The sequence below is a fragment of the Adiantum capillus-veneris genome, chromosome 18 (genome assembly GCF_014529385.1).
Source record: "Adiantum capillus-veneris isolate H3 chromosome 18, ASM1452938v2, whole genome shotgun sequence".
Classification (NCBI taxonomy): Eukaryota; Viridiplantae; Streptophyta; class Polypodiopsida; order Polypodiales; family Pteridaceae; genus Adiantum; species Adiantum capillus-veneris.
In genome coordinates, this window is record NC_140948.1 from 146,755,831 (window position 1) to 146,827,919 (window position 72,089).

General features: G+C 43.1%; 1 protein-coding gene across 2 annotated transcripts; it reads left to right on the forward strand.

Annotated features, from left to right (window-relative positions):
- The first annotated feature begins 5,026 nt into the window (after positions 1-5,026).
- Positions 5,027-52,593, forward strand: LOC147436592 (CBS domain-containing protein CBSCBSPB3-like). Of its 2 annotated transcripts, XM_086489458.1 has the most exons (15): positions 5,027-5,181; positions 5,270-5,449; positions 6,109-6,277; positions 6,358-6,490; positions 6,563-6,733; positions 6,817-6,895; positions 7,021-7,134; positions 7,668-7,734; positions 7,820-7,925; positions 8,011-8,069; positions 31,578-31,687; positions 31,805-31,938; positions 32,046-32,131; positions 32,225-32,314; positions 51,604-52,593. In XM_086489458.1, exons 2-15 carry the CDS (start codon positions 5,292-5,294, stop codon positions 51,817-51,819), a joined length of 1,692 nt encoding a protein of 563 aa, XP_086345584.1. In that variant the 5' UTR covers positions 5,027-5,181; positions 5,270-5,291; the 3' UTR covers positions 51,820-52,593. The 2 variants fall into 2 exon arrangements, with proteins under 2 accessions (XP_086345584.1, XP_086345583.1); XM_086489457.1 differs by having other exon boundaries at positions 5,031-5,449.
- Positions 52,594-72,089: the final 19,496 nt, after the last annotated feature.

Here is a 72,089-nt window from a genome sequence, read left to right on the forward strand (position 1 = left end):
GAGGGAGACAACTGCAAATCTAGTAGATCCTCAGGGTTCTAATAGGAGATATTAGGGACTTGCACCTCAAAGAAGGTTTCAAAACCAAAATAATTGGAGATACTAGAACAGAGGTCAAAGTAATATGCAGCAGTTGCAATGCAATTACTGTGGAGTAGTAGGACATAAACAAGGTCTTGATTGTGAACTTTGGTGTAGACACAGAAATGATAGAGGCATTCCTATCATCAGGTACAAAAATAACAATAATAACAGGCCTCAAGAACAAAATCAACAACCTCCACCTCAGCAGCAAAACAGAGAGTATCCCTGAATTTGAGCAAAGAGCAGTACTGGCAAAAGCTCATGCAGGTAATTCAAGAGGACATTTTTTAGGAGATGTCACTGCAAGGAAAATATTTCAAGCAGGACTTTGGTGGCCAACTCTTACAAAAGATGCTCAGAAATTCTGTAAGAAATGTTTGTTGTGTCAGAGAGAGGGCAGACCACTGAATGTAGATAGGATGCCCTTGCAACCTATATTACCTTTGGAACCATTTCAGAAGTGGGGATTAGATTTTGTTGGTCCAATCAAGCCACCTGCAAGGTTTACACAGAGCATGTACATCTTGGTTGCAAATGATTATTGCACAAAATGGGTAGAAGCTGTGGCTTTGAGAGATAACACAGCAAGGAGTGTGGCAAAATTCTTGTATAAAAACATTATGACCAAGTTTGGATGCCCTATTGAGTTGGTTTCTGATCAGGGAGCACATTTCATTAACCGTAAGTGATCAGTAAACTGACTGAGTTGCATATGATCCTGCACAAGAAATCAATTGTGTACTATCCTCAGACAAATGGACAAGCAAAGAGTACAAATAAGATTTTGATGAGGATAATCAAGAAATTGGTCAATTAGAATAGAATAGATTGGGATAAAAAGTTGGATTCAACAATTTGGGCTTTTAGAAATGCATTTAAAGTGACAACATGCATGACACCATTCAAGTTGGTGCATGGGTTGGAAGCAGTGGATCTACAGAATTTTTAGTACCAAGTTTAAGGGTTGCAGTTCAACAAAAACTGTCACTTGGAGAGTCAGTAAACTGCAGAAAGGAAGCATTACTGAAGCTGGAGGAAGATAGAGTTCAAAGTATGTATATTGCAGAGGTTATCCAACAAAGAAGGCAAGCATACATCAATAGGAACATAAAGTTTAAAATTTTCTCTGCAGGAGATTGGGTGATGGTTTACAATAGCAAGCTAGGACACAAACTTGGCAAATTGCAACTGAGATATGTGGGTCCATTTCAGATAACTAAAATTGTGGGGCCTAATACTTTTGTTTTAGCTGATGAGTCAGGGCAGGTAATTGCCAAACCAGTTAATGGTTTTTTATTAAAGCCATTTTTTGGAGAAATAATCGGGACTCGAGTGGAGCATATGTTTAATGATGATGCTGGGATAGTGACAACTTATTCATGTGACATGGCTAATGAGGTGACTATTAGCAAGTGCACTACAAGTTTCAATCCTCTGCGTTTTTCTGCTACGCTGACTTCTGCTCCTTCCTACAATATATCAAGCCATCGCAATACTTCTGGGGGAGCAGGGTCTGGATGATAAACCTCTTGCCATGCTAAGGCCTTTTTCTTAAAGCCAGGGATCAACGAGCCATCATCCCTGACTCCAGTTTTGAAGATGAGCCTGAGTTGTTAACACCTCTCAAGGCTATGCCAATTGCAAAGGAAGAACCAACACATGAATATACTTTTCTAGATTTCAAATATGATTTGGTAGCCAATGATGACAATGTATCATGGTTGAGGAGCATAGGGCTATTGGATTTTGCAAGACTGCCATGGGTGAGTTGGAGGCAGAATCAGATGCCCATGGTTTACTTGAAGTATTTACAGGCAAATGATGGCCATATTTTTTCTTAAGATTACCTAACTGAAGCCTTGATTTTCCAAGTTTTTGATGTGCCTACTGATGAGGACAATGAAGTCAGTAAAGCCGCAGAGAAGGATGTGTCAAAAGCTTTTGGACCATCTCATGGTGACAGACACTACTACCAACTGTCAGGTATGAAAAATCAGGTCACGCAGCAGCAGGTCAGGTGGTTGATTGAAAGAGTGTTTTTATTGGTTAAATCAGAATACATAAGCAAGGAAAAGTATTGTATACTGCTAGCAGTTGAAGGAGGTAGACAAATTGGATGGACCAATATTCTCTTTGACAGGATAAAATTTGAGATTTATACCAAATAGAGAAGGAAGGACAAAACAACCAAGGTGGGTCCATACTTGGCATCAATTTTTCAATATGTCAATAACAAAAGTATCTTGCAGGGGAAGAGCTTTCTATCACCATAAAAAAATGATTGAAGACTCAGGCTTTGCTCAAAGAAAGGAGAAAAGGCAAAAACTACAACATGACAGGAAGCCCCTCGAGATGACAAAGGATATGGACACATTGATGGCTGTAGGTTATTCAAAGAAAGAATATTTGGATGCAGTAAAAGTCAATTTAGATCAGGAATTTGGGGATTTATTTCCTAAGTCTACAGTTCAAAAGACGCCATGTGAAAGATATGCAGTCCCTGTGACAGTAAAAACAGGTATCAAACTTAGAAAATTGAAGGGGAAACTTATAGGAGAGGATCCGATACTTGCAGTTGGGGATTCTACAGTTCAAAAGACGGGCATGTCTAAAGCAAGTTTTCCAAATGTATCTTTAAATGAGGTGCAAAGTGCATTGTGTGTAGTAAAGGAGTATGTTAAAATATATGAAAATTTCCCAGTTTAATATACTCGATTGGATAAATGCTCATTTTATTCAATTTTTTTAAAGTGAATCTCTTTGCAAATACACGTAAGGAGCTACACTCAAACTTGCAACAAGGAAGAATACCGCCATACACTTTTAGAAGACAAAGCTCTTTTACTTACTTGCATTATCTTATGAGTTGTGAAATCAACCGTCTCTAACATCATGTCTTGTACTTGCACTGGTCATAATTACTCTTGACATGATTAATCATTAACTATACAAGCTATTCACATGAGCTCAAGTGATTTGAGACGATCGACAACACTTTGTACGTACTTCACTATTCTAGCCTACACAAGTTGGTGTCAAACAAGTAGTAAATGTTTTCTTTTTTTCCATTGGTCACATGCACACAAATTCACCAATTTAGGCAGCGCGTATATGTTCATCCTAGTGTAGATTCGCCAATTTAAGCAACAACAATCAATTGTGCAAATCCGCTGATTTAAGCAGCACCAACAAACAACAAATTCACTAGTTTAAACAATATCAGTGCAGATTTCTCGGTTTAGACAACACAAGTGCAAATTTGCTGATTTAGATAACACGTCCCATTGGTGTCAATTCACCGATTTAAGCAACATCGATCACAAAATCATGCTACAGTGGCTGGTCACCACTGTCTCTAGTATGATTATGTTACTCAAGTATATAATGGAAGAGATTTAGATTTGGATTTGGTCTATGATTATTTTGTGTCGACAATGTTATGGAATTGGACTTGAAATTCATAAGAATTGATTAACTGAAGGATAGTTGTGATCAATGTTATCCTGATCCATCAAGATATGACATATAATGCTTATACTCGTGGTATGGGACACATGAATATGCAGTATGTAGATGGCCATGGACATAAGCAATTTTGTTTAAATTATGATTTTGTTAATTTTCTTCTATGATATTTTTGACACATAATTTTACCATTATTTTTGACAAGTATGATTTGCAGATTCTTATCTTAGCAACTGAAGACAATTGCTTCCTAACTGAGAGGCATGTAATGAAAATTCAATGATAAAAGCTAATAAATAATTGTTTATTGCAACATCTAACAGGTGGCAAAAGCATAAGTGAACTATGGACTATGCGAAATAATAACACGTTTATGGACATTTCATTATTTGAGTGCTCTTTATGAGCTATTGTCATTATTATGTCCGGACGAATAGTTTGTATTCATTTCGAGCATTTGAGAAATCTATAGATAAATACATGTGAGAGGAAAATGCTCACTCTAGTTGAGAACTGACCAAGGGGCACTTTTTTTGTGACAAATTAAAGTTCATGAATCGTTGCTACTAAAGTGTTTTTCCACATTTCACGTCCTTTTTTCACTTTTGAGGGTCCCCTCTTGCAATTCCTCACCAATTAGTTATTGAAGGCAACATCCTTTTAAGTGACATGTGTTTAGTCCAAAGAATGAACGACCTTGTTGAGAAATGAAATGCTTTAAGCCAACAAACAAGAATGTGGCTAGCCCTTAGGCTTTTCAATGGTAGGGTAATGGGCCCGAATGTTTGACCCCACTTGTGATGACGAAGGGAAACCTCTTTTTCCCTTGGGTCTCAGTGGCCACCCACCTCACGGTGCCCTAGCAACTGGAAGTCTTGCCAATCATTTTCTACCAAAGCACACCCACAATCCTATGCGTATTGAATCTTGAAGGCTGTTACGTCTTGCACTCCGAATGCTGCTTAAAATGACAGGGGAGGACGTGTCACTAATTGATACCTCCTTTTGGGAGGTGGTATCAACGGCTCATGATCGCCAATTGATCAATGACCGTTGGATTGCCTAGGGAATGCAAAAGATTCCCACATTTTTGGTTATGGGCTTGAATCCGTTCCCTCTCTCCCCCTTGGGATTGACTCTAGGTTAAGCTATGCATTTAGTTCACATCGAGTTCACACCAAATTTGATGTGGTGTACATACCTTCCCAAGCTCACACTTAGTTCACATCGAGTTCACACCAAATTTGGTGTCGTGCTCATACCTCCTGAGTTCACACTTAGTTCCCACTTAGTTTAAAAAACGATGGGACGACCGCGATTGCACCTGCCTTGTGACACCTAATGTGGACCATTGATCGCACCTCCCTAGGGGTGTGTCAATTCGTGACGCGGCCAAGCTCAATGTGAAATTTTACGTCGGGATATCACGTGGAGCATCATGCAAAACCTTTTGCATTTAAATTTTTTAGCCAGTAGCAACCAATTGTTTTTCTGCGAAACTCCCGGCCATCAAGAAAATTGACCCTCCCCCTCTCTGCGCACACTCCCCTCGCCCGCGCATGCGTTTGTAGTGTGTACCACGGGACACGATCGCCTGCATCATCGTCATCATCATCACTTTCGTAATCCTTGGTAGTTTCACGCTCCTGATTTTTTAGCGTTGTTGGTCCTGTTGATAGCTCAATTTCTACTTCTGTGGTCTCCATTGCCGAGCGAGCAGGCAGAGAAAGAGAGAGGGAAGGATGAGTGCGCAAGGGCCGGTTGCTGCTTCCAGGCGGAATAGCTTGTCTTCAAATCCTAAACGTGGGCCGACTCTGGCAAAAAAAAAGCCCTCCTCTGAAAATGGCAGTAATGGTGCTGGAGGCGGGCGCAAATCTTTCTCAACAAGCAGCTCTCGGTTGTAAGTCTATTTTGTTTAATTCCTTAAATGGCAAGGCTGTGTTTCTGACTTTTACAAGTAAGTGGGAAAGGAAGTTTCATGTCCCATAAGTTGTTTCATGATCTCCGAGCGAGAAGTTTTGAGAGAAACATGCATTATCAGCTCAAGGATCTAGCTGAGGCAAAGACGATTTATGAAAGGCCAGGTCCTCACTTGATCATGAGGTGCTATGCTATGTGTAGTGTGCCAAGCAGCTTAGCGTGGATCACCCCCCAGCTTAATGCGAATTAATTGGCAGGCTTGCACACAAGTGACCTTGCCAAGAACTAAAGAAGTGCTGGTCGAAACAAGGAATAACCAGTCTTGGGTGGGACTAAATAATAGCGTTCCTGCTACCCTCCTAACCATGTAAAAAATGTCAACAGGTTACGTGAAAAGTGCAGCGTTTCATTACCACACAATGGCTCCATGGGAATGAAATGGATGTTGTTGTAAATATATTACCTTTTCCAGCTGTGCTGAGATATGCAGTGAGTTTTGTTTAGCACTATATTTTCTTGTAGAATACAGCTGATACAAGAGTCGACAAGCCACTCTTAAGTGAAGGATTTTTGTGATGTCATGGTTGAGTTCATGCAATTTATTGCTGTAGTTAACCCAAGGCTCAACCCTCTTGGCAGGTCTGGCTCAGGGGAACGGTCTGTGAAGAGGTTGAGGTTGACAAAGGCTCTTACAATTCCAGAAGGGACTACTGTGCTAGATGCTTGCCGGCGGATGGCAACCCGTAGAGTGGATGCTGCCCTTCTGACCGATTCGAGTGCCTTGTTATGTGGAATAATCACAGATAAGGTCTTCATAAGACGCCATAACAATGATTTTATTCTTTTTTGCTCCTCATAGCAATAAGACTAATGGTTTAAGGATTACAGGATGTGGCGACTAGAGTCATAGCTGAAGGACTGAGGCCCGAAGAAACTGCAGTGTCTAAAGTCATGACAAGAAACCCTCTTTTTGTCACTAGCGAGACGTCAGCTGTGGATGCATTGCAGAAGATGGTTCAAGGTCAGTTAACATGATAATTTGATCTCTCTGCCAATCAACCATGAGTTATTATGAGGAATGTGGTGGTTTCAGGCAAATTTCGACATCTTCCTGTGGTTGAGAATGGTGAAGTTATTGCTCTGTTGGACATTACCAAGTGCCTATATGATGCCATTGCCAGAATGGAAAGGGCAGCAGAGAAGGGGGAGGCTATTGTGGCTGCAGTCCAAGGTGTAGAGCGCCAGTGGGGCAACCCGGTATCTGGTATGTTTTTAGAAGCAGAAAGTTGGTTAACACTAATGTGTCACAGCAATCTGATTGATTAGATCTGTGTGGCGGTTTATCAGCACCTTCAAATTTTGTAGACGTGCTCCGTGAAAAGATGTTTCGACCCCCTTTAAGCTCAATCATTCAAGAAGGTTCTAAGTAAGTAAATGGAGCATCTAAATGTCCAGATTTTTCCAGTGTAAAAATATATTTTGACTCTGTGTGGCTAGCAGCTAGCATGTTTGCAGCCAATTAACTCAGTAGTTCTGCTGCTTGATTCACAGAGTGGCAACAGTTCTGCCCTCTGATTCAGTTTTGATAGCTGCAAAGAAGATGCGAGAACTTCGAGTCAGCTCAGTAGTTATTACCAGGAACAACAAACCTCAGGGAATACTCACGTGAGTTGTCTTTTTATTACTTCTGTTGCATGATGAGATACCTGTTCTAGATGTTTGGCTCGTGTGTGCATCTTTTTGTTGTCAATTGTCCTCAAGGTAGAGCTCTTTAAAACAGAAGTAGTGTGACATTTTTTATCAGAACTACGTTATTTGTGTGTGTTGCACAGTTTGTACTTCACTGTGCAATTCTGAGCATCAATGGAGTAAAAGAGAACTGAGGTGGCCTTAAGTGTGTTGGCATACAACTTGCCATGAATGTTGCCAACGCTGAAATTGTTCTCCTGATTATAAATGAACCTTTGATGGAATCTACCACTATTTGCCAAGACGTATCTTAAACCTGTCCAAGTGCTTGTACATATCAGGTTCATAGTTTTTAAGCTAGGTAGGGTTTCTTGATTACACAGTCGGGTAGTGAGGCAGTCACACACTTTATTGGTATTTACTTGACATGATGTTTGCCAAAACCTTAATATCATACATATACAAAGACTTACTTGCTTTGGTTCTATGCTCTTGTTTGATGCTTTTAGGTCTAAAGATGTCCTCATGCGAGTGGTAGCACAAAATCTTTCCCCCGAATCCACACCGGTAGAAAAAGTACGTGGTAAATCATATGAAGTATTGATTGCAGTTGACTCCAACGGCTTTTAATTTGGCAGATTACATTATGGCTTATGTCTAGGTCATGACACCAAATCCAGAGTCTGCAATTCAGGATACAAGCATTGTTGATGCCCTTCATACAATGCATGATGGGAAATTTCTCCATTTACCCGTATTAGATAAAGGTGACAGGCTCTAATAAGCTTTGACCGATAAATATATGTTGCATTCGTTATCTTGGTAACTGATTGTTCACTGGACTTGCTGCAGAAGGGTGTGTTGTTGCTTGTCTGGATGTCCTACATTTAACGCATGCTGCTCTTGCTACGGTACAATCATATTTATTTTATGCCTATGGTGATTGGCTGAAATTGTTGCTCAAAGATCTGGAGTTCCTTTTACATCAATCAAAAGATACCATCACTCGTATTTTGTAAGCAGGACCAAAGTCTGCTTTAGTGTATGCCTTTTGCAGGGACCAGTTTTTTGTTTTGAACCTTCATAGCTAGGCTCTAATGACAATTTTGTTGATTTTCTTTGAAACTTCTTTGTTCTTACCTGACTGGTTCTTCTCCAAACCTGTCAATTTGTGACTTTCAAATGTTTCTTTGTCCTTGCTACTGAAACTATCATTTTACCCTTGTCCGGTTCTCTAATAAATTGTTTGGGGCTTCAATTGATCAGGCTTGAAGTGACCATTGTGATGAATAACTGGTATATATTGCTTTGCTTGTTGGCGCTTGCAAAGTCCTCTTCCATTCCTCCAAATTGGTGTTTTTGATCTGCAAAAGTAATCTATAAGCAAATTGGATGCCCTTAAATGGAAATTATAAACTTTTCAAACTATTTTCACATAATTTCACGTGTTTCCAACTTTAGACTTCTTCAAGGGTCAAATGCGATTCTTGCATGTGTTATGATTTCTCTTCAGGCTTCTTCAAGGGGCCAAGTCACATCCTTGACATGTGTTTGCGTGTGTGGTAAGAGTTGCTTCATTGTCATTGTTTCTTTACGTTTTGGGTTGGTATCCCCATACATCTCGTGACTAGTCAGCCATCTTTGAGCTGATTTATTTGCAAAGTGGCTAATTGTGGAGGCTTGAGCACCCCCAAGTCTCTCTTTCAAAAGCAGCAATTAAAGATATGAGAGGAAAGTAGCATTGTTTGTCACCCCCTGAAACCTTTGACGGTTGACCCAACCTCATGTTGGTCAAAGGACTACTGTTAAAGTCACGGTCATTGATAGGTATTTAGAGAAAATTTTAATCCGCTTCTTAGTATACCAAACTTGCCATTATCTAGGGGCTGATGAAAGATGATCATGGGGTCATTTTATGCTTAATCTCAAAAGCAACTGTAGTCCAAAAGCTGCCAAAATCAACCAGCGTAATTTCCGGAAATCGGTACACTGTCACGTCAGCATGTCAGCGAAAATTGCGGCGATCCGTACGGCCTGCCACGTCAGCCAGTCAGCGTGTTTTCCGGCAGGATTTGCTGCGCGTTTTCCGGCTGCTGCTACCACGTCATCAAGGGCTGTGTGTGTGTATCCGGGGGCACTGCCATGTCACCAGTTTGTGACACTCAGATCAAAGGCATCTCTAACTTGTGAGATACGGGCCTCATAGTACCCTGAAACTTTGTGCACATTTGTGCAAAATTGAAGGAAAATTTGATTGACACGGTCGTTAAGGTTTAGTGCCAACTAGTTCAAGGCAAAAGAAAAACTCAAAGCAAGTGCAGTAAACCAAGTGCTGCTTTTGCCTCTCACATTGTGCCCTCCTGACCTATGGAATTTGAGGTCTGGCTGTCACACACCCAAAGTGCGGTGACTTGTAGAGGTCTAGGCCACAAAACCCTTATAAAGCTAACCATGACATGTGGGTGAAAATGAGTAGTGGTTACCCTAAACCTTACTATAGGTGACGTTACAAGATCTCTCGTAAAGCAGCTCTTCGCAACTCAATAGCATTGAAGCTAACCATGTCAGATGTTATTGTCATCGCAATCTTGATCAAGAGCTTATTCCAGGAAGACTATGATGCAATCACTACCACTTTGAAGTTACAATGACGTTCAACCTTGACATCCATTGAAGCTGCACTCTTGGATGAGGAGGACCCTTGAAGAAGAAGAGAATATAGCTTTGTTTGTTAAAGAAGGGCAACCTCATATGGCAAAGGGTCTTCATCAATAGGTAAAAAGAAGAAGTCATGCCATTTTTGTGGAAGATTTGAAGCTGTTAGTGTAACAGACTTGGACACCCCAAGTTTGGAATCTGGCATGACACACGAGAGAGAATCACTTTAAATAATTCACACTTAATTTGGAGCGCACCACGTGCCAACAGAAAAGACCAGACGGAACAAACTTTTAAGCACTTCAATAACAAGTGAATTGAAAGAGATGCACGAGACGTTGAGCGGCATCCCAAGAGAGCATTTGCCCCAAACAATGGTGCCCCTTTTTAATACAACCAAACGCTCCCCAGACCGCAGCTTGCATCGCTTGGAGGTTTCAAGCATACAACTAAACACTCCCCAAACACCCAGTCTGCGTTGTTTAGAGGTTTTTCAACATACAACGAAACGCTCCCAAGACACCCGGTCTGTGTTGTTCCGAGGTTTTAGACGTAATCACTTTTCAATACTCCACCCGGGAGTAAACCACAAATCATTGATCGGCTTGTCTTTCGGTATCAAGGTGATCATATGGTTTCCGATCTCGAGTGTCACGTCATTCTTGTCGGGCCAAGGCATGCCAAAGAGAGCGTTGCAATTGCCTAACTTCATGATGTGGAAATCGACTTTTCCTCGGTATCGTTTGGTCACCGGAAGAGCACCAATGGGCGGTACCACTTTCTGAGTTTGTCCAGTGGCCAGCTTGGCTTTAAATTCTCCACCCTGTGAATCATAATCAAAATCCATCTGCTTGAGGAATTCGAGATGGTTGAAATTCTCGGTAGCTCTTGGGTCAAAGAAGATGAGGGCTTTCAAGCCGTTGATGTTGCCATAAGCTTTGCACAATTCATTTTGAATGTTCGAGATTAATGCCATGAATATCATGTACAAGTCCAATGGCAGGTCTAGCTCTCTTAGCCGGATGTGGCCCTGGGGATCTATCTTCTCTTGGAGCCATAGTTACCGGGAACGGGAAACCGGAACGGGAACGGGGAACGGGAACGCGGAACAAAATGCCATTCCCTGTTACGGGCACTCACGTTTGAAACACGGAATGGGGATTCGGAACGGGAACTTGGAATGGGAACAGGGAACGGAGACCTGAAAACGGCCATTCCCTGTTACTATGCTTGGAGCTGGAGGTTGCTCTGAGGATGTCTCGGCTCGTTGAGAACAAGAATTGTAAGTATGCCATGTCTGAAAACATTCAAAGCATTGGCCTTCTTGTAACAGGGTTTTGCGTTGACGTTGTGTCAAACGAGGCCTTTGAGGTTGACTTTCACGAGATTCCCTAGGGTTTGTTTGTTGTTGCCGAGAATTCTGATTGCTTGCTTGAGTTTGTACTGTAGTAAACTTGAGCTTTCCTTTTGTAAGCTTGCAGACGACAGCGCCATGGTTGTCACAAAGTGATGACGTGGCGAACAGCAGAAACCCTAAAATTCTTGCAAACCCTAAGTTTTGCCAAAAAACCCTAATTTTCGGAAATCGCGGAGGCTTTTTTTTTTTTTTTTTGAAATGATGAGCGACGCGAATTTTGCTTTTTTTTATTAAAAAAAAAGAGAAAAGACTCTCTAAGAGAGAGAGAGAATTGAATGCTTTTTATTTTAAAAGCTTTTGGGCCTCTGCTTTTGGGCATCCCTTGTATCTTTAAATAAGTGGTGAGGGCTTCACTTCTCAAAGCATCTGGACGCAGAGTCTGAGAGTGAAACCCTAGCCACTCTCTTGTACTTTGATTTGATTAATATAAAAAGAAATACCGAAAGGGGCGCTAGTCTTTGGGGCCAATATCTCTAGGCACGGAACTCCGCCGGGCCAGTGTACATCTATTGTGATCTGTGACTTGTTTTGAAGTGGTTATTTGGTGCTGTCGCGGTTGATTCTTGACTTGGAGTGTCCAAGTCTATTACAATGGTCCATAAGCTCTTGCATCATCGGTACTTGTTTAGACAGACAATATTCGTGTAAAGGTGATGACAACCCAATGGTATATCGCTTGCATTGGTCCTCCAAGGGAATCATCTTGAAGAAAGACACCGGAAGGTAGATGTCGAGAAACCTTTGGTTTTAGTCTTCCATGGTCTCCGTGGCAAGCATTTTCAAGTTTCTCTATATATACAAAATTTGGACTTCGAACAGGTCGTATAACTTCGTGCAGAAATAGTCTTGAAAGCTTGCCAAGTCCTTGGAGCATGCCGTTGTGTCATGATTGAACTCCACCATTGCATAGCATTATCTTTAAGAAATCGTGCAGCTAGAGAGATCTTGGATTCCTCTATATAGCTCCCCAAAGCATATCTCCATACATACAAAATCTGGACTTCGAACAGGTTGTATAACTTCGTGCAGAAATAGTCTTGAAAGCTTGCCAAGTCCTTGGAGCATGCGGTTGTGTCATGATTGAACTCCACCATTGCATAGCATTATCTTTAAGAAATCATGCAGCTCGAGAGGTGTCATGATTGAACTCCACCATTGCATAGCATTATCTTTAAGAAATCTGGGCTTATCCTGGATTCATCTAGGTATATATAAATCATGTAGCTCGAGAGATCTTGGATTCTTCTATATAGTTCCCCAAAGCATAGATGTTGTCGATTTGTTGGAGGAACTGCAAGGCTTTCAAAAGTTTGATTGTCCTGCCATGATCCTCGAAAGCCTTCGGTTGGTTAGGCACAAATCCCGAATGAGGATAGTAGGGATATCCATACGGGCTCCAACCATTGTATCTAGGTGGCGGTGGTGATAGGGGAGGTGGTGGCAACGGCGGTGGCAGAGGCAGTTGTAGTGGATCAAGGTCAGACGATTGCACCGTGTTCCTAAAGACTCTCTTGATTGGAACACATGGCTGAGAAGGCTGCCGATTAGAGGCTCTTGCACTTTCTGCTACCGGAGCAGGGGGTACCACTTGGGGTAGCAGAGAGGGCAACATGTAGTTCAAAAATTGTTGGAAACTTTGCAGCATCGGGAGATTATGTTGAGGATGCCGAGAAAGTATGTCGCGAAGCTCATCAATGACTAGAGCTCTGATACCACAGTAACGGGAGGACACCACATGCCAATGGAAAAGAACAAATGGAACAAACTTTTAAGCACTTCAATAACAACTGAACTGAAAGAGATGCACGACACCCGAGACATGCGGAGTGGCGAAGTTCCATCTCAAGAGAGCACTGGCCCCAAACGATGGTACCCCTTTCGATATTTGTTTATATTGCTTCAACTCAGTACAATGACAATGACTCTGCTCTGCATCTGCTCTCGCGAGGATGCCATAGAGAGGGAGCCCACCCTTTGTATTTAAAGGCCCTAGGCCCATCCAAAAGTAGTACATAATAGGCATACAATTTAAAAGCATATGGTCTCCAAAAGTGGCGAGCACAAAAACAAGGATTCCGTACAACTGCCACGCCAACAACGAGCAACGCAAAGCGCGGAATTGTTCGTACAGTGCTATGTGGCATTCAACGCGAATTGTGGAAGTTCGTATAGTTTGCCTGTGTCACGTGACACGTCCAACCCTATGTGTCCGTGGACAAGCTACAGCATGAACAGGGTTCAATTCAGTCAAGTCAGTCTAGAATAGGAAGTGATCTGGCACTTTTGTGAGTCTGTTCGCAGACCGTCATGTCTAGACACTTGATTTAGATGCATATTCTTTGGTTGCACACAACATGATCATCAGATTTCCATCAGAACCCATCAGGAGCATGTTTACAGTGCATAGACCTATTTTTCCTATTTTTGACATTTTTTACTTATTATTTTTAAGTGACTTTTGTTGGAAAGTACGTAGGGCAATTTTGCTAAGTTGTATATAAGAAAACCTAGCGCTAGCACTTTCAAACAGAAGAGGCAGCAGGAGCACTCACTCAACAGACACCTTCTCAGCAAGACCCCACAAATAGCAGGCCTAGCATTTTCTGCATCAGCATTGACCTAGCGTTTTGCTCCTAGATCAGCCAGCGTTTTTGCATTGCAGCAGCGCGACAGTACGACCTCAGATCGGCCCTAGCATTAGCAGTTTCCCCCGCAGATAGCAGATCAGTTCTAGCGTAAGCAAAATCCACAGCGACAATAGAATTCAGCCCTAGCGTTTTTGGAGCAGCAGGACATTCAGCGTTCTACAATTCCATCGCGACAGATTCAGCCCTAGAACCAGCGTTTTCAGTTTTCAGCAGTTAGAACCCGTAGAAGAAGTCCCAAACCTCGCAGATCTCACCTTCCTGCAGGAGATCCTCGCCGCACGGTCAGATCCAGTGAAGTTTGCAGATTCAGCCCGGAAAGCGCAGATTTCAGCATCTGCGTTTTCAACGCGTCATCGTTGTATCGTCGTCATCGACATCGTCACCAACATAGAGTCAGAATTCAGCAGATAAAGATTTGTAGATTTCAGCCATTAGCGTTTTCAGATTTCAGCCCATCTCGCCGTTGTCCTCATCGTCGTCGACATCGTCGGCAAGTCCAAGCATTGTAGAGATTTGTGCAATTAGTAGTAGACGGCTCTCGCCATAGAGAGTGGGGCCTTCGGAGGAGGGTTTGACAACATTTGGTGTCGTATTCTCTCCTCTGTCTATCTCTTAGTCTCAGCACCTTCATTCACAATGTTCATCCACTTTGTTTGTGTCCATTGCACTCTCACTCTAAAGGAACGGAAGGCTCTCCCTTCCGTAAGTAAAAGGAACCTTGAGCACAGTTCGGAGCACTCATCTTGAGCAAAGAACATTTACTTCCGTTGCACCTTACATTGGTATCAGAGCTTTGACAGTGTTATGTATCACTCAAGGAAAGAACCACATGATTTTTTTTTGCTTGTTGCGGTCGCACGTAACCCAAGACCTCTTGGGCGTGTCGATTCCTAATTGTGTTTTTGAAGAGTGACAGGAAACCCAAGAAAGAAGGGCTTGTTCAGCCTCCCCTTGTGCCTCTTTTCACTCATTGAGAGCGGACCGTGCACTTAGCGGCCGGCCAATCGACGTGAGGTGGGAAAAAGCAACCTTGGTGTGAGTGCAAGGCCGCCAAGGGGTGCGCCCGCGGAAAAGAGCAGAACTCGGGTGAAGAGAAGATCCTTCTCTAACACAGATTGCAAGCTAAAGAAGAATCTCAAGAACCCCAAGAACCTCAAGAACCTCAAGACCTGCAAGAACCTCAAGAACTCAAGAACCCTCAAGAACCCAAGACCCACAAGAACCCAAGTTTCTCGTGAACTTAAGAACCAAAGATCACAGTGTATGGTCATCACCCGAAGCGGAATGGATACTTCGCATGGAGGTGATGAGCATGAAAGTAGTGAAGAATTTCCTCACCATCTTGACACTCCCCCTTCGCCATCTACGCCAGGGATTGCACCAAATCCTATGGAGGCGTTGGTCAAGATGATGACGGACATGATGGAACAACAACAAGAAGCGAATCGCATTGCGATGGCTAACAAGAAGCGCAATGCATTACCTTGGAGCGTGAGCGCAAAGAACGACAGGTAGCCTCCGAGGAACGGATGGTTCGCGAGCGTGAACAAGCGCGGTTGGCGGACAAGGAACGAAAAGAAAGAAAAGCAGAAAGAAAGGCAGCTTTGGAGTGTGAGCGCGATGATGCGCGCTTGGCGGCCTAAGAAAGACGAGCGGCCTTGGAGGCTGATCGTGAGCCACAGAGAGAACTACGCACGCAAGAATTGGTTCGACAGGTTCTCCCCTCGAAGTCCGAGCCAGCCAAAGATGTTGGTAGTTGATCAAGTGGCGCAAGCCGAGATTCGGACTCCAACAACCCAGTCACAGAGAAGATCCAGTTTAGTAAATATGATGGTAAGATGGATGCTACGGTTATTCATTCTTGGTTGCATCAATTTAATGCTTATTTTGCGACAACTAAGAAGACAGGAAATAGCAAGGTTTTGATGAAAGCTATGTACCTTGCCGGCGATGCCATCAATTGGTACCACGCATGGCAAGAGGCACAGTTAGCCGTGCACCTAGAGGAAGCCGACGAATTCACGTCCCTTTCCTTCAATTGGGCCGATTTCCAAGACAAGCTCAAGGCGCGGTTTATGCCCCCTCAATACCTAGCACGGTTGAAAGACGATTGGCGTGGTCTCAAGCAAAATGGTATGCCAATTACATCTTTCTCTAATCGTGTTTTGCAGCTCGGCACTCAATTACGCAAATCGGATGCGGAGGAGGCATTCCTTTATGGATTGGACGAGTATATCAAGTATAATGTCGAGGTGCTCGATCCAATCGATCTCAACAAGGCGGTAGCGATTGCTTTCGCACAGGAGATGAAGCACAACAAGGGAAAGGCCAAGGAAAACAAGGCTTCCACAAGTACCTCTCAGACTTCTCAGAACCCTCAGAACGGTAAGAAGAGTAACTCTTCTAACCAATCTTTCAATAGTCTCTCAGAAAAGAACTCTCCAAATGAACCTAAGGGTAAGGCTAACACAATTGCTAAACGAATTTTAGGAGGATACATCACGTCGGAAGAGCAAAGCACTTATTCTAAGGAAGGTCGTTGTTTTCATTGTCACATTAAGGGTCACATAAAAAGAACATGTCCTAAGCTTGACTCTAATGAATCTAAAGAATCCACAGAATCCACTTCCTCTGTCAATGCAATAAATGACAACACGAGTGTGCCGCAAGTTTCTCACGACCCTCCCATTGACGAGTCTCTCATTAAATGTTATGGTCATATGACGGGGCAGCGTTTTGTCATATTGTTTGACCCAGGCAGTATGCATGATGTGATTAGTCCCTCTCTTGTTGAGAGAGCCTGCCTAAAGGTTAGTCAGAAATCTCCTCTTGAGGTTTCTGGCTTCGCTCTAGGTATGGACTCTCTCATCACGAAGGAGTGCCTTGATGTGTTGTTTACTGTTCAACAAGCTGCTTTCCGTAGAAAATTTTTCGTCTCTCCTCTCTTAGGATGTGATATGATTTTGGGCATTCGATGGTTTCGTGAGCATAACCCTCTCGTTGATTGGGTGGAAAATACGTTCACTTTCAATGCCAAAAGTGACTCTCCCATTGTCATTCGTGGAGAACAAGTTGTTCATTCTCCATCTCTCATTTCTAATGTGCAGGCGAAGATTGAAAGAATTCAGGAGAAAGAGACTCTCTCAGTCTCTTCTTCTCCAAAGCATGACACACAGGATTTGCATGATGATAAGCGTGATGACTCGATTGATAATGATAAGCATGATGATTTGAATGACAATGACAAGCATGATGATTTGCATGATGATCACGATGTGATTTCTCACGAGCATGATGATTTGTATGATCAAGACGTGATTGTTCACAAGGATGATGGTTTAGTTGATTTTTTTTCTAGCGAAGCTAATCTCGTTGCAGAGTTGATCAATCACGAAGAATCGATCTTGGCTTTCGAGTCGAGGTCCACAGCACCCCCCAGGCAGATTTGATCAAACACGACGAACCGATCTTGGCTTTCGAGCCTAGGTTCAAAGAACCCTTACAACAAGAAGTACTATGTGTTCGAATGATTCAGTACGCATTGTTCCAGTGCTTCATTCATGATCGTTTACTGTATTCTAGTCAACGTCTTTATGTGATCCCTTTTTCTAGGCATGCCATATTGTACGTTGAGCACGTTTCACTCATGAATGAGCACGTATGTATGTGGATTATTCATGAAAAGCTGAAAAGTATGCATTCAGGGAAGTCACATTGCATGTCTCTTCCTTGGCACGACACAATTGTAGAAAGAGCACAAGAAAGTATAAGCACCAAGCATGGGCATTTCCGTTGTGAATTGCCACAGTTGATTGATTTAGATCAGCAAGACAAGATTCGATCTCATTGTTTGTGTGTGTGTGGTGAATGGTTTGGCACTCCGTCTATTTGTTCATCTACGTTGCATGCAAAGTCTTTTAGGAAGACGAGATTTTTTCCAGTCACCTTACATGGAATAGGTATGTTCATGTTTTTGTGTTGGAGGTGGTTTCATGAATTTTCAGCCTTGGAGATTCTTGAAGAAGCTGGACCTATGTCCATAGACAAAGTTGAAGCATTGAAGGAGCTACAGATGATTTTGTGTCGCTTTCAGTGCGGCCCAAAGAAGCAAGCGTTGCAGACCTTTATGAAGTTCAAGTATCGCATGACCCACTCATCAGAGTGGGCCGGTGAAGAGTCCTTTCCAGGATTCCGGATGCTATTGGCGATCTCCCTCGACGCCATACAGTTCGGTACCAATACCTCACTTTGAAAAGGAGGGTATGTCACGTGACACATCCAACCCTATGTGTCCGTGGACAATGACCAGGGTTCAGTTCAGTCAAGTCAGTTTAGAATAGGAAGTGATCTGGCACTTTTGTGAGTCTGTTCGCAGACCGTGCCTGTCCAGACACTTAGATTAGATGCATATCCTCTGGTTGCACACAACATGATCATCAGATTTCCATCAGAACCCATCAGGAGCATTTTTACAGTGCATAGACGTATTTTCCCTATTTTTGACATTTTCACTCATTATTTTTAAGTGACTTTTGTTGGAAAGTAGGTAGGGCAATTTTGCTAAGTTGTATATAAGAAAACCTAGTGCTAGCACTTTCAAACAGAAGAGGCAGCAGGAGCACTCGCTCAACAGGCACCTTCTCAGCAAGACCCCACAAACAGCAGGCCTAACGTTTTCTGCATCAGCATTGACCTAGCGTTTTGCTCCCAGATCAGCCAACGTTTTTGCATTGCAGCAGCGCGACAGACGACCTCAGATCAGCCCTAGCGTTAGCAGTTTCCCCCGTAGATAGTAGATCAGCCCTAGCGTTAGCAGAATCCACAGCGACAACAGAATTCAGCCCTAGCGTTTTTGGAGCAGCAGGACATTCAGTGTTTTGCAATTCCATTGCGACAGATTCAGCCCTAGAACCAGCGTTTTCAGTTTTCAGTAGTTAGGACCCGTAGAAGAAGTCCCAAACCTCGTAGATCTCACCTTCCTGCAGTTGATCCTCGCCGCACGGTCAGATCCAATGAAGTTTGCAGATTCAGCCCGGAAAACACAGATTTCAGCATCTACGTTTTCAGTGCGTCGTCGTCGTATCGTCGTCATCGACATCGTCACCAACATAGAGTTAGAATTCAGTAGATAAAGATTTGCAGACTTAAGCCATTTGCGTTTTCAGATTTCAGCCCGGCTCGCCATTGTCCTCATCGTCGTCGACATTGTCGGCAAGTCCAAGCATTGTAGAGATTTGAGCAATCAATAGTAGACCGCTCTCGCCATAGAGAGTGGGGCCTTCGGAGGAGGGTTTGACAACATTCTGGTGTCGTATTCTCTTCTCTCTGTATCTCTTAGTCTCAGCACCTTCATTCACAGTGTTCATCCACTTTGTTTGTGTCCATTGCACTCTCTCACTAAAGGAATGGAAGGCTCTCCCTTCCGTAAGTAAAAGGAACCTTGAGCACAATTCGGAGCACTCGTCTTGAGCAAAGTTCAACATTCACTTCCGCTGCACCTTATAGCCTGCCACACCATCAGTTGATATGCAAGTCATTTTTGTGTGAGGGTCTTGCTTTATTTTTATTAGCTTGGCTTCCATCAGACGAGTTCCCATAAGTTGGAAGAGCTTTTAAATTGCATCGGCCACTCGGTGAGGAACTGTCAGTTGGTAGGAACAACTTCTTCTTCTTTTGCTAGGGTTTAGGCCCCTCGGTCGGGATCTATAAGTCAGCTAGGGTTAGGCTTGGGGAGCCCTAACCCGGTCGGATCTTCAGTGGCTTGACACGTCAACAATTTCTGACATGACCTAGCTTACCTTTCTGTTCTTTTCTTGTGCCTTGGGACCTGTAGGTTGCCCTGCTAGCCTTCCCTGCCCACTGGCACCTCAATCTCAATCGTTTGAATTCTCTGATGAATTATCAGGTGATTCCCTTACTTCGTTGGAACCGCAAAATTGCTCAATTTGGGCGTTTAAAGTGACCCTCCAAAATGAGGACACTGGCAAATAGCTATCCCAAAACCTCAGGCAGTACTCATCTAAAGTTTGTTATCCAAGGGGAAGTGAAAATTCTCTTGAATTTTGTCCACTTCTTAGGTGCTTCTTTGCGCAACAACAGAGTAGACCACTATGTATGCGCTTTTCCTGTCAAGTAAGATGTTACCATTCGCACCTTGGAGTGTTTTAAGAAACGTCTCCCGAGAAGGCAACATCAAAGTGCTGTATGAATTCAAGGGCTCGATGGGTGTCGCTTGAAACGTGTCAAACTTGACTGCTTGACCCCCATCCTTAAACTCCTTGGTCTTCTTGTTCTTTTGTTCACTGTTTGAACTGTCTCCCTTGGTCTTCTTCTTTTGTTCACTGTTTGAACTGTTTCCCTGTGCCTTCTCAACTTTTCAAAAATCAGTTTTTTTTTTGCTTTTCTAGCTTTCTCCGCTTCTTTCGCCTCTTCTCATCCTCTTTGGAACTAGAGGACGAGGAACTGTCGGAACACTCTGAAGACGAAGAAAAATTTGAGTCATCCTCAAAACGAATACCCTTCTTGGATCTGCTTAGCACCTCGAAAATCGACTTCCGGCCCAAATAACCGGGGAAATCCGTTGATTTCTTTTTCTTTTGAGAGTACTCTAAGCTTTTCATCAATCGGTTTGTCTTCTTTTCAAGAGCTTTGTGAAACTCTTTGTGCGAGTTCTGTTTCTGCTTTTATGCATTCGGCTTTTCTTTGTGCTACCTTGCTGCAGTCTTGAGAGGAGAATCGACGACCTCTTGCTATCTTGAGTGAATCTCATCAATCAGGGCCTTTAGGTGATTCACATATTTTGGGTCTTTGGAGTACTTGATCAATCTTTTCACACACGTGTCAACCTGCAGTTGACGTTTGTACTCCATTCTCTCGAGATTCTCCATCGAAAATTTGCCCAAATCTTCGTTGGTTTCTTTTGTTCCGTTCCCACTCTAGGACTAAGCTTTCTTCATCTCCCCGCAAACCAAAGGTCAAAGGGGTGTTGTCTCTGTCAGATTCTACGCGAGAACCCAATGTGTGTTGCAAAAAGAATCGGATCCTCCGTAGAAGAAGAATCGTCCCGAGCTCTAATACCACTGTCACAAGCTTGGACACTCCAAGCGAGAAATCAATAGCAACACACGAACAGAAACTTTAAAAACATTGGACTTGGAGAGAGAGAGAGAGAGAGAGAGAGAGAGAGAGAGAGAGAGAGAGAGAGAGAGAGAGAGAGAGAGAGAGAGAGAGAGAGAGAGAGAGAGAGAGAGAGAGAGAGAGAGAGAGAGAGAGGAGAGGAGAGGAGAGGAGAAGAGAAGAGAAGAGAAGAGAAGAGAAGAGAAGGAGAAGGGAGAAGAGAGGAGAGGAGAAGGGAGGAGAAGGAAAGAGAAGAGAAGAGAAGGGAAGAGAAGAGAAGAGAAGATTAACGTCGCAGGAAACTATCCCAAGAGACCTTTAATATCTAGCCGACGAGGAGTTGAACTCAAGACCTGTTATATGTGAGAGAGAGAGAGAGAGAGAGAGAGAGAGAGAGAGAGAGAGAGAGAGAGAGAGAGAGAGAGAGAGAGAGAGAGAGAGAGAGAGAGAGAGAGAGAGAGAGAGAGAGAGAGAGAGAGAGAGAAGACGAGTCGACACGGCACGACGTTGGTTCGTGCCAAGACACACTGGCCCCAAAGAGAGAGAAGACGAGTCGACACTGCACGACGTTGGTTCGTGCCAAGACACAGTGGCCCCAAAGACTGCCGCCCCTTTCGGTAGTTCTTTATTATTACGATTTGCCAAGTACAGCTCTAGAGGGTTCTCTTCTCGAGACTCTGCATTTAGATGCTCTTTGAAGTAAGGTCCCAAGGGTCCTTAAAAACATTACAAGGGATGCCCAAGAGCAGAGCCCCAAAAGTTGGAGTTCTAAAAGATCTTGCACCAAAAAGCTTCTCCCACCAAAAGCTCACGCAAAACTTCCAGGAACCAGCCAACACAAAACACAAAAATCCGTATAGTCGCCACGTCAACACTGTCAACGCAATTTACGAAAAACTGCCCCAGAGTTCAAGCTTTTGATATTTAGGTTTTAGGCCCCTCGGCCGGTGCTCCATAAGATGGTAGGGGTTAAGACTTTAATTCCCTAACCTCTTAGGCCCCTTTGGACCTTCTTCAAGGTTGAGTTTCTCTTGTCCCCTTACCTAGTTCTTTCCAGTTGGGCACGCCACATCATCACTTTGTGACAAAGACGAGAAAATTTAAATAGTTGAGAGCAAATGACACCGTATTTAGCAAAAAGAGAAATGTTCGAAGAAATGTGGAGCTTACGAATGATACTTAGATTGGCATATTCTGGTTCAAGGCGTTTATCATAGATATATACTTCCAATCCTAAGGGAGCTTGAAATAAGCTAAAAAGGCACGACAATCATAGTTACCAGGAACGGGAAACCGGAATGGGAACGGGGAAGTGGGAACACGGAACAAAATGCCATTCCCTGTGACAGGTACTCACGTTTGAAACACGGAATGGGGATTCGGAATGGGAACTTGGAATGGGAACGGGGAACGGGGACCTGAAAACGGCCATTCCCTGTTACTATGACGACAGTCACTCTTTGTGGTACAATTAAGTTCACAAAATTCCGTAGGATAAATTTCTCCACCTACATAGCTTGAATCCAAGTATATGGAATTTTGAAAAAAAGGAATGTCAAGAACCAAAAGATCATGTACAAAGTATGCTACATTGCATAAGTTGTGCAAAAATATTGGGCAAGTGTTAGCAAGGACGAGACACTCCAGAAAATCAAACTCATACGTAAAAAGATAGAAATTAGCAAGAAAAACAACACAATTGGTGCTCATAGGGATACCAATTGTTTGCTCGAAAAGAGTCACTGACGGTTTTATATATAATCCAGCCACGATATGATATCAATGTCATCTACAATCCTAGTGAATCACTTTCTCGCTTTGTCTACTTTGTTCGTTTAGAAGTTGTGTGGAGTCTGATTTCTAGGATTAAGTCTTTGAGATGTTTTATTCTTGCTAGTTTCAAGTTGAGTACGTGTTTCAAGTTTTAGTCAACCTGCTTCAACTTATTTTGCTTATGCCTTTTTTATTTTATCTAGTTTTGTTTAGTAGAAAATAAAGTGATTTAGTTTTTATTTTCTTGTTTTCTTGTGTCCTTGTTTTTATAGTTTTGTGAGTGTCTTATCCCCTTTTATAATTCGTAATTTTAGACCATTCTGACCTTATGAAAGTATATATAGGACGTATCTATGATATTGCAGTTGCCTAATTTATGGTAGATTCTTGAAGAGGACGAACTCGAGATCGTAGGTGAAGCAAACGTCATGGAGCCGGAGCAGATTTTACTGCATCGTTTTCAACACGTCTCAGAGAAGCAAGCACGACATTACTTTTTTTGAAGCTCAAGGATCAAGGAACTCACAAAGCAGTTTGGGTCGAAGAAGATTTCTTCACAGATTACCCAGAGTTGTTGATGGACTACAAAGAAGCCATGCAGCTCGATACCAATGCCTCACCTTGAAAAGGGGGAGATGTCACGTGCACATCTAACCCTAGGTGCATGTGGGCAAGTTGTGTAACTTCTACTTCTAGGATTTAGGAAAGCCTAGGAAGTGTTATGACACCTTCCTGAGTGTGTTCGCAGGATGAGCATGTCCAAGCACGTTAGTTGCATACCCTCTGACTGCATAGGAACACTGCCAGTGTCTGTTGGATGTAGACACTAGGGAGTGTTTACATTATAGGACTCTAGTATTAGAATAAGCCTATGTAGTTTAGCAACATATGAAGCAACTCTTATTAATAAGTATATTTATTTAATAAGTAACATCTGACATTTCATTATAAGTCATGGGGACTTCTATTAGGCTAGTGCTCGACCCCTATCTTTTGCACTATAAAGGTGACCCCTTGGGTCACTCCGTCATCACCAGTTAGTATCCTCAGGGCAACATGCAGAACCCTCTAGCATTTTCATGAACCATCAACATTCCAGTGTTTTCAGCCCATCGCCATCAGTAGCAGTAGACTCAACCATAGCTTTTTTGCCTCATCATTGTCAACACCTCCAACACCCTAGCGTTTTGCAGATCCATCATCAACCGAACGTTTTTACATCATCATCAGATTTCAGCGTGGCGTTTTTACATCAGCAGATCAGCATGAGATTTTAGCCAAAAGCCTCGTCACAGTTGCAGTTCCCAATGGGGTTCCGCAACGCACCATCAACACTTCCGCTACACCTAACAAAGACCATGTCGATGAAGAAGCTACTATGGACACCCCATCAATGGCGAACTATTGCATACACCTTGGATTTGCAACCGCGCCATCTTGAGCAACAGTCGCCTCATAGCTAATTTGTCAGCATTTGCGTTTTCAGCGCGTCGTCGTTGTGTCGTCGTCATCGCCGTGGTTACCGACATAGAGTCAGAATTCAGCAGATACAAGATTTGCAGATTTCAGCCCCTAGCATTTTCAGTTATTAGCCCGTTTCATCGTCGTCCTCATCTTCGTCGACATTGTCGGCAAGACCATTGCATTTAGACCATTGTATGAGGATTGTGCAATCAATAGCATAGACCTCTCTCGCCATAGAGAGAGGGGCCCTTGGAGGAGGGTTTGACAACATTCTGGTGTCGTATTCTTCTCTCTCTATCTCTCAGTCTCAGCACCTTCATTCACAGTGTTTACCACTTGGTTTATGATCATTTGCACCCTCTTACTAAAGGAACGGAAGGCTCTTCCTTCCGTAAGTAAAAGGAACCCTTGAGCACATTTCGGAGCACTCATCTTGAGCAAAGTTCAACATTCAAGGAAAGAACCAGAAGATTTTTTTTTGCTTGTTGCGGCGCACGTAACCCAAGTCCACGCCACTTGGGCGTGTCGATTCCTAATCGTCTTTTTGAAGATTGACAGGAAACCCAAGAAAGAATGGCTTGTCCAGCCTCCCCTTGTTTCTCTTTTCACTCATTGAGAGCGGACCGTGCACTTAGTGGCCGACCAATCGACGTGAGGTGGGAAAAAGCAACCTTGGTGTGAGCGAAAGGCCGCCAAGGGGTGCGCCCGCGGGAAAGAGAAGAGCTCGGGTAAGAGAAGAACATTCTCTAACACAGATTGCAAGCTAAAGAAGAACCTCAAGAACCTCAAGAACTCAAGAACCCAAGAACCAAAGAACCACAAGAACCCAAGTTCCTCGTGAACTCAAGAACTCACGACTTCAGTGTATGGTCATCACCCGAAGCGGAATGGATACTTCGCGTGGAGGTGATGAGCATGGAAGTGGCGAAGAAGAATTTTCCCCACTAGAAGGTTTTTTTGACCCTCCCCCTTCCTCATCTACGCCAAGGATTGCACCAAATCCTATGGAGGCTTCGGTCAAAACGATGATGGACATGATGATACGACAAGAAGCACAACGCACCGCCTTGGAGCGCGAGTGCGAAGAGAGAACGACAGCCTTGGAGCGTGAGCGTGTGCAAGCGCGCTTGGCGGCCGAAGAAAGAACGGTAGCCTTAGAGCTTGAGCTCGAGCAAGCGCGCTTGGCGGCCAAAGAAAGAACGGTAGCCTTAGAGCGTGAGCCCGAGCAAGCGCGCTTGGCGGCCGAAGAAAGAAAGGCAGAAATGGATCGCGAGCGCAAAGAAAGAAAGGCAGAATTGGATCGCGAGCGTGAAGAACGACGGTTAGCCTTGGAGCGTGAGCGCGAGCAAGCGTGCTTTGCGGCCGAAGACAGGAGGGTAGCCTTGGAGCGTGAGCAAGCGCGCTTGGCGTCCAAAGATAGACGAGCGGCCTTGGAGTTAGAGCGTGAGACACAGAGAGACCAACGCATGCAAGAGTTGGTCCTACAGGTACTTACCTCAAAGCCGGAGCCGGTCAAAGATGTTGATGGTTCATCAAGTGGCACAAGTCGAGATTCGGACTCCAACAACCGCGTCACAGAGAAGTTGACATTCAATAAGTATGACGGTAAGATGGATGCTAATGTTTTTCATTCTTGGTTGCATCAATTTAATGCTTATTTTGCGACAACTAAGAAGACAAGGAATAGCAATGTTTTGACAGCAGCCATGTATCTTGACGGTGATGCCATTAATTGGTATCAAGCGTGGCAAGAGGAGCAATTGGCCACGCACCTAGAGGAAGCTGAGGTTGGCGTGCCCCTTCCGACTTCCAAGACAAGCTCAAGGCGCGGTCAGTACCTAGCGAGGTTAAAGGAAGATTGATGCAATCTCAAGCAAAATGGTACTCCAATCATGTCTTTACTAACCGTGTTTTGCAGCTTGGCACCCAATTACGCAAATCGGACGCGAAGCGCAAAGAGGCTTTCATTTTTGGGTTGGACGACTATATCAGGTTTGATGTCGAAGTCTTCGACCCCGTAGATCTCAACAAGGCGGTAGCGATTGCTCTCGCACATGAAGCACAATAAGGGAAAGCCTAAGGAGAACAAGACTTTGCAAAGTACCTCTCAGACTTCGCAAAACTCTAAGAACGGTAAGAATGGTAACTCTTCTAACCAATCTTCATCTAGTCTCTCAGAAGAACTCTCAAAATGAATCTTAGGGTAAAGCTAACACAATTGCTAAACCTAAGCTCACTCCATATGAAAAAGCAACACAAGGTATTTTAGGAGGATACATCACGTTAGAAGAACAAAGCATTTATTCTAAGGAGGGTCGACGCTATCACTGTCACGTCAAGGGTCATATAAAGAAAACATGTCCTAAGATTGAATCTATCGAATCTAAAGAACCCACAGAACCCACATCCTCTGTTAATGCCATAAATGAGAACATGAGTGTAACCCAAGTTTCTCATGATCCTCCCATTGATGAGTCTCTCATTAAGTGTTATGGTGAGGTGAAGGGTCAGCGTTTTGTTATATTGTTTGATCCAGTTAGTATGCATGATGTGATTAGTGACTCTCTTGTCGAAAGAGCCCACTTTGGACTCTCTCATTACACGAGAGTGCCTTGATGTGGTGTTCACTGTTCAACAAGCGTCTTCCGCAGAAAATTTGTAGTATCTCCTCTCTCAGGATGTGATATGCTTTTAGGCATTCGATGGTTTCGTGAGCATAACCCTCTCATTGATTGGACAGCTAATACTTTCACTTTCAATGCCAAAAGTGACTCTCCCATTGTCATTCGTGGAGAGGAAGTTGTTCATTCTTCATCTCTCATTTCTAATGCGCATGTGAATATTGAAAAGAATCAAGAGAAGGAGACTCTCTCAATCTTGTTTCCTCCAAAGCATGACACACATGATTTGTATGATCAAGATGTGATTATTCACGAGCATGATAATATAAGCATGATCATTGATGATTTGCATGATAAAGATGTGATTGTTTACAAGGATGATGGTTTAGTTGATACTTTGTCTAGTGAAGCTAACCTCATTGCAGATTCGATCAATCACGAAGAACCGATCTTGGCTCTCGAGTCGAGTCCCAAGAACCCCCACAGGAAGTATTATGTGTGCGCATGATTAGTCAGCACGGATGTATGCGGATTACTCATGAAAAGATGAAATGTTTGCATTCAAGGAATTCACATTGCGTGTCTCTTTCTTGGCATGACACAATTTTCGAAAGAGCACAAGAAGGATTGAGCATCAAACATCGGCATTTCCATTGTGATTTGCCACAGTTGATAGATTTAGATCAAAAGTCAAGATTCGATTCCATTTTTTGCGTGTGTTTTATGAACGGTTTGACACTCCGTCTCTTTGTTCATCTACATTGCATGCACTGTCTTTAAAGAAGACCAGAATTTTTCCATTCACTTTACATGGAATGGGTATGTTCATGTTTTTGTGTTGGAAATGGTTTCAAGAATTTTCATCCTCGGAGATTCTTGAAGAAGGTAGACGCATGACTATAGACGAAGTTGAAGCATTGAAGGAGCTACATATGACTTTGTGTTGCTTTTGGCGCGGCCCAAAGAAGCAAGCGTTGCAGACTTTTATGAAGTTTAAGTATCGCACGACACAGGCATTAGTGTGGGCTGGCGAAGAGTCCTTTCCAGGATTCTAGACGCTGTTGGCGATCTCCCTCGACGCCATACAATTCGGTACCAGTACCTCACTTTGAAAAGGAGGGGATGTCATGTGTACATCTAACCCTATGTGTACGTGGACAAGCTACTTCATGTCTAGGGTTCAATTTAGTTAGCTTAGGAAGTGTTCTGGCACCTTTGTGAGTCTGTTCCGAGACCGTCCATGTCCAGGCACTTAGAGTAGTTGCATTTCCTGTGGTTGCACACAGCATGATCATCAGATTACAGTCAGTACTCATCAGGAGCATTTTACAGTGCATAGAACCCATTTTTCCTATTTTAGCCATTTTTCACTTACTAATAATAAGTGACTTTGTTGGGAAACTGGGTAGGGCAAATTGATCAAGGCAATATATAAGAAAAGCTAGCGCTAGCACTTTCTGGAAGAAGAGGCAACAAGGACCAAGTGTCTGACAGTGCACCTTCTCAGCAAGACCCCAACAGGACAACCTAGCGTTTCCAGCCATCAAGAACAGCCCAGCGTTTTCATCCACTGCAGATAAGCCCCAGTGTTTTTCAAGTTGCAGATCAGCTTGGCGTTAGCAGATTCTCTAGCGTTTTGGGAACAGCAGATCAGCCTCGCATATTCAGCCCGCTATTCGCAGATTTCAACATCTGCGTTTTCAGCGCATCGTTGTCGTGTCGTCGTCATCGCCGTTGTTACCGACATAGAGTTAGAATTCAGCAGATACAAGATTTGCAGATTTCAGCCCCTAACGTTTTTCAGTTTTCAGCTCGTCTCGTCGCCGTTCTCATCGTCGGCAAGACCATTGCATTTAGACCATTGTACGAGGATTGTGCAATCAATAGCATAGACCTCTCTCGCCATCGAGAGAGGGGCCCTTGGAAGAGGGTTTGACAACATTCTGGTTCCGTATTCTTCTCTCTCTATCTCTTAGTCTCAACACCTTCATTCGCAGTGTTTACCACTTTGTTTATGATCATTTGCACTCTCTCACTAAAGGAATAGAAGGCTCTCCCTTTCGTAAGTAAAAGGAACCCTTGAGCACAGTTTGGAGCACTCATCTTGAGCAAAGTTCAACATTCACTTCCGCTGCACCTTACATAATTGAATGGTAGATCAGACTATGTCCAACAATCTCTAATTGTGAATTGTGAATACACACGTCCAAGATTCTTTAAGACAATGGACTTTGGAACACAACTTGTCCATAATTAGCTAGCAATAATGAATTGTCTGCAACATATCCATAGTGTCTTGTATACATCATGTGGGTTCCTTGCCAGATGAAATGTGCTTTGAAGTCCGATAGATAAGTCCAAATTAAGTATTGGGAGCACCACTTGCCCCGCACTTGCCCCTCACATACCTCTCTCTTGTTGAAGCATGTTGCAGCACCCGCCTCTGGACTAGAAGGCTAGAGCTTTGGCTAGTGTGGTGTGTCCCACACCAACAGACTTGGTTGAGTCTTTGGTAGAATCATTGTCACTGTTGTCGTCATCACGCTTACTTTTGTCTTTGTTCTTTTAAGAGCTCTTACCTTTGCCTTTGGATATACAATCCTGAGACAACGACCACACTTTTCACAGTTGTAATAACAACTTTGGGACTGCTTTTAAGTTTCCAATGTAGCATGTGCCGATTCATCACTTTTCAAAACTCGAACCTTGCCTTGGGAGAGTAGAATGGCTTCCTCAAAAAGAGAAGAACTGGGATCTTGATAACTTTTCCTTTGTGATTTGCAAGTGTAATGTCTTTGCTGCCACCTTGTACTCCTTAGGCAACTCATAAGTACTAAGACAACTAACTGAGTACTAGTCGATGCATTGCCATGGATGACCTTTGCCTTCATTAAAAAAATGGGTGCATGGAAGTCTGAGCTTCACCTTGATGGAAAATAACTGTCCAAGAATGGTAACCGTTGCATCATAGAGTCTTGATCAAACATACCTCCGAGCTTTTACCACATCTCATTGGGAATTTTCAAAGTCTGTACAATAGGAAATATCTCCTTTGTGAGTGTGGACAATGGTAGAAATGGCCTTTGCATTACCTGAAGTGGAGTCCACCTATTGTTACCGGACTGCATGGGTCTCGTTTCCGAGTCGTTGACAATGTCCCACAAGCCTTCGCGTAGAAACCACACATGCATGATCAATTTCCAATGAGCATAGTTGTCTCTAGTAAGTTTGTTGCTAACGTTCGAATACGGGGGAACCATCTCAAGATCGAGGTCCCAAGGAAAGAACTTTCGAGATCAGGGAAAAATTGAAGTGTCAATCTGGTTGGATATAACCTTCTTCAAGTTCTCTCCATGCTTCTGCTCCATGTGATCGTGCTTGCTGATTCCAAAGCCGCTACCAAGCTCGAACTCCTCTTCTCCTTCGCGTGCGTCTCCCATGATCACGAGCCAACTTTCTCTGATACCATGTCAAAAGTAGACAATGCGGAAGTGAAGAGATAGAGAGAGAATGCATGAGAGAAAGAGAGAGAGGGAGATTCACCAAACCAACCAACTCGGTAATGGATTAGATGCTTATTACAATGGGGGCTGGGAGTATATATCCCTCGATTGAATTGCCCGACCCAGTTCTCATGTCAAACAAGTTAAAAAATACTTAAAAGGTCTTGAGATGTAGAACTTTGTCCACGAGGCACATAGAGCCAGTGTGAATGTAACACCACAATCACATACCGTGACGATAAAGATCCCCATCAGGGGTTGGTGACACATTCCTATGGCCAGGAAAAATACCAGATTCATGGAAAATATATAACATCTCCACTGCCAGCCATAGCCATACATAGGGTCGGAAATATGGGTTTTCTCTAGCCATAGCCATACATAGGGTTGGAAATATAGTTCTGATACAAGACAAGACACAAGACAATGTACACACAGCCTTTAGTAGATTGTCTGATCAGCCTGACCTGGTGCGGCTGGTCTGCCTTTGCTCTTAGTGAAGGTGATTTACAAGTTGGAACTTGTGTAATTTGATGAGGACAGCTTCATAGTATTGAGCCTCAAAATAAGGAAGGTGATCTGTAGTGGATACCAGGAGTGTAAAGTTGTTTACTTTTTTCTACCAAGCAAGCTTTTCAGCTTGTTTATTTAGTATTTTTTTCTACCATGCCAGCTTTTCAGGTATATTGATCTACACTTTCGTTTTCTGATGCTTAGGTACTAATGTTAGTTCTTGGAGTTTTCACGATAACATAATGGCAAGTTGGCAACTTGCTGTTGCTATGTCATATTCTTGGTGACAGTCACTTGCAGAAAAAAATAGACGGGGTTTTTTAAATTAAGTTTCTTTAATTCGTTTTTCCAGTCTTCTTTGTTTAACTCCTTTTTATGAAATTTTTAATTTTGTTCAGATAAGAGTAATACTCAACAGTGTTTTAGTCTATTCTCTTTATATATGTGTGTTTGTGCAAGTGTTTTGGCCCTTTTTATAGTTTGTAAGTTCAGACACTTTCTACCTTATGAAGGTCTATGTTCTGTTTACTCTCCCTTGTTTTGGTTTTATGTTTCTTTGAGTGGTACTCGTTGATGCTTGATAGTGAGTTAAGTACCTTTCTGAGGAAAAGCAAATAGACAACTCACCACTTGTAGGCTGCTTTGCTTAGTATGTGCTATTTCTGCAACTTTACACCGTATCGTCTTGATATAAATATCTGTCCAGGTTGGAAATGCTGAAGGAGGAAGTGGTGATTTGAAGAACACAATGCTGCAAAAATTTTGGGACTCTGCTTTTGCTTTAGAACATGCGGAGGATGAAGATGACACTCACAGGTGTGGTTTTTGTTTTTGCACTATTAAGGTTTGTGATCAGGTAGACCATATTTTCAAGTACTTTCCATTGGTGTACGCTTCTTTAGGGTTAAATGTTAGTGTCTGGTTGTCAAGCAGTGACCTCTCATTGACGAAGTCTTCAGCTGAAAATGTGGCATCGGATCACCTGAAATATCCCACATTGGGTTTGGGAAGCTCTTTTGCTTTCAAACTCGAAGACTCAAAAGGACGAGTACATCGCTTCAACAGTGGTACGTCTCTGTGACCTGTGGAATGTTGGGCTTTACATGTATGCAGCAGCCTATGGGTGTTAGTTTCGTGAGTGTGTTTGATGCCTTGTGGTTGACTTTTTCACCAGGGACAGAGAGCTTGACGGAGCTTATTTCGGCTATAGCTCAAAGGGTTGGCAATGATGTAGATGTCAGCAAATTTTCCCACATAATGGTAATAGAGCACTGATCTGGGCCCCTTGCTGCAACCAAAGGTGGAGAGATTGTTTATGCCTATATTGAGTTTGGATTGGATGTGGTGATGCAGTATGAGGATGATGAAGGGGATCGTGTAGTTCTTGCGACAGACAATGATCTGGTAGCTGCTATAAGTCATGCAAGATCGTCAAGATGGAAGGTACTGCTTTTTCTCTACCAATGGAGATTGCTTTGCTCCCCAAGCAGGGCTTGCCTTTATTATTTTCTCCTTTCATGCTTATTTGGCCAGCTTGCTTTTGTGGGTTGGTCAGCCGCTGTCAAAGGGTTCTGTCTTGCTATTAGTGAAGGGTGTATGAATCCATAGAGGTTCTTTATTGGCAGTGCCTTTCGCAGAAAGGGAGGGTGTATGCTAAGCAATTTTCAGCCCGGGTACTGGGAACATTTGACATGGTCGCTTTTGTTTAATCTCTGCCATGTGGCTGTGCTTAACAACACACTCTCTCTCTCTCTCTCTCTCTCTCTCTCTCTCTCTCTCTCTCTCTCATGGCCGACACAGGAGTTGGGCACAAAGATGAAGTATAAGTGATTGCTTTTGCATCTGCTTAAAATAGCCCATTTCTTGGCCTTGCCTCTGTTTGGGTTTATCCCGCAATCAATGCATTCCAAGAGATCATATTCCGAACACGAAGCTCTTCAAGCACTTTTTGTACTTTATGAGAAGTACACCAAGTTTGGCATACAGGTAAACTAACGTAGTGCCGCTGGTGGCAGTATACCCTGCTTAGCAATGCACTGCAGAGATAACATTTTGGACAGATTCTCCTTGGGCACTTACTCTTTTGCATTCCAACATCCCGGTTGCAGCTCATTAACCGAGCAGACCGGAGTGGTACGGAATCGGTCCCCGGTGAATATTTACCGGCCAATATCTTGGTAACCGGAACTCCGATTACTGATCTGAAAAGACCGACGCGCTCCACAAAGTGAGCACTTCAGCCCGACGCATTCATTTCATTTTTGTCCCCTCAGCTGCAGTTGCCCAATCTGGCACGAATCTGCAATTGACTTGAACTTTAAACTGCCATAACTTCTTCACCGTAGCTCCAATCGACGAGCCGAAAGACAAGCCGATAGAGCACATCGAGCACTGCAGTTCTAGGGCACAATACCCCATCCGTGTTCACTTCAAGCATAACACTTTTTAGCATCATTAAGGCATGTTTTGGCCCTTTCAGCCGCATTTGACATACATTCAACATTAAACTTGACGTGTTACCAGACCTTAGTCACTGTTCATTAATCATGTAAGCTCCAAACAAACTTGATGTGCATTTTTCTGGCATCTTTCTTTGCATGGGAGTGGAGCTGCACGACATTCACCCCCTCTGAACCTGCACAGCCTCCGGTCTGTGCCAATAGCACTTCAATCTGCATTTGCTACGGGTACCTTAAGCTCTTGCCCATCATCAGACTCACTTAACTGGTAAACATATAAAAAGTGAAATAAGGCTTATACCCTATCATCAATGGTCAAGCTTAATCATTAGATAGCTGCCCATCAAAAATCTTTGAACTGTATCTACCGTATCTTCAAAGCATTCTATCATGGATAACTTGTTTAGTGAACCCCGCTAGACTCAAGTGCTCTAGTTAATGATGCACACGGCTTGACCATTAAGCTCTCTTTAAGGAACCCTGTCAAGCTCAAGTATGCCTTACTCTATCTGCACACGGAATGGACGTTAAGTCCTTTAGCTCAAGTTCTGGTAGCAGAACCAACTCAAAAGATGTGAAGATACTTTATCAATTATTCAAATAAATCAACTGGAAGCCAGCCATGTAAGCTTATTGACCGCATAACAAAAAAAAACTCTTCTGACTTAGCATAAATCTAGAAAACAAAACCTTGTTCCATGCAACCTGCGACATCAGATAGCTGGTACTCTTCAAATCTACAACTGACACTTTAGTAGCCCCGGGATCAAACGGGAACTCAATCATTTGTCCCATAAAAAATTTGCACCATCCTCCAGGATCATAGGGAAAATACAAGAATTTCCAATCATTACAGCATAGACATAAATTAGCCCACAAATCTTCATGCAAACCGCTTGGATCATATAGCATATAAGTCAATTGCCCAGGACCATGCATATATCTGTCACCTCTTGGGTCAAAAGTTTGCTCAAAATCCCCTACATCATAAGGTAACATCGGATTCCATATAGCATCAGGTCGCATCAGATACTGCCATATCCCCTGTGCAATTGGCTCATCCAATTGTCGACCATCAATCACAGGTAAAATCATTGGCAGTGCATCTTCACTCTCACTAGTATTGAAATCTCGATGATGCATATCTGAATACATCAAGTTTCTGGCAAAAATCTCTTCATTAGGCTCAAAAGATGCATTAGAAAACAATTCTCTATCTTGTAGAGGCTCAAAATCAAGTAAAGCATCATCTAATAGCTGCATAAGTTCATCATCTGCTGAATCTGAACAAAGTGGCTCATGCTTGAATCTAGATTGATCGGTATCCTTAGCATCTGTGTTTGAGAACCCTTCTAAAGCTTCATCCAGTAAGCACATAAGATCTAGGTCCTCCGCTTGAGAAGGTTCCACCATCTTGCACATCTTAGGTTGCTGCAGTAAACTAAGATTTTCACATATGACATGCATACTAAACACATCTGCTGCAGACTGCTCTTTAAGTCTTTCACCCTCATCCAAATATCTTTGCACTTCTGTAGCACAAAGTTCAGCATGCACATTGAAAATTTCATCTACTGCCCTGTCTATATCATCGGCACAATGAAACCAATCATATTCATCAACAAGAGATTGCACTTCACTATGCACCCCCTCTGAATCAGCATCATCAAGTTCATGATTATTCTGCCATAGTGTGAGCCCTGTGTCACAAATTCTCGATAGAGAAGAAATTTGCTCCCTCTCTAAATCACCATCATCAAATTCAGGATCAGTTTGCAAGATCGGTAGCTCTAGATCATAGAAGCGTGTCAAAGGAGTCTGCACCCCCTCTGAATCATCATAATCACGTTCAAGATCAGTTTTCCAATTTGGTAGCTGTGCTTCACAAAAACTTGTCAATGAAGGAGTCTGCACCCCCTTTGAATCAACATTTTGCAGATCTTCAAGCACATACTCTTGCTTAGTCAAGTCCTCAAAATCTGGTTCATCCAAATTCGGTAAATTTGGCATGGTCTTGCTGCTCTCAACTATAGCCCTTCTTTGACCTATGATATCTGTATCATTAATCAACTCTTTGGCAAAACCTGTACCAGTATCATCATTCACCTCTATGGTAGAATATGTACCAGAAAAATTTTGCTCTGATTCTGAGTCAGCAGCAAGCGTATCAATTGTAACCGAATCTTCATGCATGTCTACTTGAATATGGTTGCACTCATTCACCTGTACGATTTCCTCTTGAGCTTTAGCCACTTCATTGTTTTGATTCCCTGATCTCTTTTCCTCCTGTACTATAGGTATATGTGCTTGGCAAAAATCACCTTCTGTATCTTGAAGCTGTAAAGACTCATCCTCAAAGACTTCTACTTCATGCACGGCATTTGCAAAACCCAACTTTGCATACACAGCTTTGACTATGTCTTCATCATTAGCCTGTAAAAAGATATCATCCTGTACAATAAACTCATCAATCATAGCTTCTAACTTTGATCGTACTTGTTGTTAGGTGCAACGGAATGATTGTTTGTGCTTTGCTCAAGATGAGTGCTCCGAACTGTGCTCAAGGTTCCTTTTGTTCTTATGGAAGGTAGAGCCTTCCGTTCTTAATGAGAAAGTGCTATGATCACAAACAAAGTGAATGGACACTGCGTGCAAGTGTATGAGACTGAGAGATAGAGAGAGAAGAGAGATACGACACCAGAGACGTTGTAAAACCCTCTGTTAGGTGCAGCGGAATGAATGTTGTATTTTCTCAAGATTAGTGATCTTTATTGCTCAAGGTTCCTTTTAGTCCTTAGGGAAAGAGAGAGCTTCCGTCTTATGGAGAGTGCTGTGATCACGAACAAAGTGAGTGGATATTGTGCGTGCAAGTGAATGAAACTGAGAGAAGGAGAGAGAAGAGATACGACACCTGAGAGGTTGTAAAACCCTCCTCCGAAGGCCCCACTCTCGTCGGCGAGAGTGGTCTATTCTTTGATTGCACAAAGGTGTACAATGCGAATGCAATGGACAGATGCAATGGGACTATGCCGATGACGACGACGACTTGATGGATGAAATCTGAGATCTTCTAATCGCTGAATTCTGGGACTGTTTCGGTGGCTGAAAATGACTGTTTTGGCTGCGTTTTTCGAGGCTAAACTTGGGGGATCATCTGCAACTGAATGGGGGCTGATCTGCTACTGTTCCTTGGCTAAGAATCTGCGTTTGTAAGGGCTAAAGTCTGCATTTCTGCAATGGCTGAAATCTGCGTTTTCTTCTATGCTGAAACAGAGGATCTGCTGGCATTAGTGCATAGGCTGAAACGCTGATGTTGGTGCTGAGGTTTGATGAGCAAAAACGCTACTGATGGTGGTCTTGGCGATGATGCAAGGGGGGAAGATGCGGTGGATCTCGTGTTGCCGCGGTACTGCAAGAGGACACACCGGCGTTGGTCTTTATCCAAAACGCTAGGCTCTGGAGGGTACTGCTGAGAAGGGACTTGTTGAGCGGGAAGCTCCTGTTGCCTCTTCTGCCAGAAGTGCTAACTTGGGTTTGCTTATATATTAACTTAGCAAAATTGCCCTACCTACTTTTGTTGGAATGTCACTTAAAAATAATAAGTGAAAATACCAATAAATAGGAAATTAGGCTAAATGCACTGGATAATTCCCCTAACTGATGCTAATGGATTCTGATGGGAATTCCGATGATCATGCTGTGTGCAACCGGAGGATATACATCTATGCTAAGTGACTGGGCATGCACGGTCTACGAATAGACTCACAAAAGTGCCAGATCACTGCTAATCTAAACTGACTTGACTAACGGGAACCCTGCTGTGGTGTAGCTTGTCCACAGACACATAGGGTTGGGATGTGTCACGTGACATCCCCTCCTTTTCAAAGTGAGGTACTGGTACCGAATTGTATGGCGTCGAGGGAGATCGCCAACAGCATCCGGAATCCTAGAAGGGACTCTTTGCCGGCCCACTCTGATGTGTGGATCGTGCGGTACTTGAACTTCATAGAGTTCTGCAACGCTTGCTTCTTTGGGCCGTGCCGAAAGCGACACAAAGTCGTTTGAATCTTCTTTCTTGTTTCAACTTCGTCGAGAGTCCTGCTTCTTTCGTCTTCAAGAATCTCCATGGTTGAAAATTCCTGAAACCATCTCCAACACAAAACCATGAACATACCCATTCCATGTAAAGTGAAGGAAAAAAATCTTGTCTTCTCTAACGACTGTGTATGCAATGTAGATAAACATAAAGACGGAGTGATAACCTGTTCATCAAATACTTGCAAACAATGAGATCGAATCTTTTCTGTGTGATCGAAATCAATCAACTGTGGCAAATCACAATAGAAATGCCCATGCGTGGTGCTCACACTATCATGCGATCTTTCGGAAACTGTGTCATGCCACGGAAGAGACATGGAATGTGACTTCCTGACATACAAACTTTTTCATGAACAATCCGCATACATTCGTGCTCATCCATGATAGAAACGTGCTCAACATACAATATGTCATACCTAGGAAAAGGGATCACATAACGATGTTGACTAAAATACAGGAAACCTTCACGAATGAAACACTCGAACAATGCGTGCGTATCAATCATGCGAACACATAAACTTCCTGTGAGGGTTCTTTGGACCAAGGCTCGAAAGCCAAGATCGATTCTTCGGGATCTATAGAATCTTCTTGTGGGGGATCTGTGGACCTCGACTCGAAAGCCAAGATCGATTCTTCCTGAATGATCGAATCGTCCTGTAGGGGTTCTTTAGACCTCGACTCGAAAGCCAAGATCGGATCTTCGTGATTGATCGAATCTACAACGAGGTTAGTTTCACTAAGAAAAGCATCCACTAACACATCATTCTTGTGAACAATCACATAATCTTCATGCAATTCATCATGCTCGTGAGAAATCACATCTTGATCATGCATGCTTGTCATTGTCATCCAAATCATTATGCAAATCATTGACATCCAAATCATCATGCTTATCATTGTCATTCAAATCATCATGCAAGGCATTGTCAATCAAATCATCATCATGCTTCACACAATCATGCAAATCCTGTCTGTCATGCTTGGGAGAAGAAGAGACATGCTTGTGTCATGCTTGGGCTGATGCTGTGAAAAACGCCAATGGGATGGGAGGTATGGCGAGGGTCTACTGCTGAGGGAGGTACTGCTAAGAAGTTGCCCGTTGAGCGGGAAGCTCCTTCTTCCTCTTCTGCCATTTAGTGCTTACTTGGGTTTGCTTATATATTAACTTAGCAAAATTGCCCTACCTACTTTTGTTGGAAAGTCACTTAAAAATAATAAGTGAAAATACCAAAAATAGGGAAAATAGGCTAAATGCAATGGAAAATTCCCCTAATTGAATCTGATGGATCCTGAAGGGAATACTGATGATCTTGCTGTGTGCAACCAGAGGATATGCATCTATGCTAAGTGACTGGGCATGCACGGTCTACGAATAGACTCACAAAAGTGCTAGATCACTTCTAAATCTAGACTGACTTGATTGGACTAAACCCTTGTCATGGTGTAGCTTGTCCACGGACACATAGGGTTTGATGTGTCACGTGACATCCCCTCCTTTTCAAAGTGAGGTACTGGTACCGAACTGTATGGCGTCGAGGGAGATCGCCAATAGCATCCGGAATCCTAGAAGGGACTTTCGTCGGCCCACTCTGATGTGTGGGTCATGCGGTACTTGAACTTCATAAAGGTCTGCAACACTTACTTCTTTGGGCCGCGTCGAAAGCGACACAAAGTCTTCTGTGGCTCTGTTAGGTGCAGCGGAATGAATGTTGTATTTTCTCAAGATTAGTGATCTTTATTGCTCAAGGTTCCTTTTAGTTCTTAGGGAAGGAGAGAGCCTTCCGTCTTTATGGAGAGTGCGATGATCACGAACAAAGTGAGTGGATATTGTGCGTGCAAGTGAATAAGACTGAGAGAAGGAGAGAGAAGAGATACGACACCCGGAGGTTGTAAAACCCTCCTCTGAAGGCCCCACTCTCGTCGGCGAGAGTGGTCTACTTGGATTGCACAAAGGTGTACAATGCGAATGCAATGGATTGATGTAATGGGACTATGCCGATGACGATGACGGTGATGACGACGACGACTCGATGGCTGAATCTGTGATCTTCTTTGGCTGAATTTGTGGACGGTTTCGGTGGCTGAAAATGACTGTTTTGGCTGCGTTTTTATGGCTGAAAATGGGGGAACATCTGCAACCAACTTGGGGGGAATCTGCTACTGTGTCATGGCTGAAAACCTGCGTTTTCTTCAAGGCTAAATTTGCTGATCAAAACGCCGCGGCTGCAGGTCTAGGGCTGGCGTTTTTGGGATGAAAACGCTGAACAAAGGCTGAGGTCTTGTTGGCGTTTTTGCATGAAAAACACTGGCTGAAAGTGGGGCGTTTTGGCAATGAAAACGTTGGGCGGAATGGCCTGTGGGAAGTCACCAGGCAATGCAAATTGACGGCGAGGCTGAATGCTGTGGGGGAAACGCCAGAGATGGGAGATGGATGGCGATGGATCTTGATGCTGAGGGGGGTACTGCTGAGAAGTTGCCTGTTGAGCGGGAAGCTCCTGCTGCCTCTTCTCCCAGAAAGTGTGAACTTGGGTTTGCTTATATATTAACTTAGCAAAATTGCCCTACCTACTTTTGTTGGAAAGTCACTTAAAAATACTAAGTGAAAATAACCAAAAATAGGAAAATAGGCTAAATGCATTGGAAAATTCCCCTGGCTGAATCTTATGGATCCTGAAGGGAATACTGATGATCATGCTATGTGCAACCGGAGGATATGCATCTATGCTAAGTGACTGGGCATGCACGGTCTACGAATAGACTCACAAAAGTGCCAGATCACTGCTAATCTAAACTAACTGGACTGATTGAACCCTGCTGTGGTATAGCTTGTCCACAGACACATAGGGTTGGGATGTGTCACGTGACATCCCCTCCTTTTCAAAGTGAGGTACTGGTACCGAACTTTATGGCGTCGAGGGAGATCGCCAACATCATCCGGAATCTGGAAGGGACTCTTCGCCGGCCCACTCTGATGTGTGGGTCGAGCGGTACTTGAACTTCATTAAGGTCTGCAACGCTTGCTTCTTTGGGCCGCGCCGAAAGCGACTCAAAGTCGTCTGTGGCTCCTTTGATGCTTCAACTTCGTCTAGAGTCCTGCTTCTTTCGTCTTCAAGAATCTCCATGGCTGAAAATTCCTAAAACCATCTCCAACACAAAACCATGAACATACCCATTCCATGTAAAGTGAAGGAAAAAAATCTTGTCTTTTCTAAAGACTGTGTATGCAATGTAGATGAACATAGAGATGGAGTGACAAACCGTTCATCAAACACATGCAAACAATGCGCTCGAATCTTGTCTGCTTGATCGAAATCAATCAACTATGGCAAATCACAATGGAAATGCCCATGCTTGGTGCTCATACTATCATGTGCTCGTTCGGAAACTGTGTCATGCCAAGGAAGAGACATGGAATGCGACTTCCTTACATACAAACTTTTCAACTTTTCATGAACAATCCGCATACATTCGTTCTCATCCATGAGAAACACGTGCTCAACATACAATATGTCATGCCTAGGAAAAGGGATCACATAACGATGCTGACTAAAATACAGGAAACGTTCACGAATGAAACATTCGAACAATGCGTGCGTATCAATCATGCGAACATATAATACTTCCTGTGAGGGTTCTTTGGACCAAGGCTCGAGAGCCAAGATTGCTTCTTCGGGGTTTATCGGATCTTCTTGTGGGGGAGAAGATCCGATAAACCCCGAAAGCCAAGATCGATTCTTGGTGATTGATCGAATCTACAACGAGGTTAGCTTCGCTAGAAAAAACATCAACTAACACATCATCATTGTAAACAATCACATCTTCTTCATGCAACTCATCATGCTTGTGAGAAATCACATCTTGATCATGCAAATCATCATGCTTATCTTTGTCATCCAAATCATTATGCAAATCATTGGCATCCAAATCATCATGCTTAGCATTGTCCTTCAGATCATCATGCAAATCATCGTCAATCAAATCATCCTCATGCTTCACACAATCATGCAAATCCTGTGTGTCATGCTTTGGAGAAGAAGAGACTGCGAGAGTCTTCTTTTCCTGAATCTCTTGCATCGGTGTCGACACTTGAGAAAAGAGTCGCAACATCTCTTGTATCCGTGCTTTGTTCTCGCGATAAAATTCTGCTTGTCTTGCTTGGTTCTGTGCTTGTCTTTCTTTTTCTGCCAAGCGTGCTTGCTCGTATTCACGCGCTATGGCTGCCATTCCTTCTTTGTATTCACGATCTATGGCTGTCCTTCGTTCTTCGTAAGCCTTTTTTTCTGCTTTTCTTGTTGCATTTCTTTCTGCTTTTCTTGCTGCATTTCTTGCTTCGCGTTGTAAATTCTGTTTCATAAACAACAGCTCCAGCTCCTCCATTGGAGTTAGTGCAATCATTGTCGTAGCTGGGGAAGGGTCAGAAAAACCTCCTGGTGGGGAAAATTCTTCTTCGCCTCTCTCATGCTCATCACCTCCAAGTGAAGTATCCATTCCGCTTCGAGTGATGATCATTCTGAAGTCGTGGGTTCTTGGGTTCTTAAGTCCACGAGGAACTTGGGTTCTTGGGGGTCTTGGGTTCTGAAGTTCACGAGGAACTTGGGTTCTTGAGGGTCTTGAGGTTCTTAAGATCCTTGATTCGTGAGAATCTTGGGTTCTTGAGGTTCTTGAGTCTTGAGGGTCTTGGGTTCTTGGGGTTCTTGAGGTTTTCTTTCGCTTGCAAATCGCGTTGGAGAAGGATCTTCTCTTCACCCGAGTTCTACCCTTTTCTGCGGGCGCACCCCTTGGCGGCCTTGCGCTCACACCAAGGTTGCTTTTTCCCACTTCACGTCGATTGGCCGGCCGCTAAGTGCACGGTCTGCTCTCAATGAGTGAAAAGAGACACAAGGGGAGGCTGGACAAGCCCTTCTTTCTTGGGATTCTTGCCACTCTTCAACAAAACACGATTAGGAATTGCCACGCCCAAGTAAACTTGGGTTCGTGCGATCGCAACAAGCAAAAAAAATTCTTGTGGTTCTTATGGTTCTTTCCTTGAGTAATGCAGAACACTTAGAAAGCTCTGATACCAATGTTAGGTGCAGCGGAATGAATGTTGTATTTTGTCAAGATTAGTGATCTTTATTGCTCAAGGTTCCTTTTAGTTCTTAGGGAAGGAGAGAGCCTTCCGTCTTTATGGAAAGTGCTATGATCACGAACAAAGTGAGTGGATATTGTGCGTGCAAGTGAATGAGACTGAGAGAAGGAGAGAGAAGAGATACGACACCCGGAGGTTGTAAAACCCTCCTCCGAAGGCCCTAGTCTCGTCGACGAGAGTGGTCTACTTGGATTGCACAAAGGTGTACAATGCGAATGCAATGGACTGATGCAATGGGACTATGCCGATGACGATGACGGTGATGACGACGACGACTCGATGGCTGAATCTGTGATCTTCTTTGGCTGAATTTGTGGACTGGTTTCGGTGGCTGAAAATGACTGTTTTGGCTGCGTTTTTATGGCTGAAAATGGGGAAACATCTGCAACCAACTTGGGGGGAATCTGCTACTGTGTCATGGCTGAAAACGTGCATTTTCTTCAAGGCTGAATTTGCTGATCAAAACGCTGCTGCTGCAGGTCTAGGGCTGGCGTTTTTGGGATGAAAACGCTGAACAAAGGTTGAGGTCTTGCTGGCGTTTTTGCATGAAAAACGTTGGCTGAAAGTGGGGCGTTTTGGCAATGAAAACGTTGGGCTGAATGGCCTGTGGGAAGTCACCAGGCAATGCAAATTGACGATGAGGCTGAATGTTGTGGGGGAAATGCCAGAGATGGGAGATGGATGGCGATGGATCTTGATGCTGAGGGGGGTACTGCTGAGAAGTTTCCTGTTGAGTGGGAAGCTCTTGTTGCCTCTTCTCCCAGAAAGTGTGAACTTGGGTTTGCTTATATATTAACTTAGCAAAATTGCCCTACCTACTTTTGTTGGAAAGTCACTTAAAAATAATAAGTGAAAATAACCAAAAATAGGAAAATAGGCTAAATGCACTGGGAAATTCCCCTGACTGAATCTGATGGATCCTGAAGGGAATACTGATGATCATGCTGTGTGCAACCGGAGGATATGCATCTATGCTAAGTGACTGGGCATGCACGGTCTACGAATAGACTCACAAAAGTGCCAGATCACTGCTAATCTAAACTGACTGGACTGACTGAACCCTGCTGTGGTATAGCTTGTCCACGGACACATAGGGGTGGGATGTGTCACGTGACAGGTTCCTTCCTTGCTTCAACTTTGTCTAGAGACCTGCTTCTTTCGTCTTCAAGAATCTCCATAGCTGAAAATTCCTGAAACCATTTCCAACACAAAACCATGAACATACCTATGCCATGTAAAGTGAAGGGAAAAAATCTTGTCTTCGTAAATACTGTGTATGCAATGTAGATGAACATAGAGACGGAGTGACAACCCGTTCACCAATCATATGCAAACAATGAGATCGAATCTTTCTCTTATATTCTAAAGCAATCAACTGTGGCAATTCACAGCGGAAATGCCCATGCTTGGTGCTCATACTTTCATGTGCTCTTTCGGGTACTGTGTCATGCCAAAGAAGAGACATGGAACGTGACTTCCTTACATACATACTTTTCAGCTTTTCATGGAAAATCCGCATACATTCGTGCTCATCCATGAGTGAAACGTGCTCAACATACAATATGTCATGCCTAGGAAAAGGGATCACATAATGATGCTGACTAAAATACAAGAAATGATCACGAATGAAACATTCGAACAATGCGTGCGTATCAATCATGCGAACACATAATACTTCCTATGAGGGTTCTTTGGACCTAGGCTCGATAGCCAAGATCGATCCTTCGTGATTGATCGAATCTGCCAGGAGGTTAGCTTTGCTAGAAAAAGCATCCACTAACACCTCATCCTGGTGAACAATCACATCTTCTTCATGCTTGTGAGAAATCACATCTTGATCATGCAAATCATCATGCTTATCTTTGGCATCCAAACTATCATGCTCATCATTTTCAATCAACTCATCATGCTTCTCATAATCATGCAAATTTTGTATGTCATGCTGTGGAGAAAAAGAGACTGAGAGAGTCTCCTTTTCCTGAATCCTTTCAATCTTGTCTTGCATATTAGCAATGAGAGATGGAGAATGAGCAATGTCCTCTCTATGAATGACAATTGGAGAATCACTTGTGGCATTGAGATTTATAGTGTTAGTCTTAAAATCCATGAGAGCGTCATTATCACGAAACCATCGAATGCCCAAAATCATATCACATCCTGATAGAGGAGAAACAACAAATCTTCCTGTGAAGGCAGTTTATTGAATTGCAAATAACACATCAAGGCACTCCTCCGTGATGAGAGCGTCCATATCGGAACGAAAGCCAGAGACCTCGATAGGAGATCTCGGACTAACTTCGAGGCGGGCTCTCTAAACAATAGAGGAACTGATCACATCATGCATACTACCTGGGTCAAACAATATGACAACACGGTGCCCCGACGTACGACCATAACATTTAATGAGAGAATCATCAATGGGAGGGTCCTGAGAAACTTGGGGCACACTCGTGTTATCATTCATTGCATTGACAGAGGAAGTGGGTGCTGTGGGTTGATTCATTGGATTCAAGCTTTAGAACATGTTCTTTTTATGTGACCCTTAATGTGACAACGAAAACAACGACCTTCCTTAGAATAAGTGCTTTGCTCTTCCGACGTGATGTATCCCCCTAAAATTCCTTGTGCTACCTTTTCATATGGAGTAAGCTTAGGTTTAGCAATTGTGTTAGCCTTACCTTTAGATTCATTGGAAGAATCCTTTTCTGAGAGACTATTGGAAGATTGGTTAGAAGAGTTACCATTCTTACCATTCTTACCGTTCTTACCGTTCTGAGGGTTCTGAGAAGTCTGCGAGGTACTTGTGGAAGTCTTGTTCTCCTTAGGCTTTCCCTTGTTATGCTTCATCTCCTGTGCGAGAGCAATCGCTACCGCCTTGTTGAGATAGATTGGATCGAGTACCTCGACATCGTACTTGATATACTCGTCCAATCCAAAGACCTCTTTGCGCTCATCATCTGATTTTCGTAATTGAGTACCTAGCTGCAAAACACGATTAGAAAAAGACATAACCGGCATACCATTTTGCTTAAGAGAACGCCAATCGTCCTTCAATCGTGCGAGGTACTGAGGTGGCATAAACTGCGCCTTGAGCTTGTCTTGGAAATCAGCCCAATTGAAGGAAAGGGGCGTGAATCCGTCGGCTTTCTCTAGGTGCGCGGCTAGCTGTGTTTCTTGCCATGCGTGGTACCAATTGATGGTATCACCGGCAAGGTACATAGCTACCGTCAAAACTTTGCTATTTCCTGTCTTCTTAGTTGTCGCAAAATAAGCATTAAATTGATGCAACAAGGAATGAATAACCGTAGCATCCATCTTACCATCATCCTTACTGAAGGTCAACTTCTCTGTGATTGGATGGTTGGAATCCACGTCGTGGCTTGCACCACTTGATGAACTCCCACGATCCTTGGGTGGTTCGGTCTTCGAGGCAAGTACCCGTCGAACCAATTCTTGAGTTCGTAGTTCTCTTTGAGCTTCACGCTCGGTCTCCAAGGCTGCGCTTCGTGCTGCCGCTTCCTCTTTTCTTAGTTCTTTTCTTTCTTTTTGTGCGTTGCGTTCGTGTTCTAAAGCAAAGCGACTGTCTTCTTGTTTGCGGCAAATCTTGCGTTTCTTTCGTCGCGCTCGCGGTCCTTAGCTGCCTGCTCACGGTCCTTAGCTTCTTGTTGTTCTGCTTTGCTTGCGAGTTGTGCCAATGCAACTCAATTCGTTTCTTGTTGTTGTGTCATCATGTCCAACATCGACTTGACCATCATCTCCATAGGAGTTAGTGCAACTCGTGGTGTAGATGGCGAAGGGGGAGGGTCGAAAAAGTCTCCTAGTGGGGAAAATCTTCGCCGCCTCTCTCATGCTCATCACCTGTATGCAAAGTATCCATTCTGCTTTGGGTGACGACCATGTACTATGATCTTTGGTTCTTAAGTTCACGAGGAACTTGGGTTCTTGAGGGTCTTGGTTCTTGGGTTCTTGAGGATCTTGAGGTTCTTGAGGTTTTCTTTCGCTTGCAAATCGTGTGTGAGAAGGATCTTCTCTTCACCCGAGTTCTACTCCTTTCTGCGGACGGACCCCTTGGCGGCTTTGCGCTCACACCAAGGTTGCTTTTTCCCACCTCACGTCGATTGGCCGGCCGCTAAGTGCACGGTCCGCTCTCAATGAGCGAAAAGAGACACAAGGGGAGGCTAGACAAGCCCTTCTTTCTTGGGATTCCTGTCACTCTTCAACAAAACACGATTAGGAATGGACACGCCCAAGCGAACTTGGGTTCATGCGACCTCAACAAGCAAAAAAAATTCTTGTGGTTCTTTCCTTGAGTGATACAGAACACTGCCAAAGCTCTGATACCAATGTTAGGTGCAGTGGAATGATTGTTTGCGCTTTGCTCAAGATGAGTGCTCCGAACTGTGCTCAAGGTTCCTTTTGTTCTTATGGAAGGTAGAGCCTTCCGTTCTTAATGAGAAAGTGCTATGATCACAAACAAAGTGAATGGACACTGTACGTGCAAGTGTATGAGACTGAGAGATAGAGAGAGAAGAGAGATACGACACCAGAGACGTTGTAAAACCCTCCTCCGAAGGCCCCACTCTCATCGGCGAGAGTGGTCTACTTATGATTGCACAAAGTGGGACAATGGCGATGCAATGGACTGATGCAACCTGGGACTATGCTGATGACGACGACGATGATTTTAGGACTGAAATCTGTGGTCTTCTATCTGTTGAAATTCGGGACTGTTTCGATGGCTGAAAATGACTGTTTTGGCTGCGTTTTCATGGCTGAAAATGGGGGATCTTTTGCAACCAATGGGGCTGAATCTGCTACCTCCTATGCATGCTGAAAATGCTGAGTATTCTGCTGCAAAACCGGCTGAAAATGAAAATGCTGCAGCTTCTCTAGCGTTAGTAGAAAACGCTGGCTTGTTCTTCTGCTACTGATGGCGATCATGGGAAAAAATGCTAGGCTGAGTATGGCGATGATGCAAGGATGCAAAACGCTGGGGATCTGGAGTTGTTGATGATGCTGGAACTGCTAGAAACAGAAAACGCTAGGGTGCTTGAGGGTGTCGCAAGGATGGGGGAATTTGCAAACGCCAAGGGTTCTTGCTGGTTCTGCTGAGAAGTTGCATGTTGAGCGGGAAGCTCTTGCTGCCTCTTCTCCCAAAAAGTGTGAACTTGGGTTTGCTTATATATTAACTTAGCAAAATTGCCCTACCTACTTTTGTTGGAAAGTCACTGAAAAATAATAAGTGAAAATAACCAAAAATAGGCCAAATGCACTGGAAAATTCCCCTAACTGAATTTGATGGATCCTGAAGGGAATACTGATGATCATGCTGTGTGCAACCGGAGGATATGCATCTATGCTAAGCGACCGGGCATGCACGGTCTACGAATAGACTCACAAAAGTGCCAGATCATGTCTAAATCTAGACTGACTTGATTGAACTGAACCCTTGTCATGGTGTAGCTTGTCCACGGACACATAGGGTTTGATGTGTCACGTGACACTGGTCCTCGGATATCTGCGTAGTCCGGTAGACTTGCACTCATTTCTTGATAGCTTTCATACTGCTCATAACTTACCTGTACAATAGCTTCTTTGAAATATTTCCAGTTGCCATTGCAAGCTCTGGTAACCTCTTGAATCTGCTCCTTTACATCTGAACTCACTAACTGCTCAAAAGATTTGATCATCAACTCTTCTGGTATCCCTCTTACCTTGGTCTCTAGCTCATAGCGCTCTAGGTAGCCCTCTGGATCGTATCCATCAAAGAGTCGTCTCTCGTCGTATAGTGCATCTAAAGTTGCATCCAAAGCTTCATTTTTGATTTTTCTTCTTTACGGTCTCCACTTTAAGCAGAGATCCTTGAACCAATTGAAGCATCTTCGAAAAATCTGGAACTGTTGACTTATCATCAAAACCGTTTGCACTTAATTCTGCAATCAACTTCATCATCTGCTCTAACTTCTCCATCTTTACCTCCCACCCCGGCTCGGTTCGCGTCGGGTTCACCAAGAATGTCGCAGGATAATTGTGCGAAAGGTGAGCCGGGAAGGCACCGGGCCCTTGGCTGTGAGAGGTGCGGGGAAAAAAGTGTAGCAGACGCATTTAACGACAACAGAGTTTAAAACAAGCAGTCCGTCTAATTTCCAGTTAATCGACAGAATCCATGGTTAATCAATCACTAATGAGTCTTAAATGCTCTTTACAAGAAGAAACCTGGCTTAATCTAGGTGCTTAAACAAGAAAATGATGATGTTCTGCTTACTCTGCCTCTTGCTTCTCGTTTCGAATGATTAATAAGCTTCGAGCAGGTTTCAAACAGTTAATGAGGCTTAGGGAAGGTTTAAGATGGCTTAAGAGCTTAAGCTTGAGGTTAATGAGAGCTCAAGAGGTTAAGCATATGGAATTAGAAGGGTTAAGGATGGCTTATGGGCGAAGTTGATTAGGCTTGGGAGATTAGAGAAGTTTAGGATGGCTTATGGCCTTTAACTTGAGGGTTTCGAGAGGCTAAGGATTGATTAAGGGCTTAGGCTTGAGGGATTCGAGAGACTAAGGATTGATTAAGGGCTTAGGCTTGAGGGCGAAATTGCGAGATTAGCGAGATTAAGAATCGCTTAAGGGCGTCCTTTGAAAGCTTAAGAGCTTCCTCTCTTTCTCCCGAATAGAGAACTTCCACAAGATGATGAGGAGAGGTCGTTCCTTTTTCTTTTTATAGTTTGCATGGGCCTCCCCTCTTGCTAAAAAAAACAGCACCAAATTCGTTGCAACCTGGACCGAATGGGGTCGCCCTGAGCTCGCCATCATTTTTCGTTTCTTCACCTTGCTCGTTAGAGCACTTTGCAGCCTGCCGGTACGTGTCCCTTTTGCTCCTGCACCCTCACGTTTTTGTTTCCTGCGCGCTGCTCACCGGCTTCTTCCCCTTTTTCCTTTAATTGGCTTCACACCCTTAGTAATTTAGGGTGTCCACTAGCCATATTCAGGGCGGGCGGCCCTTTAAGGGCACCCCATTGCCTTGGGTGGCCATTTTTAACTCGGGCGGCCTTTGCCTTGGGTGGCCATAGCTCCATAATGGAGGGCACCACATTTGACATGCATATCATGCTTTTGAAAGGCGCCACAATCGCACATATTGGGCAAAGCATCACCAAGCTCAACAACTTGTTCCACAGTAACCACCGACTAACATTATCATCGTGAGTTTTTGTTGCCCATTTCAATGTTGCGGACATTGCCACTCACAGGCCATTAAGATGCAAGTATAGGTGATTGCTTTTGCATTTGCTTAAAATAGCCCATTTCTTGGCTTGCCTTTGTCGGGTTTATCCCGCAATCAATGCATTCTAAGAGATCATATTCCGAACACGAAGCTCTTCAAGCACTTTTTGTACTTTATGAGAAGTACACCAAGTTTGGCATACAGGTAAACTGTCGTAGTGCCGCTGGTGGCAGTATACCCTGCTTAGCAATGCACTGCAGAGATAACATTTTGGACAGATTCTCCTTGAGCACTTACTCTTTTGCATTCCAATATCCCGGTTGCAGCTCATTGACCGAGCGGACCGGAGTGGTACGGAATCGGCCCCCGGTGAATATTTACCGGCCAATATCTTGGTAACAGGAACTCCGATCACTGATCTGAAAAGACCGACGTGCTCCACAAAATGAGCATTTCAGCCCGACGCATTCATTTCATTTTTGTCCCCTCAGCTGCAGTTGGCCAATCCGGCAGGGATCTGCAATCGACTTGAACTTTAAACTACCATAACTTCTTCACCGTAGCTCCAATCAACGAGCCGTAAAGACAGGCCAGTAGAGCACATCGAGCACTGCAGTTCTAGGGCACAATACCCCATCCGTGTTCACTTCAAGCATAACACTTTTTAGCATCATTAAGGCATGTTTTGGCCCTTTCAGCCGCATTTGACATACATTCAAAATTAAACTTGACCTGTTACCATGCCTTAGTCACTGTTCATTAATCATGTAAGCTCCAAGCAAACTTGATGTGCAATTTTTCTGGCATCTTTCTTTGCATGGGAGCGGAGCTGCACGACAACGCCGTGATTCGCACTAGAGGGACGGAACCGCAGGGCACGTGCCTGTGGCGAAGTTCCTCGGTGAAGTTGTACCCCGGTATTTGGGTGCTCTGCATCATAGGCGGATGGGGAGATAATGCTCCCCTTCCTATGCTGTTATTTTGAATCCGATCCCTTTCGGGGGGAATGACGTAATTCTCCCCAAGCGAAGCCAAATGAGCTACAAGAGCGCCCAAGTTCCATCCCCCCCCCCCGGGGGGGTCAACTTCACCTAAAAGGGGTTGGGAGGTGCAAACGGGAGACATCACCAACCTCAGCGGACGCCACCTGTGAGCCGACGCCCTTCCAAGCGGGTATGGCATTTCCTAGGGGAAAACCGTCTGGTTTTAAAGGCAGTTTAGTGAGATGAGCGATAAGTTACCTAGAGGAGGCAACTCCAAAGGGAAGACCGAAGCAAGTCCCGCGGTACCTGGGCCTCTGAACAGAGGTACTTGGTCGTTGTCACGCCCAAATCCAAGTGGCGAAGTGGGTCTCTCAAGGGATTAGTCATGGCGCTAAGAGTGTAGATAATTTTGAACTCTCGTAGTCCAGAGGAAACTAGTGACAAAAGCGTCTGCCTTCGGTTTCTGGGTGCATAGTCCTGGTTGTTCTTCTTGTATACTTTTTTGGTGTATTAGGGGAGCGGCCGGGCGTGCCTTACCCGACTCCGAAAACAAAACAAAAAACTTCATTTTTAGTTTGTACCCAGACATTGTATTAGATCCACCAAGGTTGTATCAGTTTGGTCTCATAGGTCATTTTGGCCTTTTGAAGACTTTTAATATAACATTTCATTTCATTTCATTTCTGTGTGCGTGTGCATGCGTGCGTGCGTGCGTGTGTGTGTGTGTGTGAGAGAGAGAGAGAGAGAGAGAGAGAGAGAGAGAGAGAGAGAGTGCCATCGTCTGCTACATGCTGCAGAGATCATGTTTAAGCTATGCTAAGGTTTTTATCATTCTGCTGTATGTGCAGGTTCTTAAGTTACACTTGGACTCGTCGCAAGCACCAGTGCAAAAAAGGACTAACCAAGAAGAGGCAAGGGGTTTTAAGTCTAGGGAGAGACATTTGGATATGCACATGGAGAAAGAACAATGTTGGGGATCATCTGCATATACTGCAGCTGTAGCGGGAGCTGCTGTTGTTATTGGTGTTACCATGCTTATGTTCTTGAGAAAATCCAATACATAGGATGTGCTCTCATGGTCGGGTTGTAGCGACAGAGATGCGGCTTTTCCAGACTTCTCACAGGAGGGGTAACTTTTTTCGTTTTGGTTACACCGATTCTAATATATTGAGGTGCATTTCCAAACCTTCTGGAATCACACTAGATTAAAGGTGGGCTCTGCCGACTCCATACCCAAAGCCTTGATGATGATGACGACATATCTCAGAGTTAGGTGCCAAATTTTGTTAGAATCGTCGGTCTCGGTACTACTAGAATTGAAGAGGTTGGAAGCCCAAATGGGTGGTAGATTTATTTGATTTTTTGACACCATTTATATCAGCTGGCTGCAACAATGTGGCCGCATGCTTATCAGGATGGTTAGCTAATTCAGTCCACAACTGTATAAAGGAAAGAGATTGTTCTGAATCATCTGATCAATGCAAGACTGCCACTGAGGGAAAAAAGAAGCTGCCCTAGCAGCTGCATGTGTCAAACTTTTATAGAGGTCTGTGCATTCGTTGGTGTATGAATTATACAAGGAACAAGGCGAAATCAGTCTGAGATGCTGAAGAGTTGTTAAGTTCATGAAATAACTGCTTCAAGCTGTGATGAATCATCGTTTGATTAGGGCTCTACCAAAATTTTACCAAGAGTCACGAGGGCTCTTCCTTGGTGTTATGTTTTAAAACAAGGGAGAGATCCTCTGCATTCACTAATTTTCCTTATAACTGTCACTCCATCAGTGAGTTTGTTATTATTGAATATATTTGGATACTCAAATGTAAATCTGTTCCCAAGTTTTCTTCTTCTTTGTTTAGGTTGTCAATGTCACACTGAATATCACCTATCATATAACTTGAGTGGTTGTCATATTTCATGCAACCTGAAATAGGGAGGAGGAACCACCTGGCCTACTTTTTTACCCATGATTTTCTAGAACCATTCTCTTGAATAGTGCAAGCACACTACTCCACGTGGGAGAAGACGTGGCAGCACGAGTAGCGTAAATAAGTAGCTTAAAACCACCACAAAAAAAAAACAGCGCAAGCATCGCGTAAAACAACTGTACCGATGGAAAAGCTTGTTATCGGTGTTATCTGCATTAGCAAGAAACTTCATGCACAAAACTGGTTAAGAGGAGGGAACTCTAGCATCGAAGCATCAAGCTCCACGTGCCCTCGAGGAAAATAGATGGCCTTGGAACCAGCTTGTGACATGCGCACCACTGATCTCTGCATTAGCAAGAAACTTCATGCACAAAACCGGATAAGAGGAGGGAACTCTAGCATCGAAGCAGCAGGCTCTTCGTGTCCCCGAGGAAAAGAGATGGCCTTGGGACCAGCTTGTGACATGTGCACCACGGCACTCGCGGAAGTGGACCAAAACTGCACCTACACTGACGCACCATAGCTGAGGTCCATCCATGATGTTGCTACGGCTAACGCCGGAGCACAATCTTAATCTTCTTGGTAGAAAGGGGAGCGATGGAGACGGGGGTGATCTCATGAAGGAAGAGAAGGTGCATGCTGGTAGAGAACCTATCTACCACCAAGAGCTGCTGTTCATTGGGACCTGCAACCCGGACCAGATGAGAAGAGACATTTCCAAGAACAGGACAGGGGCTACTTTTGCTGGAGTGAGAGCTGCCCTGCTTTGGCATCGACCTGTGGGGACTAGACAGGGAGGTAGACATCTTATGAGAGAAGAGCTGATGCGACTGAAATCGAGTGCGAGGGAAGGAGACAACACACAAGCTGCTGACTACTCACCGCACGGAGATCGAGCTGCAGTCTAGTTAGTAGTAGGTAAAGCAGCTTTGGTAAGGTAAAGGGGCCAATAAAAAACCGGGTCCCCTGGCTCCCTACTTTATCAGCTTTAAGACCCAGACGTAGAACACAAGTTCCTCCATGGTGGGATGCTTAGTTGAGCATGAAATGGAGTAGTCGCCAGTGGATAAAGGTACAAGCCTTGCGGGCTGCTTTGACTCTTGCTGTACCCCAAGTGCGGTTTCCCACTCACTCTCAATTTTGATACACACAAAAATTTTGCCGTTGTCGTGCGTCGCCCTCGGAGCTTCAATCATGGCACAATTATTACTACGGGTAGGTGTTGCTCCGCTCTTTCGATCGCGCCCATTCAGCTTGCAAACAAAGCATTCAACCACCGGCAATTTGCTTTGCGGCTTCGGTGGCCCCAAGTTGGCCCCTTTACCCTAGGGCAATTTACTAAAGGCTCCAATTTGTCCCCAATTCATTGTCCGGGTGGTTGGTTCAATACTCTCTCTCTCTCTCTCTCTCTCTCTCTCTCTCTCTCTCTCTCTCTCTCTCTCTCGTGTATTCTCCCCATTTCTCTCGCTTCCGCATTGTCGACTTTAACATGGTATGAGAGCTTTGTGCTCGTTGATTGTGGGAGGAAAAGCACATGGTGAAGAGGAACAATATTCGGAGAGGCTCGAAAGATCGGCATTTCGAATGCTCAAAGGATTGACATTTGCCTTAGCATGCGAAAAGCCACATTAGCATTGCAAAGGAGGTCTCCTACTGGCTAGCATTTTCAGACGAAAGCACAATTGGGAGTGTTCTTCTTTGACCTTGCATTTTGTTGGAGCGTTCTAAAACGTTGGAGTTTTGGAGGATTTCGTTAACGGAAATGGTAGTGGAGGCTGCAATGAATTGCTTGCGCTAGGCAAAAGCTTTACAAAGAAGGTAGAAATGCCCTTCACAATGGCAACATGAGGAGGACCTAGTGGGTAGGTGTTCTGAAACGTTGCACTCAGAGTAGGTGAAGAGCGTTTTGAGAGGTAGGGCCAATGAGGGGAAGCGACGTCCTTGGCAATAGGGCAACCATTTCCAACAGCGTGCTCAACACGCTACAACAAGCGGCCAAAGGAAGAGTTTACAACAACGGTTTGAAAGGTGCCGGTGAGGCTTGATATTTGAATTGGGTTTTTTTTTTTTGGTTTAAAATGCTATCAACTTGAGCCCTAGGGTTTGTTCTTGCGATTGTTTCCAGCGGTAAAGATGAACCAAAACCAACATTTGGCTATGGGTAGTGCAAGTGCATTGATCAATGCCCAATTAGATGCCTCAGTATGTCAAGGGATCCAACAACCCATTTGCCTCGGGATTGTAATACCCAAGGTAAAGTTCGGATCTTCCCAAAGAACAAAGTCCCAAGGCAAGCTTGACAAGGATGGCAAGACCAGTGCTCAGTTAGCTGCCTCGGTGCCCACGAAGTCTGAGAGCCATTGTCATAAATGCGAGAAGACGCTTTGTTTGGCTCAGGTACACAAAGCCAAAGGCAAAAGCAGGCTTTCACAAGAGGACAAAGACAAAGGCTAGCTTGACAGAGATAGCAATGATAAAAATTCGACAGAGGAGATCGACATGACACATGTAGTGGCATCCACAATGGCCACAACAATGATAGCCAACAGTGCTACTAAATAGAAGCTAGTCAACCTAAGAAGTGTATACTCTAGGATAACTAATCTTGATGCTTTTTGTCCCAAAGCTTTCAGAGACACAATTGTCAAATATCAATGATCTCTAGGACATAACATTGATTAACAAAAAGAAAAAGAATAAATATTTGGAAAGCTACTCGATTGATCATATCCATCTGTCCATAGAATGTTGCCGTCCTGACTTCATTCTCCCACTGTTTTTTTGTTTTCTCATTAGGAGAAAGTTGGACTCATTTTTGGGCCCTATAAGAAGTTCCACGTTGGCTTAAAGAGAGAAAATGAAAATGTTATATTGTGCATTTTATGTGATACTTTTTTGCATCAACAAAAAGCCAAAATGACATTCTTTGATAGGTAGCCGTCGTTTTTATCATTTTTATCTTTCGTTCTCTTGTCAGGAATCCAACTAATCGTATGACTAATGATTTGAAATGTCAACTTACAAGCGTTCCCTCAAAAAATATAAGCCACAGGAACTCTATCAACTCTAAACATGAGAATATGGCTTTCTCTCTCAAAACTTGAGATATTTCATGAGTTGCGAGTGTCTGTCTATTTCTCTATTAACTTTAGGAATGGGGAACGCTTCTTTTTCTGATGAAAACACCAATTTAAACTTGCAATCCTCAACCCCTTCATCTTCAACACTTACCCAAAGAAAGAACACACATCATCTTCATGTTGATGTATTGCAAGAGTACGCATCGTTGCAAAAACGTAGGAGGGAGTCTTTCTTATCTCAACGGGAGAAAGAAATTAGAAGGACAAAGAAGGAACATCATTTGGATTTGTGGACCGATGGGTCTATTTATCCAAAGGATCCTACGACAAATGCGCCACCTCCCCCCTTTGCTAATATCACTAATCTCTTACATTTCACAGGCGATGGCAAGGATGGGCTATTGGGATACACCGAACATTTGGAAATGAGAGGATTGAATGCTGAAAGGCAAAGAAACCTTCTGGCGATGGAGAACATGCAGCTGAAGAAACTTAATGAAGCATGCTCTTGGAAGATTTCATCAAACAAATAGACAATCCAAAGCCTTGAGAAGAAGATCATAAGCTTGCGAGAGAAAGATACCGTGCTTGGTAGTCGGAAAAGAAAACGAGATCTGTGCAACATTGAGAACATGAAGATTGGTAGTGGTGGCCTGAAAAAACGAATTCGAGCTTTAACGTAACTCAAAGTTTGTTTCTGCTTTTGTATTTTCAATGTGCTTCACTAAGAAATGGATACACTTTCCTATACATGATCATAACGCATGCATTTTTTGGTGATAGGTCTTTGCTGCATCCAAACTCGAACGGTATAAACTTCAATGCCGGAGTGCATTACAGGCGTCTAACTCCAAAAGAAGTAGTTGAAGACGTAACTCAGAAAAAATTTCGTAAGTTGAAAGGGAGGCTCCTTACCTTCTTCATGAACGAGAATCAGCTGGAACGAATGGAAGTGCAAGCAATACTTGATGAGAGTTGCATCTCGCATATGGGATACATGGCACTCTTCAAAGCATTAGCTAAAAATTCTAAAAATAAACTACAGAGAGGATCATTGCTGCCAAATCCATCACATATAAAGGCTGCTTGCCGGCACATAAATGATGAGGGGTCACCATTCCATATTGAAGCAACGTTCTTAAGCAAGGACGGCAAAGAGGTACAGTTTAACGAGCACAACAACCTCTTCGTTGATCTTGAAGCATTGTAAAGGTATGCAGTTCACTTCTTTGGCATCAGTCAAGAGGAGTGCGGTGGGGTTCTCAAGTTTGTTTTGAAGCTCGACGAGTGCGAGGTCCTGAAGAACAAGAAGATGGAGAGAGTCACCATTACCCTCATGAACAGAGCTCTGGATCCATCAATAACGAAAGAGGATCCACGATAATTCAACGTGCAATCCAAAAACAACATTCTAACTCTAGGATCATTTCAGGTATATTTAGTTCACTCTATAATAACAAAAATATTGCAGGTTGATAATGAAGATTTTGATTGGGTTTTTAGTCAAACCCAAATTCCCTCTATCATCAATGAACAAAGAAACAGAGTCGTACTTTCAGTGGAAGGATTTAGTGACTATACAATGGAATGGCACATGTTAGGTGACTTAAAGACTCTTAAGTGTATGTACAACATAACACACAGAGAAACTATGGCAAATCCATGTTTATATTGCATGGCTGATGCACAATCTCTTGAGAGCGTGCAATGGAATAGAGCTCCTAACAGACATCTTCAAGATAAAACTTTTAGGCTAGTGCTTGATATTCCTCTGAGTAGAGTTCACGTCTGTACACTTCATGCACTCTTTCGAATAATTGAAAAGGTGGTTCATTTGTACATATGTTTTTCATGGACATTAGAGTCAGAGAGTGAGTCGAAAAGAGTGATCAAAGCATTAGAGTGAGTTCTCTCAGACATTGGTTTGCATGGAAGCAATGTCAAAATCGAAGAGGACCCTAAGATGTCTCAAAGTCGTTACGAGGTACCTAGGAAAGCATCGATAGACGACGTGAAGGCAAGAAGGTTTCTTGGGTTTAGCGTCAAAGATTCAGATAGAGAAGAGAGGAGAAATTTGTTCAACAAATGGAAACAATTACATAAAGATGTTAAAGACAATGCTGGTGGTGGGGCAATCCAAAATCACAAGGTGAACGTGTGGAAATCACTAGATAAAATTTTTCACTACGTTGAGCAACATTCTTGGGACCAAAGTAAGCTCACATAATTTCAAGCAGCCTTGCTGGATTGGAAGAAGGCTTAACTTACAGGGTGGGGTAGGCAACATATCATACATTACATGGTGGGTTAGCATGCTAAGCATACAAACAAAATTTAAAATTGTACTCTACTCACCATTTTGTTTTATTTCAATGTAGCACATACTGTTCAACCATGGTCCATATTTTTCCAAAACATACGGCTCACTATCAATATGGTCCACATAAGGCATGGAAAAAATCCACTACATGGCAAGGATAGGTTACTTTAAGCACACTAGACATGGGGGAGGAAAGGATAAGGCCAATAGCCTATTAGAGTTACACTAATAGACTTATGACGACTTATTCATAGAGCAAGGTAGAAGGAGCTTCTTAAGAGTTCACAAATTACACGGTCTTTACAACACATCCGCAAAGAGAAGAAACAAATGGCTTGGGGAAATTCAAATGTGCGGGAGCGCCATGCAAGGTGGCGACAGTCACGAGTCAGGAGCCAGAAAAGATGGACCTAAGCCCGTTGTTTTTATCCTCTTTGATGCACCTCCTTCTTCCTCACTCTGTACCTCTTCGATGTGCAAGCGCCGTAGACGAGCTCGTTCATCTGTTTTGACGCTTCATAGAAAAGTTTCATAGACGCTTCATAGAAAAGTTCTCACAAATTGCAGGACCATTACATGACCTAACAAAGAAAAACGTTAGGTATACATGGTCTACCAAGGAGAACAATGCTTTCGAAAAGCTTATCTTTCAATCTATGCTTACACTGTCGGATCTCTCAAAGCCATCTGAGGTCCAATGTGACGCTTGTGGTGATTGCCTTGGAGCTGTGAAAGTCGAAGGCTCGACCCTGTTGAGCAAGATCTAGGCATATATGAAAAAGAACTCCTCGCAGTTCTCCATGCCGTAGACTCATGGAAGGGCTAAATATTGAGGACTCCTTTCATTCTGCGAATGGATCACCAAAATCTTAAGTACTTCATGACGCAGACCAAGCTCTCCGACAAACAAATGAGGTGGGAAAATTTCCTTTCGCAATTTCATTTTCATATTGCTCACATTGCTGGCAAGCATAATCAAGTAGCTGATGCTCTCTCAAGACGACCAAGAGTGAATGCGGTTTCCATAGCAACTCACAGTGATCTATCATCTATGATAGATGAGTATGCTATTGATCTCGATTTTAGAGATGTGATTTTAGCCGTTGCACTAGGGAAGAAAGAGAAACCATTTACATGGTTATGTTCGCTATGGCAATAGACTATCCGTTACCAACTCACTCCGTGAGAAACTAATGTATGAATTTCATGCTCCTCCTTATGCAGGGCATAGAGGGATTCAGCCTACCCTAAAAGGAACTGAAACATAGTTCTATTGTCCTACAATGAAGGCAAACATACAAGAGTATGTTTCTAAATGTGTGGTATGCCAAAAGACGAAGTTTGATAGAGGGAAGCAACTTGGATTGCTTCAACCTTTGCCAATCCCTAATTCACCATGGGAGAGCATATCCATGGATTTTATCTTTGGATTGCCTAAGTCTATCCATGGGAATACGGGAATATGCACGATAGTGGACATGTTCAGTAAATAAGCTCAGTTTATACTTGTCAAAAAGACTATCAAAGCCCATCAAATGGCAACCCTCTTCATTTCACAAATCTTCAAGCACCATGGCTTGCCAATGTCCATAATGTCGGATAGAGATCCTAGAATGACTAGTAATTTCTGGAAGGGTCTCTTTGAGAACTTAGGGGCAAGTCTAAATTTCTCTTCAGCCTATCACATAGCTAACCTAACAATTCTTGATCTACTAAAAGCCTATGTAACGGAAGTAGATCAAAGATCTTAATGGGAGAAGTACTTACCCTTCGTGGAGTATGCCTACAATAACACTGTACATACTTCCACGGAAAAAGCACCTTTCGAGGTAATTGAGGGAAGATCAAAAAGTCCCTTGCTACTTAAAGGTACACGGGAAGATCTTCGCCGCAGATGAGTATAGCCGAGACCTACAAGAATCTTTTCAAAAGATTAAGGATGCTATCTCTATCTCACAGCAAGGGCAAAAGGCTGTTGTTGCTGACAAGCACAGAAGAGCCCAAGCCATTAAAGAAAATGATTGGGTCTTACTCAAATTTTCTAAGGCTCGTTTAAGGCACACGACGGGCAAGAATCCTATAGGACACCAAAAGTACTATGGTAAATTAGCAAAAAGGTACTATGGTCTCTTTCAAATTCTTAGGCCAATCAATGAAATGGCCTATCAACTCAAGTTTCCCAACCATTGGCTCATACATAATGCTTTCCATGTGAGCCTACTAAAGCCTTACAATGGAGAGCCACCTCAAGAACCAACTATTGATGACCCACCGGAGATTGAGGACCAAGAAGAGGTACTGCAGCCCGAGTCCATTCTCCGGGTATGAAGACAAGGTATTAAGAGGCGGTAAGACTATCCGCCGATATCTTATTAAGTTTAAGAATTATCCTTTTGAAGATGCTAGATAAATGCAAGGCATACAACTAAAGGATAACCTAAACCTTGTCAATGCTTACAACCCTAGAGTAAGCAAATGTACAAATGTTTAAAGTGAACAAAGTTTTTGTCTTATAAGACTCTCTTTTTCTTTATTGTGCACAAAAATGAAGTAGTATGCATGCTTAGATCAAGTTTGCGGAGACGAAGTCTCCCAAACACCAAGTAGAGCTTGTTACTCTACTATGGTAGATTGATAGGACTAATGTGTAGACATGCTTGCGGCAGTCTAGGCTCTCAAGCGCCAAATGGACTAGTCATCCATTCTGGAACGATGTCATAGGGTAACATAGGGATCCTCTACCTGCTAGGAAAAAGGACTAATGAATATGCTTTATCTTCTCTACCTGATAGTTGAGGACAACTATGATTTCCAGAGAGAGGTAATGTCATAATAACTAATATCTAATTCTCCTAAATGATTTTCTCATGTTAAACTGATCATTTAATATGAGGAAGTACCAGGGGAGAAAAAGCTAGAATATTGGTTAAGCTGACAGACCGGCCGCAGTAGGGATCCAAAGGAGGAAAAATAGGGATCCAAAGGGGGGGCCATCTACAAAAGAGCTTTGTATGTGTGTAAAAAGTCTTCCCAAGTCCTACAAAGGAGGGGGCGAGCCCAAGAAGTAGGGGATGAGTGAAAAACTCACTCACACACACACACACACACACACACACACACACACACACACACACACACACACACACACACACACACACACACACACACACACACACACACACACACAGACACAAGCTCCCTTTACACAAGGGGAAAGAGGGACAAATGTCAGCTCCCTAGCCCAGATGCCCACAAGGTATACTCAAATCCTATTGGATGGCCATGGAGGTGGACCAATGAGAATTAGGCTAGAGTAAATCTAGTTTAATTAATTTAAAAACACTTAATAAAAGAACCAATTAGAATTAAGCTCTCTAGAAGACTATTGGACAGTCTTCCAAGGGGTCCAATGAGCATTCAACAGCCCAATGGCTTGCATGATTCCTATTAGCCAGGAGGCAAAGGGGTCCAACGAGAGTTTAGCTGAATTAATTAATTACCTAAAGCTCATACAAAAGGGGACACATGTTAGATGGCTATCACTTATGCTTCTTTATACTCATTGGCTAAGCCTTGAAAGGGCCAATAGGGCTGCAACATGAGCAAATAGCAAGAGGGGTCGACCAAGAGAGAGAGGGGGCTGATTTTCTCAATTCATTATCACACACACAAGTCTATGTGTGCAGCAAGAAGGCTCTCTCTCTCTCCTTCTCAAGTTTTAATGGAAAGCTTATCACGTACTCCAAGCTTGTGAGAAGGGAGGCCTATACCAACAACTCTTGGCTTTGTGATGCAAATCCAACCAACAGCCAAAGCTTCAATGCATGCTCATCTCCTCTACCATGCTAATTACTAAGCTAAGCTATACTAATATGAGTGATTATGTGAGGAGATGTACATCATTCTCGTAAGACTACTCCTTCTTCCTCTCAATCTACTCTCATACCCCGCTAGCTCTCACCATCTTCGAAGGAGTGTGAGGTCTTGGGTCTGAAACCATGAGGGAATTGATGTTGTGTTTTACAAGTGTTTTGCTTAGTGCTTGAAGCTTCCATCTTCATTGCACTAGCTAGTATTGAAGGAACACAAAGAATTGTATTGTAAAATGTCTCTCTTCATGGGAGAAACCATAATACAAAGCCTTTTGGAGGGGGGACCGGCTCCATGTAAATCCGGTCTTCAACTGTTGTCAATAGCTTAATTTCTCTCTCTTTTTGAAGTAATATTCATGCTATCTAACTAGGTGTTATGCTTTTTGTTTCTCTCTCCACCCAAGCACTCTTGTTATCCTCATTAGGAATCTATTCTAATGAAATGCTCACTATGTTCATGCTATTTTCTGCTACACACGTCACTAGTCCATTCGATGTTACATTGGTATCAGAGCATAAGGTTTCTCTTTTGTTGCTCAAGCAAGGAGGTCCTCAAGCTAGCTATAAATGGTTGGTATTATTAATTCCATGTGAGTAAGTAGAATAGGGATTTTTCAGCCTTGCAGTCCGCTTGCCTTCGTGCAGATAACGGGGCATCACCGTCGAGAGCTATGGTCTTAATAGTGGAGTCATATGGGACTTGCCTGCGTCTTAACCTACTATTGAGCTATTAGAAGCTTGACAGGAGCCGGTGCTGTTTTGGTGTTGAAAAACCCTCTCTTCTATTCCTTGCAATTATTGGTATTCGAGCCACGGGTACAGTAGCTTGAGTGCCTTTTCTAAAGGGGTAAAGAGGAGTAGCAACTAGGGCTTGAAGTGCCAAAGTACACCTAAAAAAGTTTACACCTAAAAGTTGTTAGAATGGATGACAATAGTAAAGAGAGTGAAATTAATGTTGATAACTTTGATTTTGCTAATGAGCAGGCTACTAATGATGCCCCTATGCTTGTAACTATCTTGTTTCTAGGCTTCAACAAGCCATGGGCAATCCATCCCTCCAAAATGAAGTGCAACGGCAGCTTCGTGCTCATGGGATTCTCCAAGATCCCCACCATGACGAGAGAATACCTAGGAAGCCTCCTTGTGAGACTTCCAAAAGAGGCCTCTCTCCGATTCGGGAAGAAGAAGAGGATCCATACGAAGGGCTCAAAAATTTTCTCCTCGATGTCACATCTCCTTCACAAAGGAGAACTCAAGAGCCCCCATTGAAAGAACGAGAAATAAGTATGTCTCCCGCCAGCTCGACGGAGATGGCTCCACAAAGACGGCAGGCTAAACGCTCTCCCCCACTTCCAAAACGGAGAAGACCATCACACACTTCTCCACACCATACTTCAAAGAGGGATGATAAAAAGCAAGAGAAGATAAAGGCGAGAAAGAGGACACCCTCTTCTCCATCTTCTTCACCCTCTTCCTCTTATGAAAGTGATGGTGCAGACAAAGAAGATCAAGGCAAGAAAAAAGCGAGAAAGAGTTCACCATCTTCTCCATCTTCCTCAAATTCTTCATCTTCTGATGGTGTAACTTTTGAACCATAAAAAAGAAGAGGCCATAGGAAATCCTATGCCGCATGGAAGAGGTCGTCCAAGCTCAAGAAGTTCAAAGAGGGAGTAAAGAGCATCTCTTTCCTTACCTACGATGGCACCTTTGGTGCTACGGACAAAGTCTTGGCCTTTATCCAACAGTTTGATGCGGCATTTGGAGATGAGGGCTTTACGGAGTCCTCTAAGCTACACCATGTAGCTATGCACTTTCAAAAGTCTGCCAGACAATGGTGGTCTAGCCTACGGGCCAACGGTGAAGCTCCACGAAAATGGAAAGCTTTAAGAGCTTCCACTATGAAGCAATTTTTGGCCACTGATGCCAAAGACAAAGTACTCACCGAATGGCGAAGCTTGAAGATCTCTCCCTACGAATCCATTCACAAATATGTAGACAAGTTTTGAGACTTACAGCTCAAAGCCACTGTCTTCAAAAAGTTGGATTTTGGAGAGCAAAAGCAACAGTTTTGTGTGGGCTTAACTGAAGAAATGGCGGAGTATGTCAACTCTCAAAGGCCATGCACCATATCGGCGGTTATACACCATACTATGGTGGCTTCTCGAATCAATTTCCAAATAGGGACTAAGAGAAATTCTAAGCCCACGAAAAACAAGGGTTCCAATGAGCCTAAGGGGAAGGACAATGTCCAAAAGTCTCCTAAGGGCAATTCCAATAACCACAAAGCTAAGGAGAAGGGACTTTATAAAGCAAAAAAAAACTCTCTCCTGAAGAGCTTGAGCGTTATCGCAAGGATAACCGCTGTTTCAAGTGTGGTGAGCAAGGGCATGCGTACCGCACTTGTCCCCAAAAGAACACCCGCCATGAGCCTCCTAGAGCTACCTTGGTCGAAATCCAAGAGGAGGAAACTCACCACAAAGGATCTCCTCTATGTCATGCTTGGGGAAAGGTAAGAGAACATGATGCTTTTATTCTCTTTCACCCTGGTTCTACTCACAATTTCATATCCAACCATAGTGTTGGCCACCAAGCTAGGCATACAAGCCTACGAGATGGGAGATGCCCTACCCGCAGATGGTGCTTTCAAGGGGCAAGAAGCTTCATTCACTCCCTTAGCTGGTAAATTGAGGCTCCATGTCCAAAGCTATGTGGACAAAGAGGACTTCTTTATCTCTCCTCTCAAGCACGAGGATGTAATCCTAGGGGCACCATGGTTTGATCGCATGGCTGCGAATGTTAAATTCCCCGAAAGAAAAATCTACTTTAGGTTCAGGGAAAAAGATATGTACATAGATGCTAAGGAAATGGGTAACACCATACCCATTGTACATACGCCAGCTTTCAATAAGTCAATAAAGAGCTCTATTTCCGTGTACATGATTTTTGTTAAAGATTCTCAAAACGAACCTAATGTTTTAGCAAAAGAAAATAAACACACCCATAAGGAATGAGAGTTATCCAATTTTCTCAAGGGGTTTCAAGATGTCTTTATTGACGACATCCCTTGTGAACTACCTCCTAAACGAGGCAATGATGACCATGCAATTGAACTTCTTCCAGGAAGTTCACTGCCTAATAAACCTCCTTATAGAGTTTCTCAAGCTCAACAAGAGGAGATTATGCAGCAAGTGCATGAGTTAGTTGAGAAGGGCATGGTTAGGCCTAGCTCATCTCCATTTTTCTCACCTGTGCTACTAGTGCAAAAGCAAGACGGCACAAATGTGTGTCGACTATAGAGCACTAAATAGGATCATTATAAAAAATAGGTTTCTTGTTCCACGGGTAGAAGACCTATTTGATAAGATACAAGGATCGACCTGCTTTAGTAGGATTGACCTAAAAGGTGGCTATCATCAAATAAGGATAGTTGATCAAGACATTGTAAAGACCGCATTTCGCACTACGTTTGGTCTTTACGAATACATTGTCATGCCTTTTGGCTTGACCAATGCACCAACCACATTCAACCGCTTGATGGAGAAGCTATTCAAGCCTCACCGAACCTTTACTGGAGTGTTCTTTGATGACATTATCATCTACTCTAATTCACTAGATGAACACAAGCAACACCTCTAGGTAATATTTCAAGTTCTAAGAGAGAATAAACTTTATGTTCATCGAAAGAAAAGTGATTTTTTCTTGCAAGAGATTCAGTATTTAGGTCACATTATCTCTCAAGATGGCATCCAAATGGATCCATCAAAGTTAGAGGTAATAAAAGGATGGCCTAAACCAAGGAATCTTCATGAACTAAGAAGCTTTATAGGTATGTGTGCATACTATCGATGCTTCATAGGAAAGTTCTCACAAATTGCAGGACCATTACATGACCTAACAAAGAAAAAAATTAGGTATACATGGTCTACCAACGAGAACAATGCTTTCAAAAGCTTAAAGGAAAGCTTATCTCTCAACCTGTGCTTACACTGCCGGATCTCTCAAAGCCATATGAGGTCCAATGTGACGCTTGTGGTGATTGCCTCGGAGCTGTTTTGCTCCAAGAAAGGCACACCATAGCCTATGAAAGTTGAAGGCTCGACCCTGTTGAGCAAGCTCTAGGCATATATGAAAAGGAACTCCTCGCAGTTCTACATGCCTTAGACTCATGAAAGCACTATTTATTGGGGACTCCTTTCATTCTGCGAACGGATCACCAAAGTCTTAAGTACTTCATGACACAGACCAAGCTCTCCGACAAACAAATGAGGTGGTCAAATTTCCTTTCGCAATTTCATTTTCATAGTGCTCATGTTGCTGGCAAGCATAATCAAGTAGCCGATGCTCTCTCAAGATGACCGAGAGTAAATGCGGTTTCCATAGCAACTCATAATGATCTATCTTCTTCTATGATAGATGAGTATGCTATTGATCCCGATTTTAGAGATGTGATTTCAGCCCTTGCACTAGGGAAGAAAGAAGAACCATGTACTTTACAAGATGGTTATCTTCTCTATGGCAAAAGACTATGCGTTACTAACTCACTCCATGAGAAAGTAATGTATGAATCTCATGCTCCTCCTTATGCAAGGCATAGAGGGATTCAGTCTACCCTAAAAGGGATTGAAACATATTTCTATTGGCCTACCATGAAAGCAAACATACAAGATTATGTTTCTAAATGTGTGGTATGCCAAAAGACGAAGTTTGATAGAGGGAAGCAACTTGGATTGCTTCAACCTTTGCCAATCTCTAATTCACCATGGGAGAGCATATCCATGGATTTTATCTTTGGATTGCCTATGTATATCCATGGAAATACGGAAATATGGACAATAGTGGATAGGTTCAGTAAACAAGCTCATTTTATACCTATCAAAAAGACTATCAGAGCCCATCAAAATGGCAACCCTCTTCATTTCACAAATCTTCAAGTACCATGGCTTGCCAATGTCCATAGTGTCGGATAGAGATCCTAGAATGACTAGTAATTTCTGGAAGGGTCTCTTTGAGAAATCAGCGATGACAAGGCTAAATTTCTCTTCAGCCTATCACCCCCAAACGGATGGCCAAAGTGAAAAAGGTAACCTAACAATTCTTGATCTACTAAAAGCCTATGTAACAGAAGTAGATCAAAGATCCCAATGGAAGAAGTACTTACCTTAGTGGAGTATGCCTACAATAACACTGTGCATACTTCCACGAGAAAAACACCTTTTGAGGTAATTCAGGGAAGATAAAAAAGTCCCCCGCTACTTAAGGTACACAAAAGATCTTCGCTGCAGATGAGTATAGCCGAGACCTACAAGAATCTTTTCAAAAGATTAAAGATGCTATCTCTATCTCACAGTAAAGGCAAAAGGCTGCTGCTGACAAGCACATAAGAGCCCAAGCCTTTAAAGAAAATGATTGGGTCTTACTCAAATTTCCTAAGGCTTGATTAAGGCACACGACGGGCAATAATCCTACGGGACACCAAAAGTACTATGCTAGATTAGCAAAAAGGTCCTATTGTCCCTTCGAGTTTCTTAGGCTAATCAATGAAATGGCCTATCAACTTAAGTTGCCCAGCCATTGGCTCATACATAATTCTTTCCATGTGAGCCTACTAAAGCCTTACAAAGGAGAGCCACCTCAAGAACCAACTATTGAAGACCCACCAAAGATCGAGGACCAAGAAGAGGTGCTGCAGCCCAAGTCCATTCTCTGACATGAAGACAATGTATTAAGAGGAGGTAAGACTATCCGTCGATGATATCTTATTAAGTTTAAGAATTATCCTTTTGAAGATTCTAGATGGATGCAAGGCATACAACTAAAGGATAACCTAAACTTTGTCAATGCTTACAATGCTTCCCTAGAGTAAGCAAATGTGCAAATGTTTAAAATGAACAAATTTTTTGTCTTATTAGACTCTCTTTTTCTTTATTGTGCACAAAAATGATGTAGTATGCATGCTTAAATCAAGTTTGCAGAGACTACGTCTCCCAAACACCAAGAAGAGCTTGTCACTCTACTATGGAAGATTGATAGGACTAATGTGTAGACATGCTTGCGGCAGCTTAGGCTCTCAAGTGCCAAATGGACTAGTCATCCATTCTGGAACGATGTCGTATGGTAACATAGGGATCCTCTACCCGCTATGAAAAAGGACTAATGAATATGCTTTATCTTCTCTACCCCATAGTCAAGGACGATTATGATTTCAAGAGAGAGGTCATGTCATAATAACTAATATCTAATTCTCCTAAATGATTTTCTCATGTTAAACTGATCATTTAATATAAAGAAGTACCAGGGGAGAAAAAGATAGAATATTGGTTAAGCTGACAGACCGGCTACTGTAGGGAACCAAACGAGGAAAAATAGGGATCCAAAGGAGGGGCCATCTGCAAAAGAGAAATGTGCAACAATGGGCTTAAAAGACCCTAAGTTTGAGCCCATTAAGACTTCCAAAATGCTAAGGTTCCAAAATTCAAAGGTTGTGTCCAATGGTCAAAAGCTTAGGAAAGTTGGATGCTTTGTATGTGTGTAAAAAAGTCTTCCCAAGTCCTACAAAGGAGGGGGCGAGCCCAAGAAGTAGGGGATGAGAGAGAAACTCACACACACACACACACACACACACACACACACACACACACACACACACACACACACACACACACACACACACACACACACACACACACACACACACACAAACTCCCTTTACACAAGGGAAAAGAGGAACACATGCCAGCTCCCTAGCCCAGATGCCCACAAGGTATACTCAAATCCTATTGGATGGCCATGGAGGTGGACCAATGAGAATTAGGCTAGAGTAAATTTAGTTTAATTAATTTAAAAACACTTAATAAAAGAACCAATAAGAATTAAGCTCTCTAGAAGACTATTGGATAGTCTCCCAAGGGGTCTAATGAGCATTCAACAGCCCAATGGCTTGCCTGATTCCTATTGGCCAGGAGGCAAAGGGGTCCAAGGAGAGTTTAGTTGAATTAATTGATTATCTAAAGCTCTCACAAAAGGGGAAAGGGGGACACATGTTAGAAGGCTATCACTTATGCTTCTTAATACTCATTGGCTAAGCCTCGAAAGGGCCAATAGGGCTGCAACATGAGCAACTAGCAAGAGGGTTCGACCAAGAGAGAGAGGGGGCTGATTTTCTCAATTCATTATCACACACACTCACACACAAGTCTATGTGTAAAGCAAGAAGACTCTCTCTCTTCTTTTCAAGCTTTAATGGAAAGCTTATCACCTACTCCAAGCTTCTGAGAAGGGAGGCCTACACCAACAACTCTTGGCTTTGTGATGCAAATCCAACCAAGAGCCAATCTTCAATGCATGTTCATCTCCTCTGCCATGCTAGTTACTAAGCTAAGATATACTAATATGAGTGATTATGTGAGGAGACGTACATCTTTCTCGTAAGACTACTTCTTCTTCCTCTCAATCTACTTCATACCCCGCTAGCTCTCACCATCTTCGAAGGTGTGTGAGGTCTTGGGTCTGAGACCGCGAGGGAATTGATCTTGTGTTTTATAGTTTTGTGGCAATGATCCTCCCTTGGGATAAAATAAGCCAAGATGTAAATTTCCACTCAAGTAGCAGAAAATCCTCTTTACAGCCTGCCAATGCTTAGACCCTAGGCTATGCATAAATCTGCTGACTTGTGAGACTGCAAACTAAATATCCAGCCTGGTGCTGCATACATAAATGAGGCATCCAACAACAGTTTGTTAAAGAGTGACATCTGCAGGATCACCAGCATCATGGAGACTCAATTTCAAGCCTGTTTCCATGGGAGTGGCAATAGGTTTACAATCCTCAAGTCCAAACTTACATAGCAAAGTCTTTATGTAACTTACCTGACACAAGGCAATACCACCATCACTACTTAAACTGTATACCCAAGTAATGATGCAACAATCCCAAATCTTTCATCTTGAAAGTAGCATTCAAATCAGCCTAAAATTCAGCAATATGTCTCTTATTTGGTCCAGTGACCAACAAATTATCTACATAAAGAACCACAATAAGAAGTACATTACCCTCATGCTTTACATACAATGTGCTTTCTGTTGGACTATTACGAAAGCCTCATTTGACCAAATGAGTGTCAACCTTCTCATACCAAGCATGAGGAGATTGCTTCAACCCATACAAAGTTTTGTTACATTTGCACACCTTATCCTCTTGTCCTTTGTTGACAAAACTGTGAGGCTGTGTTATGTAAACTTCCTCAAATATGTCATCATTCAAGAAAGCAGTGATAATGTCTAATTGATGTACATCCCAACCAAAATGATCTGCCAATGCACATAGAATACACACAGTAGTCATACGACAAGTGGGAGCAAAAGTCTCTTCATAATCTATGCCTTTTTGATATGCATAACCCTTTGCAACAAGTTGAGCCTTATAGCGATCAACCTCACCATCCGGCTTGCACTTCAACTTGTAAACCCACTTTGTACCAATGGCCTTTTCTCCAAGAGGAAAATCACATAAAGTCCATGTGTCATTTTCTATAAGTGCATATTTTGATTGCATGGTAGCCAACCAATTTTTTGAATGCTGTGCTTCATCAAAAGATAGAGGTTCCTCCACATCATGTAAGGTAGACACAACCAAAGCATAACAATCTGATGCGTAAGATGCATGGCGAGACCCTGAACGAGTACGACTAGACAAAGGTGCATCCAATTTACTGTCACGCAAAGTATGCACCAACCATTTAGGCATACCTCTAGCCTGCTCATTTTCAACCCTTTCCTCATAAAGTAGATCATGTACATCTGCATCAGTAATAGGTTGATATGTAATATTTTCAAAAACCCCCATAGACTGTACATTTGCCTCATTGGAATTTACATTCGTACTTCCACCACTGAAAAGAGGCAGCAAAATGTCATAAATGTCCTGTGAGCTTACAATACTGTCTCTAGTACATGATAGCAAGGGCTGAGCAGATACACTTTGATTGTGGATGATACAACCATTAACCTTTGCTTTCAACACTATAACCAACAAACATACTTTTGACAGCCCTATCATCCATTTTTGTGCGCTGTGTTTGTGGCACCAAAGCATATGCCAAACAACCAAAAACATGCATGTGCTCAATAGAAGGCTTTCTATCATGCCATGCGTCATAAGAAGTAATAGACTACAAAGCTTTTGTAGGACACCTCTTTAGTACATTAGTGGCAGGCATGATGGCCTGAAGCCAAAAAGAATGCGGCAAAGCTTGACTTTTGACCATACATTGTGCCATTTTCGTAAGTGATCTATTTTTCCTCTCAGCAACACCATTTTGCTGAGGTGTATAAGGCACTGTACATTGGTGTTTTATCCCACGACTAGCGAGAAATGCATTAAATTCATGAGACATGTACTCCCCCCCTCGATTGGAATGGAGGGTGCCCATAATACATTTCGAGACATTTTCAGCCATAGCTAGAAATTGTTTGAAGCACATAAAAACTTCGGACTTCGCTTTAAGCGGAACTACCCATGCATGGTAATCATCAATGAAAGTACGAAGTAAAGGTAATTGCCCAAGGACGGAGTTTCTGTGGGCCCATAAACATCACTATGCACAAGCTGCAACCTGCATGTGGCCCTAACTGAACTATCCTTTGGAAACTTTGAACGCTCATCTTACCCAAAATACAACCTTCACAGACATGTTTGATAGGTGCTTCAAGAGGCACCAAAGAAGCAACCATATCAGATTTTTGCAAACGCAGCAAACTGGCAAAATTCAGATGACCAAAACGTACATGCCAAAGTTTTTCATCTGAAATAGCCTTTGAATCCACAATTGCATTTGCAAAATTTTGCCCACACTTGTCATACAAAGTGAGCTTATACAGCCCACAACATAAGATGCCAGATGCAACAATCTCATCACCAAAACCGAGATCATGTATTGTACATCAGTCATCCACAAATTTGACTACAAGACCAAGTGTAGCAAGTGTAGATACAGACAAAAGATTCTTCTTATCCTAGGTACATAAAGTGCTTCAACAGTGTGAAAGAACTTCCATTTGCAGCAATACGCACAATCTTTCCAACTCCCTGAATTGGATAAGAGGCATTGTTGGCACAAGTAATCGAATTCCCATGAGG

Excerpts from the sequence above, each read along its gene's own strand:
- LOC147436592 (XM_086489458.1), top strand. The coding sequence starts at position 5,292 with ATGAGTGCGCAAGGGCCGGTTGCTGCTTCCAGGCGGAATAGCTTGTCT. Across the intron at positions 31,688-31,804 it reads GATGAAGATGACACTCACAG|TGACCTCTCATTGACGAAGT; the intron begins GTGTGGTTTTTG and ends GTTGTCAAGCAG. Across the intron at positions 32,132-32,224 it reads GCAAATTTTCCCACATAATG|TATGAGGATGATGAAGGGGA; the intron begins GTAATAGAGCAC and ends GTGGTGATGCAG.